Source organism: Phyllostomus hastatus, unplaced genomic scaffold (assembly GCF_019186645.2).
Source record: "Phyllostomus hastatus isolate PE091 unplaced genomic scaffold, TTU_PhHast_1.1 phas_scaffold_93, whole genome shotgun sequence".
Taxonomy (NCBI): domain Eukaryota; kingdom Metazoa; phylum Chordata; class Mammalia; order Chiroptera; family Phyllostomidae; genus Phyllostomus; species Phyllostomus hastatus.
The window spans coordinates 5620702-5692790 of record NW_025334042.1 but is presented as its reverse complement, the minus strand read 5'-3'; the positions used below and the strand labels follow the sequence as shown (position 1 = coordinate 5692790).

The window sequence follows — 72089 nt, the reverse complement described above, 5'->3', positions numbered from 1 at the left end:
TAGAGGGTGGGACTTGGTGGTCCCTCAGGTTCCCAACAAGCTTGGCAAGGGCCTCCCACTGTGTGACTCTGTGTCACCAAACTGGTTGTGTCACTCACTTCTAAATGTGCATCAGGGGTGAGTCAAACAGCGGGGGTACGGGGTGGCACTGGAGAAAAACATTGCTTTGTTTTAGTGTGAATTCTAGAACACGGAGTTGGCAAAGACCTTGACCCAGCCTTCCTTTTGTGTGTCCTCCCAAGATACTTAGCAGGGCCAGAATGACAAAGGGAAAGAGAATGCATGGTCTTTGGAGGCAGAAGAGTTTGAGTTTGCATATCGGCTTTGTCATTTGCTAGGGTAAGCTAAGCAATTTCTCTAAGCCTCAGTTCGCTTACCTGCAAAATTTCAGTAGTAACACCCACTGCACGGGCTGTCCTGAGGTTTATAAGACAATGTGCTTAGAGTATCTTGCTTGCAAAATGTGTCTGAAAATACGGTTGCTATTATTATCCTTTTGTTATGAACGTTATTATTAGCTTTTGGGCTGGGATTATTCCAGGAAATCCTAAAGGATACTCAAGTGAGTTGAGCCCTGAGCCAGCTCTGGGGCTGCTGCTCTCAGTTCCTGGGGCCAGTCTGGCCTCCTGGTTTGGTTGGGAGGGTCTGGGTCCAACTCTATATCCTTTTGGTTCACTCTCCCAACTCCTTCTCCCACCATGATGTATTAAAACATAACTTAATCCTGCCCTGGCTGGGTGGCTAGGTTAGTCGGAGTGTCATTCTGCACACCAAAAGGCTGTGGGTTCGATCTCCAGTCAGGACATATACTTAGGTTGTGGAATCAACCTCTGGTTGGGGCGGGTGCAGGAGGCAACCAATTGATGATTTTGTCTCACACTACTGTTTCTCTCTCTCTCTTTCTCTCCTCTTCCCTCTCTCTCTCTCGTAAAAAGGAAGTATCTGGGGTGAGGATTAAAAAATAAATAAACAAACAAAAGAAAACATAATTTAATCCTGTGGTCTCCCGTGTAGGTATTTGCTTCTTTACCACAAAAATTGGCTTTTTCCTGACCTTAAATGGTACTCTGACATGCTGGCAAGATGCTCTTGTCTGAGCAGAACAAAGTCTCGAGTCTTCTTTCCCAGGGCAGAGAGCAGTACCACACTGGGGACCCCTGCTGGGGAACGAGCTAACGTTTTATAAATCCTTCGGTCAAGTGCTTTGAATGTTGGTCCACAAACCTACAGAAAATGAGCCGTAAGTCAGACAAACGAGTGGAGTGGCTAGATGTTCACAGGCTGTGCCTGGGGACAGAGCTGGCTTGCTCCTCAGTCAGAGGCAGAGCCTTGGAAAGAACGCCTTTCTCTAAAAATAGGACAGTTTAGCAGATAGCCTTTCCAGCAGATTTGGGGCAGGCCAGCTGATAAAGCTTTCTGCTCCAGGTGCCCCAGATTACTCACAGCTGTTTTTCCAGACCAAAGGACCCGGGGAGAGGGGAGACGTTGGCCTCATGCCACACGTCAAGTGCTTTTCACCAAACACTACGCATGAGGCAGGAGCCGGCTTGATCAGCCGAGAATCCTGGCCTGGCCTGGCCTCTAGAATGGATTAGGAAGGGCTGGAAATCTTAACTGTAACCACATTTCCAAACCCACCAGTCTCCTTCTTTCACTTTACATGCACAATTATTTTTTCTTTTTTATTTCTATTAAAAGTTGGATTTTCCCTTCCATTAGAAGTTGGGGGATAGAGTATAGCATAGTGGTTAAAGGGTTATGTTCAGGAGCCAAACTTCCTAGGTTTAAAGCCTAGTTTCTTTTTAATTCATAAAATTTTTTAGAGCAGTTTTATGTTCACAGAAAAGCTGAGCTGAAAGTACAGAGTTCTCATACGACCTTCCACCCTCCCCCACCACACACGCCTGCCACTGCTGTGGTCATCTGGCCCCAGAGAGGTGCATGCGTCACAGTCAGACTGACACTGGCTCGTCATTGTCTCCCCAAGTCCGTGGATTACTTTGGGGTCCACTCTCGGTGCTGTATCGTCTATGAGCTGGAACAAATGTGCAATGACAGGTGTCCACTCTTACAGTATTATATGGGGCAGCTTCACTGCTCGAAAGTCCCCTGTGCTCTGCCTAATCATCTCTCCCGTCCCCTCACAGGCCACCACTGGTCTTTTTACTGTCCCCATAGCTCCCCCCACCTCTGCCCAGAGTATCATAAAGTTGGAATCATTCAGGATGTAGTCTTTTTAGACGGGCTTCTTTCACTGAGCAGTATGCATTTACATTTCCTCCATGTCTTTTCATAGCTAAATAACCAGTTTCATTTTCAGTGCTGAATAATGTTCCATTGTCTAGATGTACTACAGTTGATCCATTCACTTCCTGAAGTGAATCAAGGACATCTTGGTTGCTTCCAAGTTGCCAATTATGAATAAAGCTGCTATAAATATCTGTGCTCAGGCTGTTGTGTGGACATAATCTTAAATTATTTGGGGTAAATACAAAGGAGTGGGATAACTTGATCATATGGGATGGACATGTAGTTTTATGAAAAACTGTGTTCCAGAGTAGCCATACCATTTTGCACTCCCACCTGCCCCGGGTGGGAGATTCCTGTTGCTCTGCATCCTTACCAGCATTTGGAGTCATCAGTGTCCTGGGTTTTCGAAGACTGCTTTTGTTTCCTCTCAGCTTTGGATGAGTCGAGGCAAGTCTCTAAACCTCTCTGCTTTGGTTTTCTAGTATGCGACACTGGGAAACTCCAGCCCCTTTATCACGAGGTTGCTGTAAGAAGTGAATGAAAGGAGCCGCGTCAGGTGTGTGGGATGGATTCAGCATCCATACATGCTCAGTACACGTCAGCTAAGCTGCTTGGAGTAGGTTGGATTTCTTTTCTAAAAAACACCTGAAGTCCTTGAGCATCAAATGATGTTTAGGTTGGGAGTGGATTCCACACATTTATTTTTAACAAGAGTTGAACCCAGGCCATCTACCACGCTGAGGACTTCGTATCATTTGAATATCACTGCTGTGCTACAGAGTGGGTGTCGGCATTTTTATCCACTTTTAGATGTGGAAAGTACAGCCCGGACAGGTTGAATTGACTTACCCCAGGTCACCTAGCTCAGAAGAGGTAGAACTGGAACTTGAACCTGAGTTTATGGGATACCAAAACCCAGCATTTAGTCCCTGTGACACTGCCTTCTAAATGTGTCCTCCCTGCCAACCTACACCCTGGGCTCGGAAATTTAGATTTACAGGGTCTTTCCAAGCCATTCTCTAATTAGGCAAGAAGACAGGTCCATGTGTTACTATTAACTGCACTTCAAACTTGACATACCAAAATGGCTAAGTTCATGTCAACTGTTTTATTCTTTTGATGGCTCACAGTTCTTCCACCTCTTCATCTGGTCAGCTCTCACGCAGCCTTCAGGTTTTGGTTTAGACTTTACTTCCTGCAGTGAGACTTCTGGGTTAGGTGCCTCCCTTGGCTCTCTTAGCACCTTGTCTCTTCCCATTGTAGCTCTTACCACCCTTTATTGTAATTTTATGTCTGGCTCCTCTACTGGGCGGAGCTTCGTAAGGGCAGAGATCCTATTGGTCTCACTCACTGGTTGTGCCCAGCCCAGAGGATAGCACTGGCCACCTATGTGGGCTTAACCAATATTAGTGGAAGGAATTAGTGAATGACCAGGCATAAAAGGCTGGTATTGGGCTGCAACACTGGGTGTGGTGTATTCTTCTACCGAGTCGAATACTGTGGCTTTATCAGCGTTGGCCCTAACCTCAGGAATTCGCCGTGGTGTTTAACTGGGGATCGTCCAACTTCTGGGTCCCTTTCTCCCACTGCATCAGCAAGGCAAGCGGTAAGGAATGAGGTGGGCAGGGGTGGTCCAACACCTGAGGAGCCTCCTGGGCTCTAAAGTCCTTCTCCCAACTCACTCGCCCTGCAAGCAGGGCATGAGCACCCAACAGACAACATCCAATCTCTGGTCCCTGTATTCTTTGTGGGGGTCCCACAGTGATTTCCCTAGGAACATGGTGGTTTGGCCATATTGGTTGTTAAAATGTCAACATACTTCCGTATTGATTGGTAAAGGACCCTTACCCAGAGCCTACTGAGTATTCCCCTCATTGCTCCAGCCTCCCTGGCCCCTATCCTGGGACCTTTGACATCCCCACTTTCCTTACCCGGGAAGTAAGGTGGAAATACCTGGTGCCACAGGCCCTGTTTTAGCACTAATAGGGCTGGCACCTTATCGCTTCAGTCTGTCTTAACAGAGTTTGGGTATTGCCCCTAGTATAGTCCTTCCCGTGTTCTTGAAAAAGGGCACAAGGAAGAGCAGGGAGAGGTGAGGAGGTGCAGGAGAGGGCTCAGGCAGCCTCCCTGCCCCCCCTCCCCCCCCCCCCGCCCCGCCCCGCCCCCCGGCACTTGCTCAGAACTAAGCGGATGCAGGAATTTGGACATTCCAGATGAGAGTGATGTAGTCCCCAGCCACTGGCTGCACAGAGAGCTGCTCTTTGCCTTACCTCACAAGCCAGCTCTATGGAGACGGTTTCTAGAACAGCAGCCACAAGTGTTTTTTAAATTATTTGTTGATTTTAGAGATACAGAGAAGGGAGAGAAAGAAACACTGATTCGTTGTTCTACTTATTTATGCGTTCATTGGTTGATTCTTGTATGTGCCCTGGCCCTGGGATTAAACTCACAACCTTGGCGTATTGGGATGACACTCCAACCAACTGAGCACCCAGCCAGGGCCTTAATAGCCGCCATTTCTGAGCTCTTACTATGTGCTCAGTACTCAGCTAAATGTCCATTTACCTCTCCTAACAACTCTGTGAGCATGAACGATTACTATACTGTTTGTGCAGATGAGGAACCAGGTGTGAGTTAAGGGGTGCCCAGGTCACAGAGCCCATAAGAGGCAGAGCTGGGGGTTGGACTCCAGAGGCCACAGCCCCACGGGGAGTGTCTCAGTACCAAGGGAGACAGACAGAGGTTCCTGGTGGGGGAGGCACTCTTCCAGAAAAGAGTGCAGAAAAGTGAAACAGATTTGTGGAGTGGGCTGCCCCATCGCCACATCCCTCATCCCTCCAGCCACCACAGGAACCCTTCCCAAGAGTGCTTGCCCTGTGCGTGGCTGCCAGGGCCTGTCTGTGCCCTGAGCCCCTGTGCTAATCTCTGCTGGAAGCCAGTCAGCCACCAGCTCCCGAAGGTTCCCTCTGGGCCACCTGCCCCGAGGGCATGCATTCAGCTGGCCTTGGGACCTGTCCTGGGTTTCATAGCAACCCTGGCTCCCTGGGAAGCACACTGGGGCAGGCTGGGCTTACAGAACTTTAGGCATGGAACTATAGGTCACACTCTTCCTGGGTGTCCCAGAGCAAATTCCTGCTGCTTTGACTAAAAAAATGTGGAAATCACATCTAAGAATGGAAAATTCAACAAGGAAAAACATCTTTAAGAATATTTTTCAATGAAGAATTTATATTATATCTAGATGCAATTATGAAAAAATATGGAAAGGATAAAAAAAGATTGGAAGGAAGCATGTTAAAATACTAACAGTGGTGTTGATAATGGGCTATTTATTTCTCTTCCCAATTTTTCCAAAGAGTTTGCTTTATAATGAAAAAAATATATATTTAAATTCCCCTTTCCTTCTGAGACAGCTTAGGTCTATCTTGAGGTGTTAGAAGGGAATAGATGACCAGGAGGAGACCAGCCAATCTTCTCTGCCCTTTGTGATTTTGAGTAAGTCACCTAACTGCTTTGGTCAGTTTCCCCATTTGTAAAGTGGGGGAAATGGCATAACAGTAGGGTTTTGTAGAGTTAGGGTGAACATTAAATAGGATAGTCTGGGTGAAATTTTAATTACAAGTCTGGGTCCTGAGAAGTGCTCACCTGTTCATTGTGATCACTAACTCACTGAGGGCGTTCTTCTCGGGAATATTATGACCACCAGAGGGCACTCCCGGCCCATGGAGGACACTGGGATTCCGGTATTGTGCCACCCTAGGTAGACAGATGTGAGGAGGAAGTACAGAAATGCCCCTTCCTTGCTTGCTGACGTCTAAGTTTCTAGCCATGTGCTGGGAAAGAAATCAGCACTAGAGTTGGAAGTGGCTGACTTTCTCTAGCAGTGGTAGAAGCTGACCTCGTTGCTCCCAGGAGTGTACATCTGGTTCAACTCCCCCGTCTGGAGCTCCTATGGGCAAGGAGGGCAGGCCTTCTCCCTTCTGTGTGGGATGGGGACTCTCCTAGGGATGGTGGGGGTGGAGACAGGGCTGGTGGGTGAGCCTGCAGTCTCCACTGCCTGCTTGGGCTATGGGGCAGTGCTCTGCTCCACGGTCACTGGCTCTGCCCGGCCATGTGCAGAGGCTGGGGCCTGGGCTAGGTGAACTCCTAGGCAGGTTCACGCAGTAACGTGGCTTCGTTCTCTGTGATTTGCTGATCTTTCTATTATTAGATGGGGCCTGGCCCTGAGCAGATCGGCCTAGGGCCGGCTGTAGTTCATGGGTTTTTGACTTCATGTAGGAAAGATTTTACAACATGAGTCCAGGTGAATATGAGGGTACATTTATTAAACCTGGGGACAACGAAACAAGGAACGGCTTAGCATAGAGGAAGGGCCTAGGCTGGGCTGCTGTAGCTCACTGGGAGGTCAGAGTAAAGGTGGCTCTGGGGACAGGCTCAGGGGATTAGCCTGGGACAAGCTGCCAACTGCCCATTGCCTTCAAGTTTAGGAGATGGTGCTGGTGAGGGAAGAGGGGAAAGAGAGCTGCTCCCCAAAGGGAGAGCACAGGCTGGGTCCTTTGTCTTGAGGCTTTTCTCTCTCTCTTGCAGGCGGGAACCTTAGGGGAGGTCTCAGGGGAGGGTCTCAGCAGAATAACTGTCAGTTTTCCAGGTGCCCTTTCAGGGTCATGGCCTCCGATTGGTCAGTGGCAGGGCAGGGGTCTTTGGTCATTGCAGTCGGTTCTGGTGCCCACCTGGTTTTGCTGCTTTTCTGGGCCTGCAGCTGAAATATAACTGAGGCCCAGATGTTTTCTCCAGGGAGAAAGGTCCAGGGGAGGAGAGGTTCCCCTGGGGGCAAGGTCCCTGTTTCTCCAGTTTTGCTCCTGTCAGGCCTTCCACCCTGGTGACCATCTGCACCTGGCTGTAAATTGCTTGGTCATTTGTATTCAGTTCTCTGCCTCAGTTTCCCTCTTCCATTGCCAAGGAATTTTCCCAGCTTTTTTCACTATCCTGTTTCATCTCAAGCGCTGGCCTCTCCTGTAAGCCCAGCTTGTCTACATATCCAGCTGTCTACTTGATACGTCTACTTGGATGGGGCTTAATATGCCCAAAATAAAACTATTCCTCCACCAACACTAACTACTACTACAACTAAAACAAAACATATAAGCCTGCACTCTCAAAACGTCATTCATTTACAAAACGAGGACTCCAGTGCAGACAGGACCGACCCCTGGAGTACAGCAGAGACGGAGCAGACATGACTCCCTCCTCATGAGGCCGCAGGGAAAGAAGCTGAGCGTCTGTAACAAGGAAGCTGATTATGCCGCTCTGCTGTGCATTGGTGCCCAAAGCAAAACACAAAAACCACAGGGAGTATTGTGCTTGCTTCTGGATACAGATTTGAGTAGGACCATTGGGAAATTATGACATTCCCCATAGAGAGAGATCAGGATGAGAAGTCTCAAGATCATGAGATGTAAAGACCAATCTGGTTCTTGGTTTGGCAAGATTTGGCCTCAAGAAAAAAGTGTGTGTATGTGTGTGTGTGTGTGTTGGATACTTGTAATGCAGCAGCATGATGGTGTTTTTCAGCTGTCTGAGGCTGGTCCGAGTGTGGGAAAGAATGGCTGGGTGGGTACGGACCCAGAGGCAGGATGAGAACCAGTGCGGCCTCATTGCCAGGAGGCAGCTTCAGCTCTGTGTGAAGTGTGATGTTCCCACTCACAGCGGGTGAGCTCACCCTGGGAGAACAGAATGGTAGCTCTCTGGAGTGATTCCTGCTGGATGGATCTTGGTAGAGAGAGTGTATAGAATTCTTTCACACAACAGGACACTGAACTAGGAGACCCCAACATTTCTTTCCCACCACAAGGTTCTAGGAACTGGCAGATTGGGGACATGGAGACCCAATGTGAATGCATTTACTGTAACCAGCCTGGAGCCAGGGGCCTCTCAGCAGCCTCCGAGGCCTGTTTCTTCGAGTCCTGCAGATGAAGAGACTCTCTATTCCATAACGTCACATTGATTCGAAAAGAGGCCTGCTAGACCGGAAGGGCCCCAAGATGTGGGGAAGGCCGAAGCTCCCGAGCTCTGTTCAGACTGGTGTGTTAGACTTACAGCTGCAGCCCTGCCTTCTGTCCCCATTCTGACCTTCCTCCTCAACGGGACTGATGTCCCTAGGTGCTGAGCACACCTGGGAAGGGCCTGTGGCATCACCTCCTTGATCTCAGACAACACACTTGTCTTTATTGCATTGTTCTCCCTCCTGAGAAGATCCTCAGCTGCCAATTTCTTGGGATCTCTCTTTGATGAACAGCCTCTTTGGTAGAGATTTTACATGTTAACAGAAGTTTTAAGAATGTGTGTGTGACTGGGCTGCCCTCAGTCCCAATGTGGTAATGCCCTTGGGTTACAAGGGGGGTGTCTGGGCCTCTTGTCCAGAGTTTAAGGGGGAGACAGGCCACCCATGGCACAGAGGTTACTGATCCAGCCTGGGAGATTATGTGGGATACTCCTCTTATTTTTGCCTTTCCCCCTTTTCTCCTACTTCATGCATGCTTCCTTCTTTTTCTTTCCCCTTTATCATCTTAGACCTGGGGATGGAGGACCCAGGCCCCTAGTAAGCCTTGTTCCCATCCCTCAAGCCCCTTCATTCTTGGAGTACATTCCTTTAAACTTTGAAATGTTCAAGTCCCCCACTGGTGCTGGGACTGGTGGGGGGTGCAATGCCAACCCAGCAGAGCATCCTGAGGCTTATGGGTTGTCCTTTGCCCTGTATCAGGCCCTGGTTCCAGGAGGGACCTGTCTGGCAAGTGGATCACTCCTGGGGGCCGCTGTGGTTTTTAATTTTTTCTTCTTTTTTGTGTGTGAGATTGGGCTTCCAGAACGGACATGCTGATTTGGGGTGACTCAAATTATTTACATAGACAGGGCCCCTGCCCAACCTAAAGGTGGTCCTGATTATCCCCAGATGAGGCCATGTTCCAAATCTCCTCCCCCAGGGGCAATTTCAAGTGTGTCTCACAACCTGTGGCAGCCCTGAGGGACCAACATCACTTCACCCTCAGTTTCGATGGATAAGACTGGAGGGCCCTCCCCTGGGGTTTGTGCACAACGTGCTCAAGCCTTGTCCTTGGGAGGCAGGCTGGACCAGGCCACTTGAGAAACACCCCACTTGTGTTCCTTTCTTCAGCCTTTGCTTCTGCGAGGGGAGTTTGCAATATTCTATTTTATCAAATTGGCCTGAGGCAGGATATTTAAGAAATTATGGACCTACATCTTTGACTCAGCAAAGAGTCACTTTTATACCTTCAGGGAAGTAACATTAAACATTCTCAAATTTTACTTTTGCTCTAAAGTCAGACTTCTCTCTAACTAATAATGAAGGTAATTCATGATTACTCCGTTACAACTTTGCATCAGATAGTGTAAATTGCTTCATATACACTATTTCACTTAATTTTTTGAAGAGATTTTATTTATTTAGTTTTAGAGACAGAAAGGGAGGGAGAAAGAGAGGGAAAGAAACATCAATGTGCCAGAGGAGAGAAACATCCATCAGTTGCTTCTCACATGTCCCAGCTGGGGACCTGGTCTGCAACCCAGGCATGTGTCCTGACTGGGAACTGAACTCGCAACCTTTTGGTTTGCAGGCTGGCACTCAATCCACTGAGCCACACCAGTCAGGGCTATTTCACTTAATTAATTAATTAATTAATTAATTAATTTAAAAGATTTTATTTATTTATTTTCAGAGAAAGGGGAAAGGAGGGAGAAAGAGGGGGAAAGGAGGGAGAAACATCCATGTGTGGTTGCCTCTCACACGCCCCCAGCTGGGGACCTGACCTGCGGCCCAGGCAAGTGCCCTGACTGGGAATTGAACCAGTGGCCCTATGGTTCGCAGGCCAGCACTCAATCCACTGAGCCACACCAACTAGGGTATCACTTAATTTTTTAAAACAACCTGATAAGGAAGGCACTGGCATAAATACATTTTATTGTTGATAAAATTGAGGCAAAGGCAGATCAGGTAACTCGTCCTAAGTCACCCAGCTGGGACATGTCTGAGCCCGAATAGAGCCCAATGTCCTGGCTCTTCCTTAATCACCATGCTACTCAATAACATAATGGCACAGTAGTAACAGCAAGCATTAAGTGCTTACTATATACAGGCCATGCACTATGAATTTTGTATGAATGAGCTCATTAAATGCTCACAATAATGAGGATTACTGTTATCTCCATTCTATCTGTGAGGAAACCAAGGCACAGAAGGGTTTAATAACTTTTCACAAGCAGTGGTGAAGCCGGTATTTCAGCCCACACAACCTGACCGTGTTGGGAATGTGGGTTTATGAGTGCAATATAAGGCGAAAATGAGCCCACCCTGCCCTCTGCGCCCCTGGGACACTGTGGACCCCAGAAGACTGTTGATCTGTCTTACACAACCTTCACCACTGAAAAACACATGGGGCAGGTGCGTTCCTGGTACCCGGCTGGCACTGTGCAGGGTGGCATAGTGCCCACGTGATCCTCACCTGCTCCTTCCGATTCCAGGAGGGATGGGATTGTGTGTGTGTCAGTGGTTTCAGGTTCTGGAGGTTGCCACCCACTCTGGGCAGCTCCGGATCTCGGGAGCTGTGCCTATGTCTGCATTTGGCTGTGTGTTTGGTGGGGTAACAACAGAGTGGTGTTTGCAGAAACCGTGCATGGAGGTGGCATTGGCTCCCTTGGCCTCGAGTAACAGAGGTGAGGCAGCTGCCGAGTACTGTCCTGGTGGCCGGAGGCTGGACCCCACAGGTGCTGATGGGACAGCTGAGGGACAGCGTCATTTCTGATCCAACGCTGGGCTTCCTATTCTTGTGCTCAGACTCCTCAGGGCTTCTCCCTCAGGCTCCCTGAGCACCCCCAGAAGTACTCTGAGGGAAGTGACTCTGGACTGGGTGCTGGCCACACAAAGCCAGTGTCCATCAACACACAAGTGTTCTTCTCTCTTTTTTTTTTAATGTTTATTGATTTTAGAGAAAGAAGAAGGAAGGGAGAGAGAGAAAGAAACATTGATGTGAGAAATATGAGTTGGTTGCCTCCCATATGTGCCCCAACTGGGGATTGAACCCACAACCTAGGTGTGTGTCCTGACCAAGGATCGAACCCATGACCCTTTGGTGTACAGGATGACACTCCAACCGACTGAGGCACACCGGCAAGGGCAGGAGTGTTCTTGTCTTTTCTATTCCGTGTTTCTCCTGAGATCCTGTCTTTTATCAACTTCTGATCCTTTGTGACTTTTAGAGGCTTTGTTTCTCAAGCACCGAGTGCTTTGACCTTCCTCCCAGCCATCCCCTCCCCACACCAACAGGGTTTGCCAGCTCCTTGCTATTTCTTCTTTCTCTGCTTACTGACTCTCCCTTTCCTTAGGAGACTGAAGTTGACTTTTAAAAGTTACGTAATTCTTTGTCTCCCCACTCCTTGCAGTTGTCCCTGCTACTCAGCTCCATGCCACTTGCTCTGGAGCTGACCCCGGACCCGACTGATGGGTCCTGAGGTTGGTGTCTGAAAATAGCAGGCTCCAGGCCGCCTTCGCCCATCGCAGGAGACAACCAGCCTGCCAGCTGCTGTGAGTAGCAGCTGCAGCTACGTGAAGCCGAGTGGAGAGGCTCGAGTTACTCCGGTGGGAAAGACACAGAAATGACATGCTGTTCCCGGGTCGTCTGGGATCTGACATCCCTGCAAGGCCTGCTGCCAATAGGGCCTGGTCAAGTGAGGTGATTAGTGCTGGTAGTCCCTGTGTCTCAAATGATTTGCACAGTCATGTGGCCAGGGAGATACTAAGGCTGTACCCACAGAGGCGGGTCAGAGGGAGAAAAGGAATCAGGTTTAACATGTCTGAATGGAGAAACACATGGTGTGGCTGGGAGATTACAGAAGTAAGTAGAAGGATGACCTGAGGCTCTGGGTTTTCATCTTCTTATTCTTTCCCTCTTTGCATAGTTTAGGGAGCAAACAGTTGGCTGAGGTCTCCATGCATTTGGGTGATGCATTAGTAAAAGAACTGAAAACTCAAGGTACCCACCAGGATCAAGTAGGCCACAACCAAGTGAAGCAGGCCTAACGGAGGGCAGTAGGGAGTGGTGGAGACTGTGGTAAACTGGAGAATCCTGGCAAGGAGAGAGCATTCAGAAAATCAGATTCAAACTACCAACCACCAGTTTTCCACCATAGACCAAAGTTTTGTATCTAATTTTGTCTCAGGCCACTAAGTAAAGGAATTTACTGGTAAATATCATTCTTCTCAGTATGAAAAAGACAAAAAAACAGACTCAGTAAAATTGCTTTAAATACTTCTACTGTTATACTTTCTCTTCATGGAAGCTGGTACTTCTGGAGTGGCCCAGTATCAACTCTTGGTAATGAACATGTCAGTGACCTTGTTTAGGGGCTAGTCCCTACATTCAACACATAATGGGAAAATCAGTAGGGTGAAAATCACCACTGGAAGTCTCTTAGAAAGGTACTATGTTGGGCTCTAATAAAGCATGTTTCTCAGGAAGTCTACAAGCCTGGATGCTAAAAATCAGTGAAGATTTTTTAGTAGAGCTGCAGCTGAAATGGTGAGCTTGCCTTTAGGAGCTGATCTGTTTGAGAAATTCTAGTGTTGTAACTTTAAACACCAGACTCTCTCTCAGCACATCAGATCTGAGGCTGTTCTGGTGGGCTTCACATCTGCTGCCTCCCACTCACTGTGAGGCATGTGTTCCTTGGGGAGAAGGGTGGAAATGAGGAGGCTCTTTCTTTACACATGTACGTAAGTGCTTATCTGTCCCTCGTCCAGGTCATAGTTGAATTCATGCAGGTGACACGTAGTTAATGTGACCCCGGTGGTCGGAGGACACGATACGCCTCACATGTGCACAGAGAAGGAAGAATTCAGGGTCTTGCCCTGGACCCACAGATTTGTTTCAGGCACCCAAACCAGCTTTGACTGATGACTGAGTACAACCCTGTATCATATCCAAGAGTTTCAGTTGTTCCCGGTGAAGGAAGGGATCATGAGATGAGGTGCAGCCGCATGGAAGCCGTTTGTAGAGACAGAGGCTCTAGGGTTGGCTGTCCTTCGGGAAAATGGTGTGTTTGCCTCATGGTTCATGTGCAGGCCTGGTTTTGAATCCCAGTTCTGCTGGTTATTGGCTCTGTGACATGACGACACTATTTCGCCTCCCTGAACCTCAGTTTCCTTATCTGTAAAGTGGACATAGTGACACCGCCTAGTTTGTTATGAGACTTGTGTGAACACGTGTGTGCAGCACTTGAACATAAAAGGTGTTCAATACACGTTGGCTTTCCAAGGTTTCCCACTACTGTCCAAGGTTGTCAGTGGGGCTGGTTGGGTGGCTGTATAGTTAACTGCTAATGCGTTGTTCTAGTTAATTGTTTTTGGCTGTAGTGTGGAATCATAGAATCAGCAATGCACCTAAGAGACCTGGGTTCAAATCCCAGATTGAAATTTTAACTTTTGTAAAACTTTCAGCAAGTTATTTAACTTCCCCATTTCTTCCCATGCAATGAGCAATAGTAGTTTGTGAAGATTGAAGAGATGTGTGAAAACACTCAGCACACCCAAGTACCCAGTAGGCATTGATTCTGCCCTTCCTTACCTCTTTCCTCTTTTTATCTCTTTCTGCCATTTGGGTCCATTTTCTCAATGTCCATCATAACCGTCTCTTCCTTCTCCCATATACAGGATCTTGAGAAATTCACTGGAACAGCATTGAGAGGAACCTTAATCACTTAATCTAACCACCCATTTTGGAGTTGAGCAAGATGAAGTCCAGAGTATTCAGATAACTTGGTTGAGACCACGAGGCTAAGGTTGTTGTCATATTTGATTGAGATTTTAGGTTTCCTAACTTTGGATCTAGATCTAGTGTGGGTAATCCATTTATTCATTTTTTCTTTCAAGCATTCATTCATCTAATTTTTTTTTTTTTGAGATGTGTCAGGCACTGTCCGCAGCACCAGGGATCTGCCGGTTGAACGAGACAGTGAGCAGAGCTTACACCCCAGGGGAAGGGGCGTGGCTGCCCCTGGGCAAGGAGAGTATATGCCCCGCAGGTACTGTCCCCACTATCGCTCCTGCTCTCCCCTAGCCAGCCCTGGACCTTCCTCCCTGGGCTGGGGGAGTGGGGGCAGCAGCGGGCACAGAACCTCTGAATCCCAGCCAGGAGGAGCAAACTTCAAGAGAGATGCCTGTGTTCTCACATTGTTTAGTAATGAAAGTAGCCAAAATCCATTTTTACTGGGAAAAAAATCTATCTGGTCTTTTGTTTGAAAGTGTTTTCTTTTTTTTTTCTTTTTTAAGATTTTATTTATTTATTTTTTAGAGAGGGAAGGGAGGGAGAAAGAGAGAGAGAGAAACATCAATGTGTGGTTGTTGGGGGCCGCGGCCTGCAACCCAGGCATGTGCCCTGACTGGGAACCGAACCTGCGACACTTTGGTTCGCAGTCCATGCTCAATCCACTTAGCTACGCCAGCCAGGGCTGAAAGTGTTTTCTAATCTTGAAAGTTGTGTTTCCCTTTAGAATTTGTAGGGTCCAGTGACCACAGGGATAAATAATGAGTCTATTATTAATATCAAGGATGCTTCCAATTTCAGAAAGCTTCGTTTCTTGAGGAATAAAGAGAAGATGAGATCAGTTCTCTTCTGAAACCATCTGCAAATGTCTCAAATGTGGCAGCAAACACCCAACATCCACCCACCACTAGGCACAGCCTGTTATGGGAGAGTGAAGACCGAGGCTGCGGGGTGCCCAGGACAGCTCTCAGGTAGCAGGAACGAGCGGTGCTGGCCTCCTGGTATACCTCTTCCACTTCTGCTGATCCAGGCCCTGAGTATAGTCTGGTGGCGGACTGCACCTGTCTGGAGTCCGTCCAGCCTTCTTTTGAGTGTTGAAGGGCCCTGAACTATCCCTGTACCACCATCACTGGCTCTTCTTTAGCAAGAGCTCCTTATGTATCAGGCTTTACTCTTGCAGTTTAGGCTCAGCCTGATCACAGACAGGCTTATTTTTAGTGGGTTTTTGCATAGAGCAGTGTCACGAGTTTACACACTCCAGACACTGGAAGGGGGAAAATCACCAGTTGGAAGATAAGAGTGGATGATACATTTGGAGAAATTTTGTATTCTGTGGGGAGGAGCTAGAGTTTTATGAGATTAGGACTCAGATTTCTCTTTTCCTTTCATACCACCCTATTTTTTAGTTCTCTCAGATTCTATTTTATTTTATACCAGTCTCTGATTTGCAAGAAATTCATGGAACTTATAACTGGCCTTTTAATAGGAAGGATTGAGAGAAACTCCCTCACTTTATAGAGAAAAATAAAACTGTATCCCTACCGAGTGTTGAAAAGATAATAGAAAAAATGGTAGGAGAATAATCAGGACATAGGGGTGGGAAGGATTTTTTTCAAAACTTCAAAAGAATAAAACAAAAATATTGATGAACTTGATTATATAAAAATTATGGATTTCTATTCAACAAAGAATGCCAGTGATACTTTTATCAGACACACAAAGGATTGGAAAAGACTGTTGTGATGTCCAAAACCAACAAGGGTCTATTATCATTCTAAAACCTAGAAGGAACTCCTGAAAAGCAACAGGAGAAATATAGATAAAAGGGCAAAGAACTTGAAAAGGCAATTTTCAAAAGCAGGGTCCCAACAGAATTAAGAAGTATATGAAGGGACACCACATGTCATTAGTAAATCAGATAAATTTACTACAGTAATCAGTAATGTTTGTCAAGTAAATGCCAATTAAACAGTGATTACATGTCACTCTCCACTTGTTCTACTGGAAAAATCAGAAACCCAGGTGATAGCTCATTGAATGGATCATTGTTCAGTTTTCAGTGCAAGGAGGAAATAAGAGGCCACCGCAGATTTTGATGAAATATCAAGAAAATTAAATAATTCTCTGGACAAAGGCGTATGAGGGATGGATGAAAGCAGCAATAAGCCACACTCCCTTGGGCCCTACGAAATGTATGATTCTGTTTATCAAGGTGCATAACTGATCACCTTGGATTTAGGCACCAAAAATTGATCATATTTCACAAGCAGCTAAGTAGAAACATTTGCATTTGAACAATAGATAAAGCCAAAGAGAGGAGAGTAGAGGGACTTCCGCTGAAACATCTGAAAGAGCAAGGCTGGGAGGAGGTTAGGTTCCTGCCTTGTAGAAGTGTTATCCTGAGGCCTGGTCCCCTAGTGTATATGGGATGCTTTGGGGATATCACTGCCTCGCCAGGTAGTAACACTGTCTACCAACAGAGAAAACCATCAATGTACGGCATTTCTTCCAATATTATTTCCTTGCAGTCCTTGAAGAAAGGCCAGTTAAAGTAAACATCATGGCTGTCAGGCAGCTGGGGTGGTCCGTTTAGCTGCTGTGATGCTCCGTGAAAATGGGCAAATTATAACACTGTATATCAGGGGGAGTTGAGGGGGGGAAGGGAGGGCCCTGCCAACTTCTTCTTTCAGAAAAACATAGAGGACTATGACCAGGGCTCACAGGTGGAGCAATGCCCTCCTGAATGCATGCACAAAAGATGCAGGCAGACTTCAGCAGGGAGGCCTCTGAGGCTGGAGAGCTTCAGGCCTGGTCTTCCTAGGGCATCCTTCAGAATTCCGGGCAAACTGCTGGCAGACTCAGGGCCTTGCAGACAGCACAGTGAGGGAGTGCACTTCCTGCGTCAGAGAAATCTGGGTCTGAGACTGAGCCCTGCCACTTCCTGGCTGTTTTTAGTCAAATTACTTCACCTCTCCAAACCCTCTGTTTTCTTCACCTTGAAAACGGAGATAATAGTATATTAATTCGTAAGATTCCTGTGAGGATTAGTGAGGTCACCTGTGAATATTACCTGCTGCTTCCTGGAGCACTGTGAGCACTCAATAAGTGGTAGCTTTTAGAGTTATTTTATTTTTGAAACCATATGTAGTCAAGCTTCATCATATGACAGAACTAGGAGAGCAGTACTCATAAGACATGGCCTTCCAGACAAAACTGGGGCCCCCCAACAAACAGCCACCCCAGAGCTCCTTGGAGTGAGTCCATGCCCATCCCCATGGTGCAATCCTGGGCCCCCAAAACCCCCAGTTCCAACATCCTATCTCGTCTCAAACAACCTGGCAGATACAGTCACTGGTCCCACATTGTGACATGGTTGGGATTTTGCTTTAAGAGTTTGAGTAAAATACATTCAAGCTTTGTCATTCTTTGGTTCCATAGCATTTGGTTGCACAAGTTTCATGCCCATCTTGGCCTCAGTTTTCTCCAGTGTTCCAGACTTAGAGTGGACGCAGAAGGAAATGGCCGTGGCTGCCGAGGGTGTGGTGGGAGAGTGTTGACGCCCACTCTCCCCCGCCCAGTGTGGAGCTGGAAGCGTGTTGAACTGGATTTGCTGACTTCTTCGGTTTTTCTGTTGGAGGCTTTGCCGATGCCTCATATTTTGAAAATCATGCCAAGAAGAAAGCAACAGAGTTGGCAAGAGAAGCTGTTATAATTTGCAAGGTGGGACAGATTAGTCATTAGAGAAGGAGCAAGACTAGGAAGGAGGGGAGGAGAAAAGGATGGGAGACTGAAGGGGAAGAGAGAAAAATGAAGTCATGAAAGTAGAAAGGGAAATTGGAGAGAGATGAAGCTATATGATGCTGATGAAGCTTAGGAGTATGGAAGTGATAATAATAGTGGAGCGAGTGGGAGTGAAATGGTTAGAAAGCCTCAAACAAAAATATTATAACTAGAACGAGGCTTTTGAGGCATTTTATGATCCATCTCCCTGTCTTTATAATTGAAGGCAAGAAGAAAAAAAAGGAAACATACAGGGAATCCTTTGTGTCCCTATTTGCAAAACTAGGGGATTGGGTTATGACCTACAAAGTGCTTTCCAAAGCTAACAGTCTATCAATTTATAAATCATACTTTTTTTAAGATTTCCTTATTTGGTTAAGAGAGATTGCTGCGGCCGGTGTAGCGCCCATGAAAACCGCTTTGTGGCAAATGATGTGAATGAGCTTGATTTTATTAGTTCTGAAAAAGTCAGGATTATAATGCCCTTCAAACTTTAAATAGCTTATGTGGTATGATTATTTTTTAAAATATTAACCAGCCCACAGGTGTGTTCTGGAACTAAGGTTGAACTTTTGGGAAAGTAGAAATTTATACTAGGACCAGGCCTTAGAACTTTCTGGCATTCCTCTGGGAGATTCCTCTCTTTGCTCATGGTTAAATTCTAGGATATCCGTTTCCTTGGTGTCCAGGTTTTCCATTAAATACAGCACGTCAGTAGAGATCTGAGAGCCAGCCACGAAGGTGATGCCGCTGGTCTCTGAGGATGTTTCTGTGTCAAGTAAAAGAGGTGGCTCAGGGTTTGTGGGCTCTGGGCTCAGGCCTGCCAGGGTAGTGTGGCTGGACTCCAGGAACCCGGGGAGGCTCCACCTTTTTGGGAATTTGTCATTCTCAAAAGGGTCTTCCTCAGCGGCAAACCTGAAAATGTTCTTCTCAGCTTCAGCTGAAATAGTCTGGGGCCTGGGGCCTGGAAGAGGTGTCCCCTCCCCTGAGGGAAACAGGATCAGTCCCACAGGGTCCTCCCGCTGCCCAGTGCTGCTTGGCTGAACCCCAGTGAACTCAAAGCTCTGGATGGAGGCTGTGGAGTCCCAGTGTGGGTCGTCTGACGTGGGCCCTGGTGCTGTGATCAGCACCGCGGGGACCTGCGGCATTTTGGTGGGGGAGGCCTTCACACTGGACTGTGGGGTCAGGCTCTGTAAGGTGCTCGTCCGGCTAGTCTCCCTGATCGTGGACAGTTCCCCCAGGCTGGAGTACAGCTTGGGGTCCCCCTCTGGGGAGAACTGCTTCCGGGAGGTGTGGTGGGCGCTCCTCGAGGGCACATCCAGCAGATCCCTGGCTGGGCTGAGGTCTCTCTGAGGGAAGAACACGGAGCTGTCACTGGCCTGCCTCCCATAGCTTCTGCTCCTGGGGCTGGAGGGGTGCTCGTGGGCACTCAGGAACCTCTTGACTCTTCGGATCATGGAGTGGCGATGGCCATGCTTCTCAGTGTCCCACAGCCACTCGTCGCCAGAGCAGTCAGACCCAGGCAGCCTGAAACACAGAATGGCAACTTCAGGGGCCTGTCTTTGGGGGCAGAGTCTCAAAGTTAAGCACAAGTTGGTATTTTTGCATTGGAGATTTTGAGATGGGTAGGGAGGGTGACTTCCACTGGGAATGGTCGAGCAGAGGCCCCCGGCATTTCTGGTTGCAGGATCCCTTTAAACTCTTAAACATGATTGAGCGCCTCAAAGAGATTTGTTTATGTGGGTTGTAGATGTTGCTGTGTACCCTGTTAGAAATGATGACTGAGAATATTAAAAAATGCAAGAAGGTACAAGCACACTAACTGTTAGGTGATGACATCACCATGTGGTGTGTAGCCTCTGGAAAATTCCACTGCACATCATGAGAGTGGGAAAGGAGGAACATTCTGGTGTCACGAACACGCTGTTGCCGGAGATGGCACTGCTGGGGGCACCCAGGAGGGCTGTTAGGAGAGTAAATCCTAAGAGTTCTCTCATCACAAGGACAAAATTTTTTTCCCTTGTTATTTCCTTCTTTTCTTTCATTTCATTACATCTACATGAGAAAATGGATGTCAGCTATACCTACTGTGGTAATCATTTCACAGTATTGATCAAGCCATTGTGCTGTATGAACTCATATGGTGATCTATATCAATTACTTCTCAGTAAAAGAAAATAACAGTTTTGAACTTAAGGACTTGGGTCTTGGGGATCTGCAGGGGTCCCCAGATCACACTTTGAGAATCACTGATCTAGAGACTTGAACATTAAAAAAAAAGATATAGTTTGTGTTCTTTCTCCCATATTATACATGAACTTAGGCCATATTTTCCCAGGACCCAAACAATTCCTAAAACAATGGGTCATGGCTAAATTTAAGACAGGGCAGATAAGTGCCAACATTTTCTGATCTCCCATGCATTAATCCACTTAATTACCACACTAGTCATGTGAGTTGGTACTGTTATTACTATTCACAGGTCACAGATGAGGAAACTGAGGCCCAGAGAGAATCACTAAGGCTGTGTAGCTAATGAGGGCCACACCCAGAAGTCTGACTCCAAAGCCTTCATCTTTAATCACCGTGACATTCGTGGGCCTTGTGGAGACAGGACAGCCATTGAGGTGGTGTGGCCTCACACTGTAGGTGGGCTTCCTGAAGGAGTAAGTATGAGGGATTTGCTATTGCTGAGAATTTTTAACATTTAAGACACAAAAGACTCTACTACGATTTTAAAAGTTCTTCAAGGCTGAAATAAAATGGGTAATTGAAATAACAATAAGGGCTAGAGGGTAATGAGGCCTACTCCTGCCTCAGATTGCCTGGTTCTTTGTCTCACATCTCTGGTTTTACAGTCGTAATGAGGTTTGAAGAACCACTTAAGGCTTTGCCCTTAAACTACAAGCGCTATGTTGGCTCTGGGAGCCACGGTGATCAGGCCGTCCTGGTCTAGTGTTCATGTTGACATCCATGGCGACAAGACGCTTTAACTATGCCAGGTGCATTTTATGTGACAAAAGGAAAAGGTAAGGACGGCATATTGTTGGTGTAGCCTGAAGGGGCAAAGGGAGCAGTGAAAAGAAAACATCACTCCTCGTGTTTATGAATAAAAGATGGGTGATTGAGATGATTAACTGGTTAAAGCCCCTGGGATGGCGTCCGATTACAGCCTTGAGCTGTTATTCTGCAGCCCCAGCCGTGCCCTTGGCTACCAGATAGCCTTCTGGCCCACCATCCGCTGTGCTGGCTCAGATTCTGTTACACTGACTTGAGAAATGCAGACTCATGCTCCAGCGGCCTGTGACCCTGCCGGTTGGGTTTCATTAGGTCTGATCTGAGGTCACACCTCAGGAACCATGCAGTTAGGGAGGACACGGAAGAGCAACAAGCGCAGCTGTTCACTAAGACCACCTTGCTGATGAGCCCTGGGAATTGAGGTAGGCAGGCCTGTAGCCTCCGTTTGGGACCTTGACTTTTTGTTCAGGATTTGTTTTCCTGAACCACACAATATTGTAAGAATTAACAAAAAAAAAAAATCTAGGAAAAAACATGTTATTATTATTTCAAAATTTCAGGAGTCCTAAAAGAGAAACTCCCAGATATTCTCACTATGCACTGGTGTGGTAGTTATGCACATTCGACTGAGGCAGACGACTGAGGCCCTGGGTCACAGAACGGGGAGAACGGACCACATGTGAAGAGCAGACTGCACGAAGGCCGATGCTTTCACTGATGTTCTGTTGATTCACCGACTGACATCAATACCCTACTGCTCCTTCCTGCCTCGTGAGATGGTGGTGCAGACGTGTGATATCTATCCGCCTACCCAACCGCGTGTACTGAGCATCTAGCATGAACAAATTGGTTGCATTAAGTTCAATGTAACACAATTTAAAAGGAGGGTAAAGGCATGTGCCACTGATCCTTGAACAGCATGGGGGTTAAGGGCACTGAAAATCAACCTGAACTTTTGACCCTCCAAAAACTTAACTACTAATTGCCTGCTGTTGACCAGAAACCTTACCAGTAGCAAACACTCAGTAAACATATATTTGGTATGTTGTATGTATTATATACTGTATTCTCACAATGACGTAAGTGAGAGAAAATAGTGTTACTAAGAAAATTATAAGGAAAACACATTTACAGTATTGATTGAAAAGAAATCCCCATATTAATGGACCCATGCTGCCCAAACCTGTGTTGCTCAAGGGTCAACTATACATAAATAGGTAAAATTGGAGCAAAGACAGTTTTTGAGTTGGACTTTTCACACAGAGCAGGAATCAGGGTGAGAAAGGACAGAGTACTCAGGTGAAAGAAATGATGAGTGAATAATGTAGCAGGAGAGTTTAGGGTGTTTGTGAGGAAAAGGAAATACTTGAGTCAGCATGAAACACTGGGTGGGGTCAGGCATGAGGCTAGAAAGGCAGCCTCGGACTGTGCTAGGGAGAGTCTCGCAGGCCAGGCAAAGGCACTCAGGCTCGAACCTGGAGGCAGTGGAGAGCTCTTGTTGGTGCTTGAGAAAGGAGAGCACAGCTAGCCTTACATCATTTGGTGGTAGTGTCCAAGCAGGCAAAGCTACCTGGAAAGCAATGTTAATTATTGTTAAACAGGAATGTTTTGAATAAGAAACAGGATTTGGGAACTTTCCACACCGTCAGTAAGAAAATGGGTCTTTAGAAGGACACTCAGTGGGCTGTGACCTGTGAGGCAGTTTTATGAAACTCATGCTGAAATGATGGGGGAAGCCCTCCGGTCTTTGCACTACCCAAGAGCAGTGTGGCCTCCACCTATGATGAACCTCGTGAACTTTCTTCTAAATGAAATCTTCCATGAGGGATTCATCGCTGACACACAATATCCATCTCTTTTGTCTGATAGTCATGGTTCCCAATATAACACAGAAACTGCAGTTTAAGAACAAAATACAGAATGGCCATCATAAACAAATAAACAAACAACAAGTGCTGGTGAGGATGTGGAGAAAGGGAACCCTAGTGCTCTTTTGGTGGAAATGCAGACTGGTGCAGCCACTGTGGAAAGCAGTATGGAATTTCCTCAGAAAACTAAAAATGGAACTGCCTTTTGACCCAGCAATTCCACTGTGGGATTATACCCTAAGAATCCTGAAACACCAATCGAAAAGAACCTTTGCACCCCAATGTTCATAGCAGCACAATTTATAATAGTCAAATGCTGGAAGCAACCTAAGTGCCCAGCAGTAAATGAATGGATAAAAAAAACTGTGGTACGTTTACACAATGGAATTCTATGTAGCAGAAAGAAAGAAGGAGCCCCTGCCATTTGCAACAGCATGGATAGAACTGGAAAGCATTATGCTAAGTGAAATAAGTCAGGCAGTGAGGGACAAATACCATATGATCTCACCTCTAAGTAGAACCTAATCAACAAAACACACAAGCAAGCAAAACAGAACCAGAGACATGAAAATAAAGAACAAACTGACAGTGACTAGAGGGGAGGGGGAAGGGGTTAATGGGGAAAAGAAGGGGAAAGGTCAAGTCCAGGAACAGGAATAGGGGACTCATGGGATGGACAATGGGGGTGAGGATTGAGTATTGGAGGGGGAGTGGGTAGGGCAGGGGAGAGTAATGGGGGAAAACTGGGGACAACTGTAAAAAACAACAATAAAAAATTTTTAAAAATACGTAAAAAAAAACATAGTTTAAGACTTAGAGTATACAGAATAGGATACATAATTTCCCCTTAACACCATCAATAAGTTATGTGACTTTAAATGAAATGACAGATAAGGAAATCAATTTTACTATAGCCTAATCAATATACACAAGAGTTAAGTTCTTACAGCATCTCCTAAACATTATAATAAAATGATATTGAATGAGATATTATTCAAGGACCTGATGTACATGAAAAGATTTTTATTTACCACTTGGGAGGCTTGGGTCTACCAGTTAGGAACTTTTAGACTTTCTATTTCTCCTTATTTGATTTTTAAAGTGCACCCTTAGCATAGGCCCAAATATAATACCACCTGAAACAATTGCAGCAGAAATAGTATATGATAGGACGTCAGCACCCTCATTATATTGCTATATATTAGAGAAGGTCAGCTGAAAAAGCTGGGTCTTATATTCTGGAAGTCACTTGGACTGAGCTAGGCAGGTAATTAGAGAAGGGGACATTCATGGAAAGTGCCATGCAGCCATTAGTGTCCAGAAGATGGAATTTGAGAACTGACTCTGTGGTGAGAAAAATCATTTATTGGGGGAGCTGGCGGATCCAGGATCACTGCTGCCCAGCTGACACTAACTAGCTGTGTGACCCTAGGAGACCCAGTTAGCCTCTCCGGGACTTAGCACCAAACTTGGTAAACTGGGGACAAGCTTACCTTACTCTATCTGCCTCACAGGTTGCTTGGGAGTTCAAAAGGAGTAATCTATATATGGGAAAACTCTGGAGAGTAGAAAAGATATAAAAAGAACTCTTTTGATGACTGGCAAACTTTCAAAAGTGGTTTCTGAATCACCACTGACTTGTTGATGTGATTGGAGGAAATGGCATTGTCCGCCTCAAAGTCACTCTGTCTTCTCCTTCAAGAGTGCCCTTTATTTTTTTTAAAAGAGTTTATTTCTTTATTTTTAGAGAAAGGGGAAAGGAGGGAGAAAGAGAGGGAAACACCAAAGTGTGTTGCCTCTCACACGTCCCAAACTGAGGACCTGGCCTGCAACCCAGGCATGTGCCCTGACTGGGAGTTGAATGGGTAACCCTGTGGTTCACAGGCTGGCACTCAATCCACTGAGCCACACCAGCCAGGGCAAGAGTGTCCTTTAAAAACGTGTTAGTACACCTCGGAGCTGCCACCCAACAACTAACACATTTGAAGCGATGCTGTAACAGCCATTTAGTGGTGAGACTAGGGCACTGGGTGAATGAAGAGGAAATACACAGAGGAGAAGAAGGTGGATTATTTGAGGGAAGGAAGACAGGGCCACTCAGGTGGTGGGGACGCCTGACCTTACCTTGCAATGTTGTGTTTTGTGCCGTTTGCAGACATTGCCAAACCCTGCAGTACAGACACATTTGCTGCACAACAGAAATCATGCATACAGAAATATAGAAAAAGTGAGAGCGAGAAAGGCTATGCCATGTATTGGGCTGTTTTTGAAAGGGAGGAGGAAGGGTCGGTGCAGGAGACAAAATAGGTTGCATTAAGCTCATCAGGGTAGTTGGTTATCGCTTGGTCTAGAGCAGGGGTGTCAAACTCATTTTCACTGGGGGCCACATCAGCCTCGCGGTTGCCTTCAAAGGGCCGAACGTAGAGCTCCTTGCCCCTAGTTAACAAGTAGCTACATTTATACAGTCCTAAAATTATATTCGGCCCTTTGAAGGCAACCTCGAGGCTGATGTGGCTTCCAGTGAAAATAAGCTTGACACCCCTGCTCTAGAAGGATGGAAAGTGTGAATTATTTCTGCAGGTCAGATTATTGTCTGGATTGGGGTCAGTGTTCCTACTTGAATTTCAAGTATTAAAAAAACAACCTCCCAATTTTTCAAAGTATCTATTGAGTACCTACAAAACTACCAGCCCCACAATCTTCCTTGCCAATGACAAAGCTCCAAGAGCAGCAGCAGTGGTGATTTAGTGGAAGGTCTTGGCGAAGATGCTTGGGCTGGTAAGGGGTGCGGAAGAACACTCTTGGCCTCTGGTTGCCATAACAAAGAAGACACAGGAGATGGGTCAGCAGCAGATGGCTGCCCACGGTCAGGATTCCTGGGGTGGATCTAAGACTGAAAGACCAAAAGAACCTGGAAGACACTCATAGAGTGAATGTGTTTTTTTTCAAACAAGCTTTTTGCAAAGTGACCCTCTTCTCCAGTGTGATGAGGTAAATATAGAGCTTCAAAAGACTGAGGGATAAAACTGGGTGATGCTTGCCTTTTATCCTTCTGTGCCACTTTGAAAGTGGTGTTTTGACATTTTAAATTCAAATAATAAGAGGGCATTTAACAGAATTGAAATGAAAAATTTAGGAAAATGATATTTATATGAGTCCTTTTCATGTCAGATTTATTGTTTGCAAATCGCTAGTGCACACAAAGTCAGGCTTGGAGGGAGCCAATAATTTGCCTGAAAATCTGTCAGGGCAAAAAGGCACAGTGTGTGGAGGGGCATTTATTCACAGGCAAGGCAAAGTGTACTCTTCAGACCCATTAGAGGCAAATGCTGTTATTTTTAATCTTCTGCGCTGCAGAATCACCCTCAAAGCTGCAGTCAAGGATTTCTAAGCTGGGCAAGGTAACCCTCAGGCTGAGTGGGGTGGGAAGTGTGGGGCCAAGCGCTGTCAGGAACATCCAGGGGACGGAAGGTGTGTCCTCCCAGTCCTCTCTCTGCTCCTTTGCTGGGGACACTTTCGAACTAGTGGAGCACCATAAGAGGCACGCTTAGCTCAGAGAGGCACACAAAGCTGGCAAGCTGACCTCTGTGTCTCCATTACTTCTCTGCTGGTTTGGACCAAGCACGACAGCAAATCTGGTTGAAGAACAGGTATATCCAGCCTCATGTTACCACTCTGGTTGTGGTCTCCACCGGCTGATGCAAAGAGAAATTGTGGCCCAAAGTAGGGGTTCACTTACTGTCTCCCACCTTTTAGTACCATCGTATTCTACAGTTCTGTTAGAAAAGAAAATTAAACCATCTATATCTTTTGTAACTTTCAGAAGGTCAGAGCACTGATGGCCACCCCATGCCGGCATATGAGAGAACCCCGGGGCTAAGCTCTAAAATTATTAACCTAATGCACATTCATGTCCTCGGGAGGTTCCACCTCTCCTTCCTTTCTGGTGCATTAAGTGAAAATCAATGTTCCAAGAATACATTTTTGTTCAAGTGGGTGATTCAGAATTCAAGATATTTTCGGCTGTTTATGGCACACACATGCATTGTTATATCTTTCCTTCTAAAGTAAAAGATATTTTAATGTAGTTGGCTAAGAAAGGATTACTGAATAAAACATCCATCTAGAAGTATATTGAACCACACTGTAATAAAGTCTTTCCTCACTAAAATACATATTTTGGTATATTTGAGTTAATATCACTAAGGATACTTTGGAACTACTATATAATTCTAAATGTTTATGTACATTAAATACATTTTGTATAATTGCAAAAAAGTAGTTGTATTACTATTATATATTCTTAGAACTTTTGGAATGAAGATAGATAAGTAGAAGTCATTATTTTTGGGTAGGTGGTTATAGTTTTTATGTAAATCTTAAATAAATTCCTCAACTCTTAAATAGGAGGAATTCTAACAAGAATTTGAATATTTCTCCTCTTTACTAAATGAGTCCTTAGTTGACTTCATGGACACCTTCCTTGAACTGACTGTAAGTGTGGGGAAACTCTGGCCGGTCTGAACCCTGGCGGAAGGCCCGATGAAACAGCGTTCTGTGAATAGGATCTCAGTCAGCAGTTTGAGGTTCAGGGGCTGAGCATGTGCAACTGGATTAGGACACTTAGAAAGAGCACAGTCCAAGCGCACACCCCCACACCCTCATGATGTGCTTGTGTGATTCGTTTCGTAATGCTCCAGAATTCTGAAGCCTTTAGTTGCTCTGGATGTATATTTTTGTTAGGGTTTTCCAATGCCTTTAAGGGATTATTGCTCTTTACCATTGGCCATTCTCATTTTCAAGGCAAGATTAAAGGGAGTTGTGAAACTTTGGGTCTTTAATTTCCATATATTCCATTCCTCAGAAACTTAGCAAGTTGTGCTAATGGATAATTCCAAGTATTTAAAAAATTATAAGAATTTTGGAGCAACTTGTGATGGTATAACGTGAAGAATGGAATGCTTATTCCACCTCAAGCGAGCTGTGTGTGGTAGGCTAGGCCTGGACCTTACTTTCTGTTTTTTGTTTTAAGCAAAAATTTATTTTCCGCATTGCTGGCTTGAGCTTAAACATCCTAAGTCTGTTTTGGTGAAGTGAGGTTTATCAAGCATAGTGTTGACTTTTGCCCAAAGAAGACTCATTTTTATTCCAGAGCTTGGGTGTGTTTTCTTGGTGAGCCTCTTAGGGACGATTCTTCTGGTTTTTTTCTGGTTTTTAAACCTTGGTTAATAGTGTCTCCCTGGTTAAACTAATGAAAAGATGCCTTAATTAAAACAGCAGATTAGTGTTTCACATTATGACAAAAGAATATACTAATCAAATTAAAATGAAGTCATCTCAGCTGTGTGATGGAAAAGAGTTCAAATAGGAAAGGGTTTTTTCATTGCTCAGTTAATTCATAGAACAGTTTATTAAGTGGACCGTGTTGGCCACACGATAATCAATACTATTTATTAAATTCTCAAGACAGGTATATTTGTGAAAATAAATATTTTTGTAAATAGAAATTTCTGTTTTGGGTGTTCAGTTCAGATTTTCAACTGGCCTCTTTCATTCAGAGTGGACATTGTGAAGTTGACTTTTAATATGCCCCATACAAAGACTGGGAGATAGAAATTCAGCACTTAGTGTTAGAAATTACAAAATATAATTTCAAAATGGAGGCTTTTTGGTCCCAGATTGGACAGAGTAAGATGGGCCTCGTTGAAGCTTCCTCTGGGTTAAGACACGAGATGAGCGGATGTGGACTGAACACTGAGTCCCTGTCACTAGCTGCAGGGGCTCCACCTCCCCACCGCCCCTCCCTCCAGCCTCAGCCCCTCCCTCCAGCCCAAGTGCTGAGGCCCCTCCTGGTGACTAGCCCAGCTCCCAGCCTCCCCCGTATTTTCTCTAGGATCTTGCTTTGTCAACCCCCCAGCTCCCCGGTCTTCCTTATCCTCCAGAGGGCTCCTTGTGCTCAGCCTACCCTTTTTCCTTCCTTTGCCAGAGCAAGATTTATCATTTTGTTTCTTTATTACATCTTGCTTTATCTCATAAAGGGTTTGACGTGGCTTATAAAAGTACATACAATGCAATAAGACATAAACTTAGGCTACTCTAGGAGAGCTAGAAAAAAGAACAATGACAAGATGAGACCTAGCAATACGTGCCCCCAAGCCCCACAGACTTACTACAGGTGGGCTACAAATCTAAGTTTCAGCTTTCGGCAACCAAAAGGAGACCATCATCAATAATAAAACTCACAGTCTGTAAGATAAATAGTGTAAGAGTTGCCCAGGAGAGGCAAAGCTTTCTTTTCCCTACTGATGTCTGAGACAAATTGTTCCCTGAGGAAAGGCACGCTGAGCCATACTGCAGACAGTTCTGCAGTAAAGGCCAGAAGGAGTCTTTCCAATGAATCTGTCCAAACAAGACCAGGACACAAAGCGCACTTCAGCAGAGATGGTGAGAGAACTTCTTCGGAATGGTGGCAGCAGGGAGGAGGGCAGCTTCTCCTTCCTTTTGAAAAATGCTTAATGTGCTCCCATCCTTAAATGTTCTTAAAGAAATATGCCATTACCTTCAACTCCATGTCTCTTACTGTATACTGTCTAGTCAGACTCTTCCCCCAATCCAGATTTCTCAAAAAAAAAAGTAGTCCATAGATTTTTAATTAATAAAGGAATTATTGTGAGGATAAAACTTTGTTTTATTTTTGTCTCTTAGTAAGTGGAATTGTGGTTGTATCTGCTTCACAATGATCCGGAGGCAGGGAGGGTAAAGGTGAGTGGGATTATGGATAAACCAAGGTTGGCCATAATTTGACACTTGAAGGTGGGTCCCTGGAAATTTATTATGACTTGTTCTCTACTTTTACATATGTTTGAACTTTTCCACAATAAGATTGTATTTAAAAACTAGTTTCCACTGGCAGTCTTGGAATCCTTACCTCCCAATCACGCCTCAATTTACTGCAATTTAGCTTCTGCCCAATCCTGTCACTTGTCTCTCATGACCTTAAAATTCAAACTCCTATGACATTTTTCAGGCTTTGCATTGAAACTTTGTAGCCTTGCCCTGTACAACAAGGGATTCTCTGTGTTCATCTCCTGCGTTTGTACTGACTACTTCTGTACTGACTCTTTAAAGGACTCCTTTTCCTCTGACGACCCTTTAAGTGGTATTGTTCTATCTTTTGTACTTGACACTGTCCCTGGGTGCTCCCACCCACTTTAGGGCTCGACTAAAAACTCATGTACTGATAGCAGTGAAATGCATATCCTGCTGGTCATCCGTGAATTGCCCAGAGATGCCTCAAATTCAAAACAAGCATAGGGGAGCCCATCAATTTTTCCTCTGAGCAGCTCCTACTTTTCTTCTCTCTATTGTCTTTTGTCCATTACCAATTATACAATTGTACTTAACTCCTCCTGTCTTGAATCTGCCCCTATGACTTCTCCACTGTCTACATCCCTTCTAGTGCCAACCTAGTTCAGGACCTTCTCGTCTCCTGTCTAAACTATGCTCAGAGCCTGCTAATGGGTCTCTCTGGCTGCAGTCTTTTCTCTAGCCATCCATCTTTAGCCGGCTGCTAGGCTAACCTATCTGAAACACACATGTGACTCTGTTGTTTCATAGCTTTGGAGAAAGGTTGAAGCTCTTTACCCAGACTATTAGACCTTCTATAATCAGCCCTTACCTCCCTCTCTGGATTCATGTCTTGGCTCTTCTGCTTTGCATGTCAAATTGTTGCTCTAATAGAGACAGAGAGCAGAAAAGTGGTTGCCAGGGACTGGGGTGGGGATAGGGGATGGGGAGACACTGGTACAAGGATACAGACTTTCAGGTGGGAAATGAATAAGGCCTGAGGATCTAATGAAAACTGTGGTGACTATCACTGATAACACTGTTGTATAACTGAGCTTTGCTAAGAGAGAATTTAAATATTCTCACCCTCTCCTAAAAAAAGGCAACTATGTGAGGTGATAGATGTGATAATTAACTAGGTGAGGGAATCCTTTCACAATGTATATGAATATTAAATCATCACAGGTATACTTTAAATATCTTACAGGTTATTTGTCAACACTACTTCAATAAAGTTGAAATTTAAAAAATAATACTCTAAAAACATTATCATTCCTTTCTGTCTTGGCTCACATTGGTCTGGAATGTGCCCTTGGTAAAATCCCCCACACTCCTTAACCAGCTCTTAATTATTCTTACAGATGCATGTTAGACCCCCTCAATTCCAAGAAGCCCTCTCTGATTCAGGAAGCTAGGTGAAATGTCTCTTCATTGTGCTCCCTAAGACTCTAAGCATTTCTCATTTCCCACATTATAACTTGTCTCCTTGTTAAGAGTTTAAGAGGCAGTTTTATTTTTTGCCTGTCTCGAGCATCTGGCCTAGAACCTACCATATTATAGGGCTTAAAATGTTTTACTTTGACAAATGAGTGAGCACATTCCATATGTGAAGATAAAAGGGAAAACATGATGTGTTAAATCTGTACTTGGGATGCAAAAGGAATAAACTGATTTCAGTAGTGCATATTTGGTACATACGTAGAAGATAGGGTAATATTTTGGACACATTCCTGAATAGAGAACAAAAAAACTGCCTCCAAGGAGTTCCCTTTTTATGTGGGAACGACAGTGTGCTGACTGCGACGAAGCGGAGTGATTTCTCAGGTTGCCCTTGAGCGGCACTTTTGCTCAGTTACTGAAGGGTGTTGGCTTGATTTTAGAATTTCTGGGTCATGGGAATTGTAGTTACAAACCTAAAATGTTGATATGAAAAGATAAGGGAAATTTGATTTCTGAATTAAATATGCTGGGAACATACACCTTAAATAGAGTAAGAAAACAAAAAAGTCTTACTCAGGAAAGGATTGTATGTATTTGTCAAGCAGAAAACACTTTTCTGAAATGTGTGCATCCATGTGATGTTGATACCTGGTCTTCACCTTGATGTGAAGAGCTCAGTGTGGCTCAGTCATCATCAGCAGAACCACCTGTGCTACAATAACCCTTATTTTTATCTTCTCTTTCACCCAAGCCTTGGTCAGATGGATCACTTGATATTGACCTTGTATTTGGTTGGTGGGCAATTAATTCAATGCTCAGGGAATTATCTATAATGATTTTAGAGGCCATCTATTGTTTTGCCAGCTGCCGCAAACCATTTACCCCTTTCCTGGTAATATCACCCTAATTTTTCTTAAGACATCACTCATTCCATATGGTTGGTTGGGGCTGACCACACCCCTTGGTCCAAACATGAACAGGTCAAGCAGCCTTGGCTAATCAGAATACTATGTCTTCCTGCCCATAGTGATTGGTTCAGAAATGAGCATGTTAGTTAAGCTCAGCCAATCACAGCAAATCTAGTATTTCAGTTTTAGGAGTTGGGAAGAGATACACTCTTTCCATAGGATTTGCTGAGAAGTTAGGTGTATTCCTGGAGCTGCTGGCCACCATCCTGTCATTTTACCATCAAGAGGGGACAACTACCTGAAAGCTGAGCCAGTAAAGAGAAAAGCCAAACTGAGAGACACTAATGGATCAAAGAGGGCATTCCTGGGAGCGCTGCCTTCCAAATGCCTATATTCCTGAGGGATCTTTCCTGGACCGTGAGGCTGCCCTTCCATGGTCCTCGTTCACAGAGAAAGTCGAGGTCAAGTGAGCTTTGGCCTAGTGGTTTCTCTGATCACTTGGTCCTAGTGGAGTTCATTTAAATGTCTCCTGAAAACCTCCCTTAACAGGCTCTGGCCTTGCTGGGGCCTGTCCCTGTCAGGCTAGTAAACAGGCCATCTTAATTAGAAGAGCCTGTCTGACATCTGATGACTTCTCACTGCATTCTTCAACACTGCATCTCCTGATTGTCTCTCAAGCATTTATTTTCTGTCCCAAATTTACAGGATTAGAATTTAATTTGAAAAACAGCTTAGCTTTGTTTAATCTTTCTGTAACTAAGTTTGATATCCACAATTAAGAGACCTGTAGTAGTGGATAATAATAATGCTGTATAGTTATATCTAGAGTGTTTTTATGTTTATAATCCTGTTTAATTTTCCCAATAATCTTTTGGGGTAGGTATTTTCTCTGAGGTCTTGTAAAGCCCTAATTCTATGTTTTGATATTTAGAAATAAAAGAAGTGCATATTTTAATATGCACTAAAGAATGTGAGCACTTAATAAGATTGTAAAATTATGATGATTAGGATGAATATGTGGATCAACATAAAAATCTTGAGGCCAAAAAAAAATCAGTTTAACCAGCATGCAAAAACAACCAAGTGGACAGTAGCACTGGGAGACCAGATAGAGTCATCACACTAATTCCCTGGCCCCATCATGGGGGCTGGGCTCTCTACTGTTCCAAGTTAGATCTTCAAATACTTTGCATTAATCAATGATGGGAATGGAGGGGAAGGTTAAAGCATATTTAATTATCTAAAACCAAACTCACAGAAAAGCATCTATTAATTTTCAAAATCGCAAAGGTTGCCAGACATCCATGAAACTGCCACTGCAGAAATGCTGAGTGGTGCAAACAACAGGAAATGACTATTGATGAAGACAGAGCCATCAGCTGGGGCGGTATGAGCTCCCTGGTGGGAAGAAGTCCTTGGACAGGAGGGACCTGGCTCAGCAGTCTCTCTAGAAGCGGAAGCAAGTCTGGCCTGGATCAGGCGACCTTCTCTAAGGTGTTCTTGAGGACAGGGCCAATCTCCTGGTTCCTTAATTGTCTTAATATATACCACACCTCTTGAAGTGCTAGTTCACCCTCCTTTTCTTTGGGTCTTGAAGGGCTGTCAGTCTCAGAGGTTCCTTTGGAGGATGAACGCTACAAATCACTATTTATGGGGATTAGGAGACATTTGGCTAAGAGTAAAGCCTTGTGGAAATAGGATTGAAGCTAGATATCCTGACAGGAGTGTTAAACAAAACAAGAAGCCTCAAATGAAGACCCTTTGCTAGGTCCCACATCACTACATGGAGACTTAAATACAGTGTCTGCTCTCCCAGAAATGCAACCTTAAGCCAGCCCATCAGCAATCAGCTGATCAGCCCCAGCTGGGTATCTGCCTGACAGGCCCCTGCCATCCCTAAGAAGCTGGTTGGCAATCACCAACCTGCTTATTTGCCTGGCATCGCTCCCTTGTTCCTCCTCAGAGCTTCTGTCTATCTGCTAGACTGGGTGCTGCCTGACTCATGAATCACTGAGTAAAGGCAAGAGGATCTTGAAAACGTACTCAGTTGATTTTTTTTAAACAATAGGGAAAGAGGAGGGCTGAAAACTGGGGGTGGGGGCGGGGAAGAAGGGGTGCACATGGCAATTCAGAGTGCCGCAGAATTACAAATTGCTTCACAAATCTGCTCTGAGCCTGCCTCAGGGAACAAACCATAGTTTTCCCAAAAGTGATAAGAAAAATTCCAAAAGTTTTTTTCTTTTTCTGTAATTTTAGGGAGGTTTCTTCTTCCTTTTCTAAATTTGTCCATATTCTTTTTAAGTTACTTGGAAACTGTGGCATCTGCCTTCAGCAAATATACTTCAACTTCCCCCATATTCACACATTTCTCCAAAATCAAATACATTATCAGATTTAATAAAGTTATTCAAGAACTGTGCATGATTTACTTCAGGCCTTGGCTCATTTATTTAAAGCTTGTTGTGCACAGGGACAGACTGTTATGTTAAAACCATGGAGCAGAGACTGACTTGTACACTGAACACAGTTGGACTGAATTATAATCTTAAGGAAAACTTGGTAAAACTCATCTCATTCCTTAAGATTCACTTGTCTCCAAGTAGTCTAATACCATGCCTGCACATGGTACATGCTCAATAAATACTTGTTAAAAAATACATTTAACCCTGGCCAGGTAGCTCAGATAGTTAGAGCAGTATCCCTCTATGCCAGGGTTTCAGGTTCGATCCCCAGTCAGGGCACATACAAGAATCAACCAATGAATGCCTAAATAAGTGGAACAACAAATCAATGTTTCTCTCTTGTTCTCTCTCTCTCTCCCCATTTCTCTCTTTTTAAAATCAATAAGTTAAAAATATACTTAGTTAAGTGTATTAATTAAATAATAAATGCCTACATAATTAAATAATTAAACTACTCTTCAAATTGCAAGAAAAAAAGAGAATAGTTTCACAAATATTGGAAAAGTTTGCTGTGGTATAAAAACAATGTAAAATGCAAATTACCCCAAAACAAACATGCTCGCTAGCTCGCCCACCCCTCCAACCACACACACACCATATTTAAACCAGAAACTACATCTCTACTCTCTAACTCCCTTGTGCATGTTAATTATATCTGAAATTTATAAGATATTAATAATTAAAAGCTGTAATGAAAGTAACTTCAAGAACAGAGTAAAAAAAGATCAGACTTACTTATTTTCTAAATATTGATGCTTTTTTAAGAATGCTCTTACCCCATTTCGACTGTCGACCCCAGAAATGAGGGTATGCAGTAGTCGGCAGCTGCCAGTGTATACGGTGGCCGAGCAGCAGAATCATCCCAGTAGATGTCCTTCCTCATCTTGGGTAAGCTCATGTGCATTTCATCCACAGCTAAAAGGGAGACCTAAAATCATTGGGACAGTGTTAGAATGATCCAGATGTGAATTGCACAGAGGAAGTTCCATAGGGTGGATGGGATTTGGAGTGGGATGGAATACAGCCTGGTCAGCGAATATACAGATATCTCTAATTCTTATTTGCTGCAACCAGGGCTGCTGCAGAGAGTTGCACATGCCGTTTACTGCATGAGAACATTTGACCGTGGGGGGTAAGTGGGGCCGTGGAACTGCCCAGACTGGGCTCATAGAGCCATGTTCCTCAGAGTGGAGCTGCTTCTTACCTGTAGGCATGAGAAGCAGCTTTTTCTTCTTTGCTCAAAGTTACCATATTGTCTAGTGGCTATCCCAATAGCCACTGCAAATCCCAGGTATTACAGGAAGCCAAAGATTCTCAGTACCCCATTCTGTTGATTCCATAAACACATTTACAGTTGATATAATTTCTTATGGGCCTTGAGCTTTTGTTGGTTTGGAAAAGTATGTCAACATTCTCTACTGCTTGGGGCTATCATGGGCTCTCCTCTTGACTTTGACCAACTGATGCATGATGAATTCTCTGGGAATCTGATCTTTACAGAGTGAGTGGCTTAAGCATTATGCTTTCTCCCTAGCAGACAGTGTGATTATTGAAGGAGGTGAAGGAGAGGATGTGACCACCAGATGACCCAGGAGCTGGACCCGGGTCACCCTGCTCCCCATCCTTGAAATGTGTGTTCTGGTCACAGGGGGAGCCATTTTCAAGGACACAGGCTTGAGAGAGCAATGGGTTCTTGAGACCATCAGGATGATGTACATGACTGAACCCAGACAGTCAAGGCCTCTGTATAAACTTCTGAGTGGCTTCGCAGATCTACTCCATCTTGTGGTCGCCTAAGACAAGCCTTGCATGTAAGTGTTCTCTCTTGCTTGTTAAAACTGCCACCTACCAAGCTGGAGTGGCTTGCCTTTTTTTTCAGTCTCTCCTTGTCCTCCCCCAGCCCCCTGCCCCATGACATGTACAGGGACCAGTTTGCGAACCAACAGTGACTGATGGTGAAATGTTTGAACCTTTTCAAAGGCTGAGTGAGGGCTTGAAATGAATAGACAAGTGGAAGGTTTTTTCATAGTTCTTAGGGTAGAGAATGGTCTGAGGGGAGTTTTGCCTAAAAGGAAAATTATCTCATGCCAGTTCATCTGGAATAATGCCTCAGGGTAAGGGCCCTGAGGTCCTTTTGGTGCGATTCAGGCTGATTTGAGATACAGGCCAACGTGGCCCGTGCTCCCAGGGTCCAGCTGACGGGCATCTGACTGCCGGCACCTACACGGTAGGTGTTTGGGAACTCACATCGGATTGTGTCTGGCTGCCACTCTATGTCGCTGGGTGGCACCCTCTCTGGGTGGCAATAGGAAACAGATTAAAGAATGAATTAAAATTTTGTTCTGTGTAACACTAGTAATAAAACCTACAAAGGAAACTGGCTTGAAATTCTACTTAAAAGAGGATAAATTTCACTGGGACTGAGATCTGGGACCTGCAAGGCTCTGAGAGGCCCTTAGACAACACACTGAAGGGCCAAACCTCCTTCACTGGTGGTTAAAGCCCTGAAGTTCTGGGCCCTGTGTTGACAGTCTGTTTAGAATTGAAACATCACAAGTAACATATTGCTAACGTTTGTAAAGGGGAAAAATGCTCATCTCACCTGCAAATTCCTGTCAATGCACCAGTTAGTTTCAAAATCATCATCATCTTCTCCAAAAGGGTTGATAAGCTGCTCAGCTACCTGCAGTGGAGAACACAGAATAAGTCAGTCATGATGCTTGAGAAGACTAAGAATGAAGGTTGAAGATGATTCCTGTTTCACTCTCTGCTTTCTTTTGTCACTTTTATAATATGAAGCCTAGGGAGGAGTGGGTTGTTCTGTATACACAGATACACGTATTTATCAGCAAATGAGACTTGGCTCTCAGACCAGGAGTGATGCACCTGCATAGGCAGGCTCTCCAAGAGATCTGTCTATTGAGCTGGTGACAATGCAGGCCCTTTGCAAAAGCCTGTTTAGGGGTCAGATAACTGATCTGCAAGCACAGATCAAACCGGTGACTACTGAAGGAGCGCTGACAATGAGCAAGGCAGGCACTAGGCGTGTTGAGGGGCACACTCGGTCTGTGCTCTGAAGGAATTTACAAAGGCCCAGGTGACAAGACAAAATGTACACCTGGGAATGGTTGAAACAGCAAAGAAAGATTTAAACCACAATTAAAGAAAATAATACAAGGAGCCTTAATAATTATTGGACATAACTGTTAAATGAATGAGTCAAAGAGCTAGTAAGCCATACAGCTGGCATCTGTCTATCTTAGTTTTACCCTAAGGGATTTACCGTTATCTAGTAGTAAGTTTTCCCACTGGGAAAAGCTTAGGTGGCTTCTTATCATTTTCCTTCTAATAGTTGGTCAATGGTACATGTGCTCACCGTGCTCCTGATGGAATAGACTTCTTGATGAGAGATTTAATGCCAATATGACTCAACTTGTTATTCTCAGTTTTGAGTAATTCTCTTTTGTTTTTACTATCTGGGTGTGTGCATGTGTCATTTTTCACTGGGCCTAAATGGGAAAAACTCACCAGTGGATAAAATAAAGGGACCATTGATGAGTAGTTTCTAGAAAAGCTACCTACTTGTTTTTTAGGATTTAAGTCGAACCACTTAGAGCAGCTAGCTGTTCTCAACCTGGGCTGAACATCAAACTCTCTTGTGAAGCTTTTAAAATAAGTGATGCCTGGGTCCCTCCCCCAGAAATTTCGATTTCATGGGTGTGAGGCTGAACCCAGGTGGCAGTGTTGGGTAAAGGCCCTGGGAGATTTTACCTGAGGCCAGGGTTCGGAACCCCTATCTCCCTCATCCTGAGGGACAGCCCTAGGCAGGGTCTGAACCAGTCAGCCTCAGGCAGTATCCACATCCAAGTCCCTTATTGAAAGTTCCAAGGGGCTGCCTACCCTTTCCTGCCTGGGGTTTTCCTTAAATTACATAGGACACTGGGTAGGTCTTAAAAATATTTTTATTATATCCAGAATTTCATTTTTATGGGATCAGTCCTGCATATAGAAGTAGAGCCTACAATTAATGACCAAAATGGTATCTATGTCTCTGAATAAACTATCTCACAAAGACATATTTACTTTCTTAATAAAAATTGGAGGCTCCATTTCTAGGAAATAACTGAATTATATACTCTTCACAAGGTTAGATGGATTTTCTACACTTTGAAAAGACTTAAAAATATTAGCATGGTCAAGATAAAACAGCTGTTCAAAATTGAGATGCGATCTATGGTGGAAAAACTTAGTTGCCTATAGTTGCCTATGTCTTAATGGAGCTAAGGTTGTCTTCCCATATTTTTTCTTTAAAAGTATTTTATAAAAGGAAAGAACATTATTTTAGAGGGCATGTCAGAAGGCAGGAACTAACTGTTCCCTATAAGGCCCGAACACCTCACATGGACACAAAGCAAAGACTGAAAAGCTCAGCACAACTCAGGGGGAAAAACAACAAAACACCAGAATGATTAAGCATTTGGGCCAATTTTGGTGATTTTTCTGTTTACAAAAATAGAATCTACTCTCTGCTCTAACGGGAAATGAGAGCATTAGTCTCTTTTGCTCTTTCTTTGTCCTAATGGAGTAAAAAAGAATTAAGAATTATTGTCATCTGGTTAAAAATGTTTTTGCCATTTGTAAGGGATATGCCTTTGTTCTTTGAGGTATAATTTGAAATGCCAACGTAACTTATTTTTTCTGGTTGAGATTCAAACGGAAATGAAAGGAAAGGATCTGCAGGGAGATGCTGCTGCACCGGAAGCCCCACTGGCGCCCTCCAGCACGACACGGCTGCTGGGAGCTCAGCCACTGGGAGATTCCGTGTTATTAATGTCCTCTTCACACTGTCATTAGATTTCTTTTTTTTTTTTTTTGGTAGCAGTACTGTTTATTAAGCTGTGCCTTAGTACAGGCGCTGGGGCTTGCCCATGGTGCTCTTGATGTACAAAGCCCGGATGTTCTGCCAGTTCTTTTTGAGTAGTGACACCAGGAAATTGACACTGTCATTAGATTTCAATTAGCCGAACACAGCCCAAGTCTCCAATATCTTTTCACCACATACTGTACTTCTCTTTGAGAAGTTCCCCAAAGCGATAGAAGAATCAGACCTCTGATATTTATACATACACCTAAGGAAGAGGTGAGAGGAGGTGGTGGTGGGAATAAATAAAGTTTCACACCAACAACTGGACAAGCCATCCTCACTGTTCTAACCTGGTTTTAATTTATTGGCAAACCAGATGGTGTCATTAGTTCTGGTGTTTTTGGTTTTGATTTCAATGAACTCTTTTCTTCCTTTCCTTCCTTCCTTCTTTATTTTCTTTTTTTTAATATTTATTTTTTCAGAGAGAGGAGAAGGGAAGGGAGAGAGAGAGAGAGAGAGAGAGAGAGAGAGAGAGAGAGAGAGAAACATCAATGTATGTTGCTTCCCGTGCACCCCTTACTGGGAACCTGGCCTGAAACCCAGGCATGCACCCTGAATAGGAATCAAATCTGGGGCCCATTGGTTCACAGGCCGGCACTCAATCCACTGAGCCACAGCAGCCAGGGCTATTTTCTTTTTGTTTATTTTTTGAGAGAGGGGAACAGAGAGAGAAAGAGAGGGAGAGAAATATCGGGGACTGAACCTACAACCCAGGCATGTGCCCAGACCAGGAACCGAACCAGTGATCCCTTGCCTTGGAGATGACACCCAACCCACTGAGCCACACCGGCCAGGGCTCGATGGATTCTTTTCTGAGTCTCAGTTCTGGTTTTGCAAACAGGATGCATTTACTGTTGTGGAACAACTAGTGGGATTTCAGGGAACTGCAGCTAACTATGTACAGAGTTGAGAAGAACCAAGATAATAATACAATATTAATGCTTAAGTCTAATATACAAGACTTATTTACTCTCTTTTACTGCCTAGGTGTTTATTGTGGTATAAAATATCAGTGCAGGTACAGTTATTACTTTACTTACATTATTGTAATCCTAACGGGAGCACACAAAGACTTCAAAAAATCAATAGCCGTAAAAGAGTCTTCTTATCTCTTTGCAAAAATGAGCTGCTTCTGTTGCTGCAATATGGGGTTCACCCACATCCCTGTCACTTTAATCCCTGGTTGAAAAGTAATAATATCTCTGAGCTATTAAATATTAAATATCCCTGTGACTCACTCAGAAATGATTTGCAAGACTCAGTGGAGCACCCACATGCAGAGTCTGAACATGACAGAGATTACAGAGAGGGTCTCATGGCACTGGGACTGGTGGTTACCTTGAGCCATCCTGCATAGAAGAAGAATTGTAGAAGAGTAAAGATTGGAATGTAAAGATCTAAGTCATGCCCCGCGTAGCCTACAGTGGGATCCAAAAACTGCCGTCCAATCAGGCATGCAAAGAAGAAGGTGTAGACGGCCAGAGTGACAACCTGGAACAGAGAAAAACCCAGTGAGAGTGTGGCACTGGCCGCCCCAGCAGGTGCCGCAGTGGGCGCACAGAAACAAAAAGTCACGTGCGTGGTGTTCGATACCTGGGTGTAAACCAGCGGGATCCCAACCCAGTCGTAACCAAACAAGAGGCTGCACCAAGAGCGGTACCGGTTCATTTCCTAAGCCAGAAACAGATAAAACATGATTTACTGAAGTGATGGGTATAGTGGGACTAGGAATGTGGCCATGGCTTTTATGACTATGTCTGTGAAATGATGGGACTGCCTTTGTATGGCTCAGACATTGGTTCTGAAGGCCACTGCAAAGGAAAATTCTGAAAATAACAAGCAATGAATGTCATTAAAAAATGTACAAAAAAGTACATTTGAATATATATGTTTCAATACTACGATAAGTCAAGACTTCATAGAAGTATCTCCTACCAAACCCATAATTTCCAACATGACATTGGTCTGAAGAGGTGATGGGAAGGCAGTGGTTAATGTTTTAAACAAGTCATTTCTAGCCATTTTGGTAAATTATGTGGAGATCAGATATTTTTGTTGTTTCTCCCTTTTGAAAACATGCTTACTATAGATCTTAGAAAAAAGAAATCCATCCTAACCCTCACCCCCCCACAAATGAGATGCTTATAATTGACAGAAAATCTATCTTTCTTCAGAGCAGGAAGGACTGGTACCCATTGATTTTTTTCCCCACTACAGCACATAAATTATTATCTGATACTGGGAAGAAGAGTTCACACTCATTTGGGAGCTATTTTAAAATCCTTCACTTCTCTTAGGCTGGTCCAGGCCAGAGACTACCACCATGGCACAAATCCCTCTAGCCCTCACATTACTTTGTTTCTCAGGTGAATTTAGTACTATTTCATTGAATAAAAACACAATTTTATTTCATAGAGCATCTGAAAAGCTGCCTAACCTTGAAATATTCCAACTGGGGGAAGAGACTGGGGAGGCCCTGGAGCCAGGGATGCACCAGGTCCTGCAGAGTCCCTGGCAGGCATGGTGAGTCAGTGAAGGGACACTTTCTTACAGGGCATATTGCAAGCCTACTTCTGTTTCATACAGAGCTTCCAAGCAACTACTGCCAATGAGTCTGAATCAGAACCTGTGTGCTGTGCTGGTCCTGCATGTTGAGGGCTCTTAATAAAACAAAACGGATTCATCCTGGTCCAACGGTTGCATCCAGGTCCCTGTTGGTCTCTGATTAGCATTTTTTCTTTTGGCAATTTACGATGTACTTACAGTCATCAATGATTGCAGATCGACACTGTCTCTGATTCTACCTTCCTTCCGGGCTTTAGCGGCCAGATTTCCGAACCAGATGAATGGAACCCAGTATTTCAGGTGAGGAGATTTGAGGTGGTCAAATAATTTTCTTTCATCTGCTGTCATAAAACCTTTACACAAAATAAAAATAGCTGGATTATACAGACTTAGTTACAGCACAAGAATCCAAAAGGCCCAAAGGAATATCAATGGGGACAGGGAGTCTCATTTTCTAAGCCACGGAGTTTCCCTCTCTGAAGGAAATCACTATGACCACTTTGTTGTGTATCTTTCCAGAGAAATATTACATATTTCATACAGGCCTAAGTTTTAAAAACACAAATGACTTTATACTATATACATATCTACCATTTGCTTCTATTATCAGTTATATCTTGGAGATATTATTTGTTACTATATGGAAAGCACTATCATTCTCTTTAATGGCTGCATCCTACTTAATTGTGTACAATATTTATTTAACTAGTCCCCTTTTGAATAGATATTTAGGTAGTTTAAATTTTTTGTTATTAGAAAGAATGCAAGGATAACATGACTATCCTTGTACTTATCCCTTTGACTTTTTAAAAATATATATTTTATTGATCATGCTATCACAGTTGTGCCATTTTTTTTCTTCCCTTTATTCCCCTCCGCCCTGCACCACTCCTTGCACCAGCATCCCCTCCCCTTAGTTCATGTCCATGAGTCATACATATAATTTCTTTGGCTTCTACATCTCCTATACTATTCTTAATCTCCCCCTGTCTATTTTGTACTGACCATGTATGCTTCTTATTCCCTGTACCTTTTCCCCTATTCTCCCTACTCCCACTCCCCCGCTGATAACCCTCCACGTGATCTCTGTTTCTCTGATTCTGTTCCTGTTCTAGTTGTTTCCTTAGTTCGTTTTTGTTTTTGCTTTATTTAGGTTCAGCTGTTGATAGTTGTGAGCTTGTTGTCATTTTACTGTTCATAGTCCCTTTAACATTTCATACAATAAGGGCTTGGTGATGATGAACTCCTTTAGTTATTTCTTGTCTGGGAAGCTTTTTATCTTCCCTTCCATTCTAAATGATAGCTTTGCTGGATAGAGTAATCTTGGATGTAGGTCCTTGCCTTTCATGACTTTGAATACTTCTTTCCAGCCCCACCTTGCCTGTAATGTTTCTTTTGAGAAATCAGCTGACAGTCTGATGGGAACTCCTTTGTAGGTAACTGTCTCCTTTTCTCTTGCTGTTTTTAAGATTCTCTCCTTATCTTTAATCTTGGCTAATGTAATTATGATGTGCCTTGGTGTGTGCTTCCTTGGATCCAACTTCTTTGGGACACTCTGAGCTTCCTGGACTTCCTAGAAGTCTATTTCCTTTGCCAGATTAGGGAAGTTCTCCTTCATTATGTTTTCAAATAAGTTTTCAATTTCCTGCTCATCCTCTTCTTCTTCTGGCACCCCTATGATTTGGATGTTGAACCTTTAAAGTTGTCCCAGAGGTTCCTAAGCCTTTCCTCATTTTTTTGAATTTTTGTTTCTTCATTCTGTTCTAGTTGAATAGAATGTTCAACTTTATTCTAGTTTATTCAACTTTATTCTGTTCTAGTTTATTTCTTCCTTCTACTCCAAATTGTTGATTTGAATCCTGGTTTTCTTCCCTTCACTGTTGATTCCCTGTATATTTTTCTTTATTTCACTTGGTTGTCAGACTTTCATACAATTTTAATTTTCTGGCAGTTCTGGTTATTTTTTTGTTTTCAGATTTGTTGTTGTCCTTCTTTTGGTTGTGTGAGGAAGCAAAGTGTATCTACCTATGCCTCCATCTTGGCTGGAAGTTTATCCCTTTGACTTTTTAAGTGGGATTTTAAATATTAATTATGATTTAATATATATAATATTTTCTGAATTAAAGTTTATTTCTTAAATCAATATCTTGTAAGATAATAATTTTGAGTTACTTTCCTCTCAGCAAGGCAATTATTTATTTATGAAATTCTGATAACACATTTAGATAAAAATCTACTTTTGTAGACACGTTTTTTGCCCTAATGTAACACATTTTTTGCCCTAATGTAACACATTTTTTTGTCCTTAAACATCTTAATCAGCTTATGAATCTGGCCATCCTGTTTAAAGACTGCTTTTTACTTCAGAGATGTTACTATGGCACAAAGAAGTCAAAGAAGAAGCGACTCTCATTTTGAAAGGCACCAATTCATAGAGCTTTGGAGTTACCCAGATTTTTGATATGACCTAGGCCAGTGTGTTTGAGAATAAGGTCCATGGATCTTGGGCATGGGACTCATGTGTGACACCTAGACATGGAGGGGCTGGGCCCTACCCTCACCTACTAAGTCACTAATCAGGGCAGGACTTCTGGACTTAGGCCTGCACCTCAGAGTCTCATGCAGATACTTTTAGGAAATACCAAGGCATTGGCCTTATCCCTAGGGACGGATTCAACTGATGTAGAGTGAGATCCAGGCATCAGCCTTTCAGTCTTTGGTGACTGAATGGAACTGGGTTCAGGAAGCTGCATGTTTACCAAGCTTGGCAAGAAATTCTGATTTACAGAGGTGTTCAAAAACCCCTGCCTCACTGACTGAAGATTCTGTTTATTCATACTTCAAATGAACAGTAACAACTACAAAGCCAATATCTACCAACAGGAGACTAGTTTTAGATGATAGGTTATTTATGTTAGTTTAGAAGGGTTCTGCCCTTGCCTGGGGCATTAGATTCCCTTCTGAGGTCAGAAATAGAAATAAGCCTGATAATCCTCTTCTTGTTTCTTAGTGCAGCTTAGTTTCAAAGTTGTTGCATGAGTCAGATGATTGTTTTTTTAAAACTTGCAGAGCATGATTAATTCTTACTATAAGAAGTTAATAGATAAACTTGGCCTGTCTTGGCTCTCTGCTTGAAGACTTGTTGCAGCACATCATCCTTTACCTGGAAACTATCTTCAGACATTTCATATCAATTATCTAACAGTTATATTCTTGGGGTTATAGTGTAATTTTAGAAAAATAACCCCATTTATATACTGGCTGCAATCTTTGTCATTTAACCAAAGAATAGCGTTACCTCTGGTTATTTTTTATTCAGGAGTATGGATCAAATTGTGCTGGCAAATTCTCTCTTGGTTTCTTAGCCAAGAGCAAATATGAAGAGCAAAGGTTTTTAGTGCAAATGCCAAAGCTGGTGTCACCCTCCCCACCAAATAGCACACTCACTGCCCGCTGGAAGGGGACATGCAGGGCAAGGAAAGCTGGTGGTTGTTAATTTTAGCCCAAGTTTACCGAGTACTTTGCTGTGAAAGATGAGTGATTAACCAGACATTAATACGTCTTCTGAGAGTGTACAGTCAGAGTAATTTTTATCATCCCCTGCAGGGTCACACATCTTATCCAAAGTAACCCCATCTTTGGAAATCAAGTTTTAGGTCCAGTGAAAGAAAATCTTTAGATTGTTGCTCAAATCAATTCAAAGTGCATTTGCTATCAAATGAAATGTTATCCACATCAGCACTTCAGGCCATTTTAACCAGAGACCGATTATCTTTTTCAGAATGTGGTCATTATCCTCATCTCTAAGGCTGTGTGAACCATAGGTATTGACTTGCTACGATTCGGCAGCACTGTCAGTTGGCTGGGCCTCACATTGCCCTGTCTCCTTCACAGTCTGTCTTCACCCACGCTCCCTCAGGCCACGCCCGTATCCCTGACGTTGCTGTTTTATCTTGCCATTGCACCTGCCTAGAGTTTCTCGTGTTAATCTTTCCTTCCAGCTTTCTGGCTGGTTCAGCTCTGCTCAGCAGTTTTCCTACTGCTTATGCCAAATAATTTTTTTTAATATTTCAAATCAGAATAGTAAAAGTATCTGCATACACATACATATATATATGTTTGTATTTACTTGCAACTTGAATTGTGGTTTGATGGAGTAGTCTCTGCCACTTCAAGGCAAAATGTTACTGTCCTCAAGCCAAAGGACCAATTAAAGCCATTAATAAACAATATTCCAGTTATCATAGATTGTGTCTGTACAGTTGATTTACTTTTCCTTTGGTTGTAGCCGAAGCAGATGTTTTTGCCTTTAAAGCAGAGTGTGCAAATGAGCCTTTATTACCAGAAGAGCTAAAAGCTCTGTATCTCAAAACTTGAAGGCAAATTGGGTTTGTTGCCAGTTCTTTCTGAAAGAGAGAGTTGTGCATTCAGCAACAGAGCCCTTCCCAGAAAGATGACTTTTTCAGGAACATTGCAAGGTGCCTGGCTCATTTTCAACTTTGTATTTTCCAAATGAATGGAATGAAGATTGAACTATAGCTGTCCTTTAAATTCAGTGGTAGAGGTTTAGAAACCCCTGACAAGTGGGAAAATCAAGAGGAAGCAAAATGAGATTGAGAGAGATGGAATCACGTGGTAAAGGCATCGTGTCAGGCATTTTTTACTGTGAACCACAGTGAGATATGTGTGGCTCACAAAACAGTGATTGGCTTTTCTTCACGGTGTTCTCTCTGATGTTTTCCATTCCATTCCATTCCATTCCATTCCATTCCATTCCATTCCATTCCATTCCTCTAACAATGCTGGTCGTAAGCCATTAACATGATTTAAGAACCCAATAATAAATTAGAACTCACAGTCTGAAAAGCTCAAAATAGGATATGGTTGAGTGAAATCAGTTTCTGGAGTAGCAATGCTGAGCAAAGACAGAGAAACTCCTCTGTTTTCCTCATATGAGCAAACATCTCTAGTCATCCATACTCCATCCCTCAATTAGCATCCTGTTTGGTAATTCACTGCCTTATACACATGACACACAGGAAATATCACACACCTGCCCAGGTGGTTGAGAATTTCATTTGCTCTCAGTAAACAGATCTGAAGAGATTTGCAGATGAAGTTGAGGATTTAACAGGTACACCCTACAGTAGCAGTTCCTTAATTTTGCTGCATATTAGAATGGTTTGGGGAGCTTTAAAAACTGCTGATGTACCCAATTTCTGTTGAACCCAATGTCTGGGAATGGGAGCTAGACATCAGTATTTTTAAAAGATCTCTAGTGATTCCAATTTGCAACATAGTTTAGGGACAACTACCCTGTGCCATGGGTCATTTGGCAAGCGGGCCGTTTCAGCCTTTTTGTCTGGGTCAGCTATCCGGTGGTGCAGCTGGGGAGCTTGTTTAAAACTTGGATTCTGAGCCCTGGCTGGCATAGCTCAGTGGATTGGGTGCAGGCTGTGAACCAAAGTGTCGCAGGTTCGATTCCCAGTCAGGGTACATGCCTGGGTTGCAGGCCATGACCCCCAGCAACCGCACATTGATGTGTGTGTGTCTCTCTCTCTCTCTCTCTCTCTCTCTCTCTCTCTCCCTCCCTCTCTCCCCCCCTTCCCTTCCCTCTCTAAAAATAAATAAATAAATCTTTAAAAAAAAACCCTCAGATTCTCAGGTCTTAAGCCCCAGAGATTCTGATTCCGTAGGTTACCTGGGATCCTGCAATTGAAATATGTACCCTTGATAATTCAATGAATATAGTCTGTGACCATACCTTGAGAAACAGTGAGGGGATAGCCTTGATTTAACTCCTAAAACAGAACTGTGGGGAGCCTTCAAACGCTGACCAGCTGAGACTGCCCGTGCACGGCATTAACTCAGGGAATTCTGCTGTGCATTTTCCCTCCTGTGTAACGCAAGTGAGCATAGGTGAGTCAGGTTTCACTCACAGGATGACGTTCTGTCTGTTTCAGGCTCATCATGTGAGACTATAGGGAAACTGACTCAGCCTGTAAAAGTTCAGCCAACAGAGGAAAACCTGGCACAGCTGTGAATACCACTGTCCCCTTGGTCATCTCTCCTGTGACACAGAGCAGTGGGAGATTTCAAAGAGCCCAAGATGCCCCAGAGCCATGCAATGTGCCAGGAAAAACTTGAACCGGAGACCAGAGGGCAGAAAGTCAATATTACACAAAACCCATTTGATTTTACTTAGTGGGAGAAGGTCACAGATTAAATGATCTAAATATGCCAGAATCTCGAATGGGGCTAGCCTTCCAGCCAGTGCATCTAAAGTAAAAATTTTTATCTCAATAGCCACTCGACCATGGGGAGCTTGCTTAGTTGTATTAATGTTCATTAACGATAAGCATTGACAAATATTCTCATCACAGAGCTCACATCAAGCTCCTTCTAGTAAGAGAAAAACCTCAAGGAAATTCATGTTAAGATTTCAGGGCTTTAGGAAAAGTAAAGAATGCCCTTTCCTCAAATTTTACTATCTTCTAACCATTCTTATGGGCATGGAAAGAAATTACTTTAGAGAAGTAGAAATGCAATATAGGGATATAAAATTACCTGTGACTATACTTGTGCTCGTCTCTGAAAATGATCCATGTAAGCAAAGATTTGTAATAATTTTTACTGATCCTTGAGGACAGGAGCCATATCTGTCCTTGCTTACAGCTGTGCTCTAGTGCCCAGCACAGTCCCTGGCATATAGTATATGCTCAATAAATCTTTGCTGAATGAGCAAACACATGGCAGATTTAGCAATTGCTTTAGTAATTTTTTAGAGGAATATATATAATTTCCCATTGTCTATCTTTGTGCTCTGGTGAGCAAATTTTGAAGAGAAACCTTTTCTTCTCCTGATCACTGTGAAATGCAAATAGAATATTTCGATCCAGTGTCATGCTATAGTGTAAGCACCTGATTAAAGCTGTACTTGAATCAGCAAAGACCTGGAATTGTGCACCTGACTTGACTTGGGTGAGTGACATCTTCCAAGGCAGGTGATTGGAATAATTTGATTCTTCCAGGGCAGGTTTGTAGCCAATAAGCAAAATAACAGCAGCTGTATTGCCATTCTTCTGCTAAATAACTGTTTGACAACAGACCAGTTCAGGGAATTTTCAGCATAATAGACATTACTTAGCGTTCAACTGTTATATTTCTATTTTCCTGTGAGCAGAAATGAAAAACTTTTATTTTTAAATTGAGAAATTTCACCTGTAACATCAAAGCACATGCATTCCCCCAGTTGAATGCATTTCAGTCCTTTTAATTCACCAGAGTAAAATAACATGACCATCCAGCTTACAAGCAAAGAAAGTTCAAGGGTTAGCAGGTGAGTGACCTCTAGCTCATCAGGCTTTATTTAGTCTGGCAATTGCCAGTTGCTACAAAAGGAGATGCTGCTCTTCATTCTCTCTGCACTCCCACTTACTTCCTCAGGCCAGCCCTGAATCTCTGTGGCAGGGACCCTCCCTGAAGCAAGAGGAGGTTGGAGGGAAACCCGATTACCTTAAAGCCCATTGTTTCTCAGAGTGGGATCCAGGGACCACCTGCCTCAAAGAATCCAGAAGCTCGTTGAATACACATCCCTGGATCTCCATGACCCCAGACCTACTCAACCAGAATCTCCGGGGCAGTATTTTAGAATCTACATTTTTAGCAATATTGATTTTTAGTAATATTTAATGCACACTGAAATTTGAGAACAGGTACTTTTCCAGACAAGCGATATTATGTAGGGGCGTCACTTGACAAGAGGTGTTTTCTGTGCCCTTACTCTCGTGTCCTGCCTTTGCCCTCGCCAGTTTGGTGCCCCTGAACTTTACTTCTTGGCCCTCTCTGCCCTCCGGCAGGGCAGGTGTCCTGGCTCTGGGCTCAGGGGATCTGCCAAATATTTAACTCCATCCCTGGACTTCCTGTTCTTCCCAGACACATTGGCACAGGCAAAAGACCTTCAGAGAGTGTCGGAGGCATGTGTCCAATGGGAGGGCTTGGAAACTGACCCCACGTGCAGACTGAGTCAGCCGGCTCTACTGGGGAACGAAGCAAGAAGCCAGGAGAGCCGATGCTGCCCCTGGACAGAGAGGGGCCCACGCAAGTGGATGCCCACCCATGTGGCTGGCTGTGGAGCAGCCAGGAAGAACCCCACTTCTGAAGTGGCTCCCTCAGCTTCAAGGGCCATGGCTTGAAACCTTTGTTCTGCCATCTAACACACTAACCGGCCTCTGGGGGCACAAGCTGTCCCACTACCCTTTTTCCTGCTCTTGCAAGAAAACACTTAGGAATGAAAAGAAAGCAGTAGGGACCTTTTTCCTGCAATGATCAGTGATGACCCCAAAGGGCGCTTGTAAAGGCTTTAGCCCCCTTCAATCCCCCTCACTTTTCTTCCTCCTTCAGCCTCTTTGTACAGAATGATACTTGTGTGTTTAATCAGGTCTGATTCAAATCCTCTGGGCAGTAGTCTCTGACCAGATCGCTGCCCTAAAGCCCCTCTATAATTCTGGAGCCTCTAACATGGCTGAAACCTTGAATTCACTTTCTTTCTTTTTTCAAATTTAATTTTTATTTTTAACGATGGGGTAGGGGGCAGAGAGAGGGAAACATTGATTTGTTGTTCCACTTATTGATGCATTTATTGGTTGATTCCTGTATGTGCCCTGACTGGGGATCGAACCTGCACCTTGGAGTATTGGGACGATGCTCTAACCCACTGAGCTACCTGTCCAGGACCTAATTCACTGTCTGTCTTAATCCTTGCTACTTTGTTAATAGTAAGGAATTACTTGATGGTTGCCAAGACCTTTTGACCCCAGGGGTGAGAAAAAGGTTTTCAAAAATAAGCATCCCAGAAGAGACTCAGCACTTCTCAAACTTCAGTGTGTAACGAAACAGCACAGAAGCATGTTTAAATGCAGGTTTCCTAGGCTTTAAATCCACGGGTTCTGATTCAGTAGGTCTGAGATGGGGCCCAGAAACATGCATTGTAAATAAACCACTCAAGTTATTCAAGATGTAAAGGGCCTGTGGGTCTCCGGATCATACCTCCAGACACCCTAGTCTAAATGCACTTAGGAGTGAATGACTGATTCCAGACTCCTTTGGAATGGTTGGGGGTATTCCAATATTCTAATATTCCAACTGCCTTAGGAAGCAAAAATGGGTAGACACAGTACATGACGGGCATTTGCACAAATTTGACAGGGAATAAGCTTCATTACTGTAAAACTTACGCCTAAAGGAAATGCAACCTCATCATTCTCCTACTCACCTCTCCCTCTCTACCTGCCCCTCGGACTGGATCTGCGTACAGCTCAGCCTTCCTGAGCTCAGGTCGGACTGGAGGCCCCCAGACCTCTCCATCACCAGCCATGCTGGCTGGCTTCCTCCTGATTTGCTTTTAATATGAAGATGACGCTAAGAGGGTAGGATCTGTTCTGAGAATTGGGCCTGGTGTCTGGTTCCTGTCAGAATGCACTCCCTTCATTTCAAGGATGCATCAGGACTAGAGAAACATCACCTTCATTCTTCAAAGTAAAGTTTAGCTCTCACTCATCACTTCGGAATGGGTCTAACCTTTCTCATTTATTTTTAGGTCTTTCTTCAGATGTGGTAGTTCTTATTGCATTTGATTCCTATAGATATTAGGGTAAGAAAATTAAGTTACCACGTAGCATTTTCAACTTGGTCATTCTAAAGAAGTATTAAACTTTTAAATTCGAAAGAGGTGTTGTAGTTAATTTGTTTAAAGTTCCTACTGGTTTTACATCATAATACACATATACCTGTGCATTTGCCAGGCCATTAGTAACATCCACTTGAATTTTCTAACTAACTCATTGCACCCTGTTACTTTCTCACATCTGTTACCCCAACAGTATCCTCTGGACTCCTCCTTATTTATTTCCACCTTGACTTTCCCAACTTTCTGGTCATTTGGTTCAAGGAGACCTGGGATGCCATAGCAAATGAGTCTTCTAAAGTGACAAAGGACTATGTCACGCTGCTGTACTAGATGATTTCAGTATTACTAGCAAGAACTCACGTGACATTTACCATGTGCCAGGTATGTCCCTAAACCCTCTGTAAATGTGAACTTATTAATCTTCACAGCAAGCCAATGAGGTATATGAAATAAGTGGTATTATAAATTACTATAAACTTATTTTATGGATGGGGGACCTGAAGCATAGAAAGTAACTCATCCAAGGTCATGCAACTAGTAAGTAAGTGGTGGGCTAAGAATTTGAACTCCTCTGCATTCTCAGTCACTGTCTACACTGTCCATCTAAGAAGGCAAAGCCGAACCAAAGAAAAGCCAGGAAAAACCCCCTCCAAAAACAAACAGAAAATACTATTCTTAAAGAACAACTACTCTCAAGGGCATTTCAGAGGAAGAGAATAGACAGAGCAACCTAACTTGAGAGCATACTTGGTGTAAAGATAGAATCGTCGCATGATTCTTTTATCCTCTATACACTCACTAACCCCTTTCAACAAGCTACCGGAGCTATTAACAAGCACCCTGCACAATGACCAGTATCTACTCAGCACATGCTGAGAATGATCTCACCTAACCCTCAACCCAATGACGGCTGCTTTAACTAACAGCTTCTTCACTGGACATTAACATGCCCGGGGGGGTCATCCTTCCAACACAGTTTGTACTCAGCAGAGTGTGGGGAGGAGCCCAGGTAGAATAATTGTGTCTACTTTGAGGGAGAGGAGAGACAGCAGACCCACACTGTGGCGGCCTGTCACTGCCGCCTCTCAGGGTCTGCCCAGATAAAAACCCACACTGCTGGGTCCTACCAGCATCTCCTTATGTTTTGGGAAAAGTATCAGTTTAGAAGTTCTGAGCCGGAATGATAACTGTGTGCTGTGTGACCCAGGACAGATCATAAGCTCTCTGAATCGGTTTCCTTCCATTCTCATTTTTTTTAATGTCGAAGGGAAATAATATTCATGAAAATGAGCAAACTGTGAAGGGGTAGAAAGTGTGAGGTAATATTATAGATGGTTTAAATAAATGTTATAATAATTATATTTACCCAAAGGCCACGTGACTGCAAGCTGCTCCTCCCCCTGAAGTAAACTTTTTGAGGGCAGGAACCGTGCCTTACTCATTTTTGCCTCTTAAAACTGTTTCTGGCACATAGTAGGTAATCAATATATGTTTCTTGTTGAATACCTAAATAAAAGGAATTTTCAAAGGAATGGGGGTACGTTCCCATCTACGCTGAGAGGAGGCCAAGGAAGGAAAGGCCATTCACAATACCTGCTTCAACCACGTGGTCCATCGTCGGAAACCTTTTGTACACGGCTGTGCTCACCGAGCGGAAGATGAGCAGGGATGTGAGATTGACGTAGCGCATCAGGGTCCTCCTGAGCAGCCGGCCGTGCTCGTCCCTGCCGTGAACACTGCTGGAGATGAGGAACATCAGCCTGTCTGGCCAGGGCAGGTTCACAAACTGGTTCCACCATCGGTTCACTACCAGAGTGACATAAAACCCTGCAGAATAACAGGAAAACTGTAAAGCAATTTCCTGGAGCAGACTCGTCAACACTGATGCTTTTAGCAGAATTTTAGCCTTTTTGGGATTGGGGTGTAAAAATATGTTGTTATCCATATCTTATGATTTTGCCCTCCAGAAAAATAAATGTAATTTGTGCCTGGCAAATGCCGTGGTACCCAGTAAGCAGCTATTAGAACTCAAATATTGACAGCAAAAGTGGAAGGTTAGTGAAGAGAAAGCTTCATCGTCCAAGAGCAGATTATTACCTCAAACTTGTTTGGTGTTAATGTAGCGAAAGCAGCCCTGAAGGCGAACCTTATGGATGGTTTGTGCTATTGCAAGCGGTGGCTTTGCAGGCATGCCTCGAGGCTTGGAAGCACTCCCATGCAGAGTCATCGGTGTCATCCTAACGGAGACAGCTGCGTGGCTGCAGTCTGCGTGTCACCTATACTTACCAAGCACAAAGGTTACTGGAATTTGTTCAGCATATCTGTCACAGTAAATTGATAATTTTTCAAAGTAACGTTTTTGGGCTCCTGTAAGTAACAATCTGGAGCAAAAATAAAATGCACAGCCCTTTATGATATTATACTTCTTCACCTGCTTTGCAAGTGATATTCAGTGCAAACAATTAAGCACAAATAATTTTTTAAGGAGTAATAACTTTTTCTTTTCTACTAAGTTGACGTATCTCAAAAGTTGAATATTTCAAGTACTAACATTTGTAGTACATAATTGTTATTGGCCATTAGACAGATTCATTAAACATTTTATTTTCAAATACTTTATATTTTTAAACTTTTATATGATTAATGCTTTGGATTTGGAGCACAATACCTCATAAAAGAGCTTGTTTTTCAATCATTCGTCAGGTGTACTCAAAGAAAAAAAAAGAGTGTCTTGATTAAGAGGATTACAGTTACTGAGTTATTATTAAATAATAGCCCTGAATTTGACATCTTGATCTTACTTATTCCTGAATATGCTATTCAGCAAATTCTTGATTTTCTGTGTTATATTTTAAGGAATATTATAACTTAAAAAAACTCTGTAATTATTTAAAATATAACATATATAACAATTAGAAGTGGATATTTTTATTATTACATTTGGTGGGTTTATATCAATATAGTATAAATATATTGAAATTTATATTATAGATCCAACCCAAATTCATTTCATGGTATTGTTAAACATAAATTCATTCACTAGAACTATTCTGGATATTTCTGCTGTAGGGAGGAGACTCAGAGTCAGGAGGAATGTCTCAAGGCAGGTTAATAATAATGACCAAAATCTGGAAAGCAAAGCAACAGAGATGAATCCGCATCAATGAATGAGTGTAGCTGTTCCAAAGGAGAAAGGACTCCCTTGGAAAAATCCATGTTAACATACTTCAAAGGCCCATTGGGATCAGTAGAACTTCGATAAAGGAAGCAGAGGGATAATGAGGTAAGAGTGAGCCAACACTCAGGTTGCAGATGAAGAAATGGGAGCTGGTGCATCGAAGAAGGGGTGCAGGGTATGGGGTGCGAGGTGGGTTTGGAGTTCTTGCCTCAGCTTGGGAGGAGGTGTCAGAAGTTTGGAAGTCAGGAAAAGCTGACAAGGAGGCATCACCTGTTTGCACAGTCCTGTCAGGGTCATGCTGATGAAAAGTTACAGCCAGAGTGGCTCTTGCTACTCAAATAGAAGTTGTCAGGGAGGATTTGATTGTGGACAGCACAGACCACAGGGTCAGGGGAAGCTGGGTTTGAATCCCAGATCTCCCACTTACAGATTTAGAATTTGAGCACATTTTTAAATCTCTGTGAGCCTCCGTGTCTCATGTGTAAATGGAGATAATAACATTGATGCATCAGGGATGCTGTGTGAATTAAAGAGTATATGTTATATAAAACAATGTAACATAGGGTATTGTATTTAATAACAAAGTGATTGTTATGATTAATAATTGGCCAAAGGAAAAATATTTGGCTAATAGACACATAGAAATTTTACTAGTTAGAAAGTAAGTGCGGCAATTATTTTCTCAAATCCATACAACAAATGGGAAGAGATACAATCAAATTAATGACTTCTTGTGCTGTCTTACAATTTTCAATAAGTATATTTATTTACTTTTAATAGGACCAAAAAAACTTAGGGCATCAGTAGACATGAGACCGAAACTATGTCTATATTTTTCTATACATGTTTGACTTTCTTGACAAATTCAGCCTATAGTTCTTGGCATTCCTTTGATCAAGGTATTAGGACCTATTTTAACAAGCTTTAACAATTGGACTTCAAAAAATGAAGAATGACTTAAATAATGGTTATTATCATAAGTGTAAGCACTCTTTGGCTTTTACAAAAATCACACATATAATTTTGTGGGGTACATGTAAGGTATCGGAGCAAAAGCTGAAGCTCCACGGAGCATTTCTGGCTACAATGCAACTGCTCTGAGGGCTATTCTATCCTAAGCAGCAGTAGCAGCAATAAATTCATATTAGTACAAATAAACTGAGACAACATCATGTGTCTTCCACCATCTTGTATTTTGAAGGATTAGATGACACATAGATAAGTTGTCAAAAAGTACTATAAGACAAATCTGAAAAATTATTAGAGGTTTTTAATAAAACATTAAATTTAAAGACTTTTTGCCAAAATATATACCCATATATACATTTATTTGAAGTGTAGTGTATTTATTTGATATTTAGCTAAATAGATCTTCCTATTCTGCTTTTGGGAATTACCAGTCAACCAAATTAACATCCCTCATCTTCAGATGGGGCCCTATTGCTGCAAGGAAGAATGTAGGTGAGAGCAATGCTATTCAAATTTGTTTGTTTGTATGCAGGAGAATAACAAACTGATGTACATAGAAAAGGTGGAAATACAGCCTCAAAAACCTTTAGCTTCCTATTTTAAGTTTTAATTCCTCCCCAGAGAAGAAATGTATACAACCAATTTTAATTTAAAAAACTCATAAAGCTTTTCTTTTATAATGCTGATAAAATTTTATTAAGAATACAATTTTTAACCTTGACTGGTGTGGCTCAGTTGGTTGGGCGCCGTACCACAAAGTGAAAGGTTGCTGGTTCTATTCCCGGTCAAGCTGCATGCCTGGGTTGCAGGCCTGGTCCCCCATTGGGCACTGTTTCTCTGCCTCTCTCCCTTCCTTCCCCTCTCTCTAAAAATAAATATATAAAATCTTTTTAAAAAGTAGAATTTTTAGTTATAAAAATATTTCTTGGACATAATATTGCTCAAACTTTCTGTCAGTCTGACAGGCATAAGTTGTGGTTATGAAGAATAAATGTCATGTCCTTTTGTGAATATGACATGCCCCAAACTCAGAAGATATAAAGAAAAGACATAGTTTTCAGGTCTTTTCTTTAGTTGGGGTTGTGGTGAGGCTGGTGGGCACCATCCTGGAGAAGATCTTGTCATTCCAGGCAGAAGGAAGGAAAGTGCCCGTATCAGGTATGTATGCCTGATAGACATTATTCACAAACATGCCAGTTACACAGGTAGTTGCTGCATGCTCTCAAGTCACAGATTCAAACTGTGAGGGACATAGTTCAGAGAGGCACATGTAATCATTCATTTGTAGACTCTGCCATTCAAAATCACTATGTAGCGAAGATCTAAGCATAACTCTTCCATTCTGTGCCTATAGCAACATTCTTGACCCATGACTAACAGCTCATCATGATCACTTCTGTGGGGCTGGAATGAGAACCACTTGAACATGACAGTTAGAGTCTATTTAACATCCTAAAAATGGTGGGTGTGGATTCAACCGCCCTGTCCGGAGGAGAAGGAGGCCACAGAGAGGATCATGCAAAGGAAGTTACCTACGCACAAAGGTCAGCGGCAACCGCAGGGCTCAGATTTCTGAGACTGTATTCTCACTTGATATTTGATGGCCACTTAAGGAGACATGCAAAGGAAAGTACCTGTACACCAAACTTATTGCTGTGTAAAAAACAGCAAAAACAATAAATTCCCTGTACAGTAGTTTGTAGATGCTGCCTCTCCACTTGAGGAGTAACCTATGAAATCCAAAAAAAGTCGCATTGGCTACTTTACTGGAGTAAGTGACAGTCATCTTGGATAGTTTTTTTTCTAGAAGAGCAAGAAGACAAAATACAAGTAAGAAGCCATGTTTAAGACCAAGCACAAATCTGTAACTCACAGGAAACCCACACCAGCAACCAGTCAGCCAGCTCCCCTTCCGTTGCCTTTCTCAGTTTGTACAATTTGGAATCTGGGGGTAACCACCACCGTAGGGCTAAATGGTTTAGTAGAAAAAAAGGAGGAAAAGCAATTCTGGAAAGAGTAATACTAGAAATTGTAAGCTTGCCTTAATTTCTGAGTATTATTTTTAGATTATATAGCCATTGCTCTAAAAATATTTGAATGATTAAGTGAGGTATATGAGATATGCTGTAATGTTACCTATCATATACCTTCTTAACCCACAGGAAGATTTAGAGTATTGATATGCTATATTGATTGACATTTTCAAAAGCAGTAGCCAAAGTTATTCTTTGGGGCTTTCGTTGCTAAAGTAGGTAAAGAGGTATTTATTTCGTGCTTAAACTTCCTAAGAGGAAGTTACGGCTTTTTTTTTTTAATCAGGAGATACTGTTAGAAATAAACAAGCCCCTTGTGGGAATTTAATTGATGGGTTATTTTTGCCAATTTTAGTCGGATGTGGGGGTCTCTTTAATGGAGCTCCTAGTGCACAGTGAGCACTCTAGGTACTTCAAAAGGTGGACAAAATGCTGGGCTGCAGTGGTACTAAGAAAGGCATGCTTTCCCATGGAGAAGTGTAGCACAAAATGCTTACGGATAGTTCACTTTGTGTTTGGAGCTGAGAAAAACAAGGTCATTCTTTAGGGCTCTTTCCACTTGGATCTGTCCCAGGGATGTGGGTAGGATGAGAACTGGGCCCCAAAGCTCAGTTTTCAGTAAATTCTCTGGAATTCCGTTGCTTTTCACCAAGAGATTAAGCATTCAGGTTTTGAGAAGGTGGCCCCAAGTTAATCTTTGTTTGTAAATGCTGCTCTCGAACATGGAGCACACACCAAAAAAATGAGACTTCTTTGAAACCTTTTGGTTTTCTCAAAGGATCTGTGAGAGCCTTATGCAGCTAAGCAGACTGAAATTATAGAGCTTTTAAGTAGCATTGTATGAGACACAAGAAATAAATCATACAGCCAACTTCTTGTAAAAAGTAGCCTGTAGCGTACATTTTAGTATAAACAAGAAAATCTTCTGCTTTTATTCAGAGCTAAGGAAACAATACAATTCTAACTTGCCAACTTCCCTAAGGAAACAAAACTCTGGAATTACATTCACAGTGGTTTTTTTGTAATCACAAACATAAGCCTTCAACATAACTAATTTTAATTAAAAAAAAAAACAGAGGGCCTTTTGGCATGAGTGAGTGGCATTACAAAAGGATGGGACTCACGCCACAAAACCAGTTTCACAGTTCCATCTTTACCTTCTCTATTTGTCTAATGTGAATACAGCCAAACTTGGGAGAGGACCATTATAAATTCAGCCCATTTCATAATTTGTTCTCATAGTAGTTTTAAATAACAGTCCTCAAATAACTTTCCTTCACGGAACAGTTCATCCTTCTCACTAAGCTCTGTCAGAAAAACAAAGATCAGATACAGTAGAGGTCAGAATTAAAATGCAGATGTATACTCTTTGTGCACTAACCTATTTATTTGATTTGGAGTCTCCGACAGGAAAGAAAATCTTCAGGCTCCCCTGGAACAGGTGCCTCCAGGCTGGTGTGGCACTCTCGGTTTCACCCTTTGCTCATGTACAGTCAGATTTCCTTTCTGTTCTCTGGCCACTGAGAGGACCCAGACAAGGACAGGGGTTAAATGATTTTCCACTTGTGGAGGCCTGTTTATGCCAATTTGCCCACTGATGACAGTTATAGCCGGGAACAAACAGGAGCAGCAGCTGCTGATGGGGCTTTTTTAAAATCTATAATTATAACTCCACCTGCCGTCTCCAGTACCTCTTTGAATGAGGAGTCGGAGGTGACATGAAGGAGGTTGGGCCGTTTAAGCCTGTTATTTTCATTTTTGATTTCACCCTGGGATCAAGGAAGAAAGAGCCATTTTTCCCCCCTAAAGAGTTCTGAAGAGGCTCTACCAGCCAAAAAAGGGAATCAGGACAGTCTGTGAACACAGGCTAAATTCTTGTGAAGCCATAAACGGGGGCAGACAAGAGTATAAACAGGATTTACACTCCCTGGAAAGGTATTGAGCATGCTCTTCCATTAAAAACATCAAGCATGCCTATTTGAGAGAGACGGAAGAGTCTTTGAGAAGACCATAGAGAGTTATTCCGTGCTGTGGCTTAGTGCAGTGGGAAATGATGGCGCACGCTCGTCACTGCTGTTATCTGTACATGGCCAGCTAGGAAAGTTTTCAATTATTCAAAATGTGTTTTCTTAAATTATTCCTCTGTATTTTTCTTCTTGAAAGAAAGTGTTCAAGAGAGCATTCTTTAAATAATGAAAGAAATAATTTCAGGACCAATTCCTGTGGTTTTCTAACCTTCTGAAGTAACATGTGTAGCAAGCACCTTGAACTTTAATAAAATGACTACAAAAAATTTGTGTTTTTGTGGAGAAAGATGTAGAAAAAAATGTTTATTCTAAAGCTGGGAATATACAAGGAAAAGTTTTTCTACAGTACTCTGAAGTTTCGTGTGCCATAAAGACTGGGGTTTTTATGAAGCAAACTATAAGCACCTTGGAGCAAAGGTGGTGGTAGGTGTATGATTTCTTGCCACATCCCTTGTTCCTAGTTCCAGCCTGGAGTCCTGTCCATGTGGATATTTAGTAAGTATTTATTGTTTGGTTATTGCCTAATCTTTGCTATGACACTTCTATCAGTACATTTGGGGGGATCTGTCAACATTTTAAAAGCATATACACAATGATGCCCATTTTATACTCGGGTTGCTGTAAAAAGTGGTAGGATAGAGCTGATGTTGCATTTGTAAATGTTTTCAACTGATCAATGCTATAAAATTTTAGTAAATATAAGCTCACGCGCTTATGGATTGGAAAAATTGGAGGTTTTTTTCTTTCTGATTTTCACTCGTGTCTTTTATTGGATGTGCAGTAGCCCAGACACATGGCCTGCTTCCTGGCAGTCAGGAGCACGTCAGGGCTTCTGCCTCTTCCATGGGCACCGTGGCCGTCTCACTGCGCAACTCACTGAGTGTGCTTATCTCTCCCCTCAGGCTGTTTGGAGGAATGACTAATTAATGGTTGAGATAATATTCTAAATTCAGATTAGTCAACAGTAATTAGATTGAATGAACAAACCCTCACTGTTGAGCTCTGAGTCTGGTGGCTATTTTTAACAGGTACCAAAAGATGTCATTTAGAAATTAACTCAGTAGAGGGGACAAGCCACTCTAGCCTCTTTCAAAATATTCAACAAACACCAAATTGCAAAGGTAACTGTTTAGATGACGTTTTGAAGAAAACTTTAAAGTTTATTGTTAAAAATAGACATTTTTCCAGATTCTTAAAGTATTATGTGTTTATTAGAATATAAAGAGTAAAACAACACGGAAAGAACAGAGCGGTACTCTGTCATGCTTCCCTGGAGGGTGACAATCATTTGGCATAAAGTTCATATGGATAGACTTTTCTAGAACATATTTTAATTCCTATAATCAATGGCAAATGATAGGGTAGACAGGCAATGTCAGGCCTTTGTGAAACAGCATGCTCAGTCTCATTCTCTTTTGACAGCAAGCATTGAGTTACGTGGCCCTGACTGCTCTGACTTTCCACGGTCCTGATAAACACACTCGGTTTTGGTTCCAGTAAACCTCCAGTGACAGGACAATTCATAATACAGGAAAACTGACCATTTCTAAGTGATGGGAATACTGGTATTTAATCCACAGATGTCAAGGTAGATCACCTTTGTTCCTCAAGGGAACAGAAAACAAGTTTAAGTAGCCACCGACCACCACTTCCCAAAGGAGAACCTGTTATTTTAAAAGCTCACATTCATTGTAAACTGATCTACTTATTCCATTGATGTGAGAAATTTTTTGCCAAATTTCTTTAGAGGGCTTGGTTGTACATAGCCATGTGTATTAAAACCTTGCGTTCAAATATTAACCAAAGACCAGAAATTGTTGTACTTTGAAGGATTTGATTCTGACTTCTGGACATTATTAAATGGGGAATTTGGGATATTATTCCATGGGGAATAAGGAATCATTAACATTTTGAACAGGAAAAGAGCTTGGAGAAGATCTGTGTTGCAGAAAGGTGAGTCTGCAGGAAGGGTGACAGACGGGTTTGAGTGGGCAGGATTTGTTAGGAAGGGAATCAGTTTGGCGGTTATTGGGGTTGTTCTGGTATGAATGGGGGGCGCGGGGGGTGGTGTTGAGTGGAATGCAGAGGCAGGATGTGGGAGAGAGCCCAGAGGAAAACTGCCACTGGACAGTGGAGGAGAAGAGGGAGGCAACTGGGGAAGGGAGAGGAAGAGGAGGAAGAAAGAGAAGTCAGATGTGACCTTTGCTTTGCCCTTTGAACTCATTTGCTCATGAAGAACAAAAAGTACAGAACATGATTTCAAATTTGTGCAGGTGATGCAGTTCTTTGCAAGGTGTCATTTTATTTGATCCTGTGAAAAGGAATACTTCATCAGCAAAAATAGACACAAAGTAATATGACAAGAAGGAGCTCATCTATCCCCAAAATCAAGTTGCTGAACTAGTGGTTGAACTATGTGTGGTGAGCTGATCCTCAATTTTTTTTGTTAATAATTGTTTCTGGGACTTATTCATTTTGCTGTGTGATGGATCTCTCTCTCTCTCTCTCTCAAAAAAAAACAAAACAAAACAGTAGTCATGCCAAAGTTTCAAGAAATATTTGTAGAGTAAACTTTCAATTGAAAGCATTCATTCGTTACTTTTTTTTCCCACAGCAAAATATCTTGCTTCAGTTGGTTTGAGAATCACTCACAGTAATATGTTTCCCTACAGGTAAATTTTTATTGGCTCAGTGGGACTGTAAGTTTCTTGAGAATGCATGTTTTACTCTTTCCTGGTTTTCCCTCTTTACTGGTCGCCTTGATGGATCAGTACCTGCAAAACCGGCAGTCAGTTGGAATGAGTCACATAGCCGTCCGTCCACATGTGTGGAGGTGCCTGATACATGTTGCAGACAGAACTCTGTGAAAAATCAAACAAAACGATGGGAAAACCCCTCAATTAATTTTTTCTCTTTGATTTCAGGGGAGAAATAGAGAGTCCTAGGACTAGAAAGATGATTGAATTTCATTACAGCTGAAGCTCTAAACTCATAAGAAACTGGATATTTGAGAAGTCATCATTACCTTCCTTATGCAGAATAATTGCCAACTCAACAAAACAGAAATGCATTAGTTCAAATTCTGAAGGTTATCTTTTTTTTTGCTGGAAGATATAGAAACTTTGTACTATTTTAAGATGAAAGCTTTGAGTCTAAAGAATTATTACTATGGTGCTTAAAGTGTACCTTATAATCAATAATATTCTTAAGTAGATGGCACTGCTTAGCTAAGATACATCCCAAATGGCTAAAAAATGCAATATAGAATCAATTAAAAAAACAGTTTATTTCACATTAAAAGACCTGGAAATCTAAGTATATTGGTAATTCCAAACAGCTGTGAAATCTTCACCACCATCATGGTAGAAAGTAGCCGTTCCGGAAATTACATTACTGTATGGGTAAAGAGAAGGTACACACATATAAAAAATGTATAAAAAATACCTGTACGAGTCTAAACACTTTTCTCATGTGGTAAGATGCATGTGGAAATGAAAAACAGTGGTTGGTTCTGATTCTCAAATATGGTGCATTGAGCACTCTGAATCTTAGTTTCTTAATGCATAATAGCTCCATAATAGCCCTTACTACTAGGGAGAGGAGTTTGGAGTAAGAGAGTGAAGGAGAAATTTTAGTTTTATTCCACATACTTTTGTATTTTTAAAATAACATCTATATTTTCATATTAATCACATGCTATAAAAATCTTATTTGGTACCACATCCAAATGCAGTCCTCCAGCCCAGAGAGTTTACCTGGATCCAGACTTAGTACTTAACATTCCCTTCAACATCTCCAACCCCGCGTGCCTAAAACTGAGCTCCTGATCTTTTCCCTGAAACAGGCTCCACCTGCAGTGTTCCATCTTGGTTGAACTTTCCTTCCTTCCACAAGGCCGGAAACTTCAGAATCAGCCTCAGCCCCTCCCTCTCACACCATAGTCCACTCTGTCGGCAAATCCTGCAGGCTCTGACTCTGCACCCTCACCCTCTCCTCTCACCCCTGTCTCCACTGCCCCCACCTCGTCAGAGCCATCGTCCTCCTCTCCCAGCAGCCCTCCCTGCTTCTCTACCTGCTCTCTCCGGTCTGTTTGGACAAAAAGGCAGAGCGATCTGATTAAGGGAAGTCAGTGAGTCAAGTCACTTCTCTGCTCAAAACCCCTCCACGGCTCTCGATCTCTCTCAGAGTAAAAGCCCCTGTCCTTACAAGGTCTGCAAGATCTTTCGTGGCTTGTTCCCCTTTCATCTCTGGTCTCATTTCCTACTCCTCTCACCTAAACTATGGACCCCTCTGCAGCCACCCCCGTCTGGTGTCTGCTTTGCTTCCTAGAACCTATCAGGTGTTGGTCCATCTTAAAGCCTTAAGAATGGCTAGCCTTCCTGCCTGGAATGCTTTTCCTTCAGGTCTCCAAGAGGCTATCTCCCTCACCTCTTTCAAATCTTGCTCGAATGTCTTCTCAATGAGCTGATCACACTACTTAAAATTGCTGCCGACGTTGCAGTGTTGAGGAGTGCTCCCTCCCCCTAGCACTCCTGACCCCTCCTGCCCTGCCCTACTTTTGCTTTGTGTCCACACCACTTACCTCCTTTGAATACAGGGTGGGGCAAAAGTAGGTTTACAGTTGTTCATAGGGAAAACAGTATAATAATTAATAAATAATCATACAAGAATAAACTGTGTTTCACATACTCACAAATGTAAACCTACTTTTTCACCACCTTGTATATCATATAATTTACATAATTATTGTGTTGATTGTCTATTTATCCTTACTAGAAATTTCATGAGGGCAGGGAGCTGTTTTGTTCATGGATGAAAACAGTACCTCCAGCTCAATAAATACACATTGAATGAACACATTTAAAAGGAGGCTACAGAAACTTCCACTTTTCTCACGATAGTAAGTTTCATGAGGACACGTTCCATGACTTATTTGGTTAGTTGCTTTATATCCAATGTTGAGAAAAGCATGTGGCATTTAGTGAAAACCCCATGAATATTTGTGGAATGAATAAGTCAACGTAAATTTTGATTCAGAGGTTAGCCCATCTTTTTCATAGAAATAGTTTTTATAGAGTGAAACAGAAGAGGACTCCATATTTTGGCTGTGGAGGTGCAGGTTTTTCAGCACTCCAGAAAGGTAAAGACAGATGTCATTTAAGGAAACCCGAGCACCAACTCTGCCTTCTGTGTGCACTGTGGATCCCTGCTACCCCTGCATCCTGTGTGGTTACCCCTCTTCTGAGTTTCTGTCTCCTTAGCCACTCAGGACTTCGAGTAGGGGTGTGAAGGGTTTCTCCCAGGCAATCCATCTGCAACACTGGCTCTCACTTAAAAATAAATTTTTTTTTACTGACTTCAAGGAGGTTCAGAGTAGGAGAGTACTGCACACTAAAGAACAACAAAATACTTGAAAGTGGATAGAGATAGATATATGGGAAATTGATTTCTTCCACCACCTGTTGACTACTCCAGAGCCTCATACTGTTCCAGTCATGGGACTCAGCATTCACTTGGCTAGTGACAAATTCATTGCACACTCCCTAAGACAACAGTGTAATGAAAGGATGAATACAGTAAGTGTTCTTTTTTAACTTCAGTAAATGTTCTTTGCTGATGATCTAACTGGTGATAATATCATTCTTGTGTCTCAGAAGGGGCCTTGGGATCCTTGACCTTGAATACCCTTCAGGGATTGGGATTATGATTCTTGGTGAAGATTAAGTTACGAAGTCCTTTAGAGGAATTTTAATGGCTCAATCCCAATAGTAGAGTAATAAGTCATATTGACACCAGGACATTTAAAATGATGCACTGAGAAAGGCATAAACTCACTTCTCTGATGTTCTTGCCCCAAATGTGTACGCTCAATCTCATCATGAGAAAACAAACAAACATAAATTGAGGGACATTCTAAACAACAATTGACCAGTACTCTTCAAAAGTCTCAGGTCCTAAAAGACCGAGATTGGGAACTGCCACACATTGAGTGAAACTGAGGAAATAAGACAACTGGATTTGGACCAGAAAAAGGACATTAGTGAGACAACCAATAAGATTTGGATAAGGTCTGAACATTAGTTAATAGTATTGTATCCATGCTAACTTCCTGGTTTTGACCAGGTGCTGTGTTTAGGTGAGATGTGAACAGTGTGGGAAGCTAGGGGAAGAGGATATCAAGAATGTGCACTGTTATTGCAACTTTTTTCCAAGTCTAAAAAATTTCAAAATAATAATTTAAAAACAAAAAAAGTCTTTCTCACTTAATTTTTTTCTGTTTATCTTGTTTGCTTTCACATTTAGCTGGGCCAAGATTTTGAAAATATGTGTGGAGTGACATTCATTTGCCCTTTCAAAAAAAATTTAAGGGATTAAGGAAGGAAGTTGAGAATATTTAATTAAGTTGCCTTGGTCCCTCTCCCTTCCCAGAAAAAAGGTTTAATCTAAACAGGAAGCCCTGGCTGGTGTAGCTAAGTGGATTGAGTGCGGGCTGGGAAACAAAGTGTCCCAGGTTCGATTCCCAGCCAGGGTACATTCCTGGGTTGCAGGCCATAACCCCCAGCAACCGCACATTGATGTTTCTCTCTCTCTCTCTATCTCCCTCCCTTCCCTCTCTAAAAATAAATATAAATAAATAAAATCTTTAAAAAAAAATAAAAAATAAACAGGAAATGGTGGGGTGGGATGTGAATAAAGGGATGCAGGAGGAAGAAATGATCTACGCCTGAGTGAGAGAGAGGAGGGAGAAGGTAGTGGAACCAGAGAGGGTAGCTGAATGAAAAGAATGCTGGGTAGGATTTGTGTTCATCAAGGCAGGGCACAGCATCTCATGGCAACAAGCAAGGGAGCCAGGTGAACAAATGGTCCAATCTTAACCCCCACCTGCCCTCCAAGCTCCTGCCGGGGCCTCCTATTGGCCACACCTAATCAGAAGCTACAGGTCAAGAGAGCCCAGTGATGCAGTTTAAACATGGCCACCTCTTGGGGCCCAGAGCAGTGAAGTTTGGAGAGTGGATCCACAGGAAAAAAAGGAAATGTATCTAGCATTGAAATTGATAGGGGACTCAAGACTTGAAAAATTTTAGCTGAAGGTAAAAAGTTGTAAGTCTAGCAAGTACTCTATGTACGTTAAAGCTTTTCAGAAACTACAGATAAGGCCCATCTTGGCTCCTGGGAAAACAGCCAAACTCCTGAGGCACAACTAAAGATTACCACCTGGGGACAACTGGAGGAATCCGGGCCTTTGTGTACCAGGGAGAGACAGATGACCACTGCCCCAGGAACAGCTAACTGCCCAGGACAGGAATGTTGCAGCTTCTATCATCTAATCCTCCCTGAATGTCAAAGCCCTCACCGCACCTTGTTTATTCCCTGCTATGAAAAGTCTGGCCTGGAAAGAGAAGGCAAGATGGTTTGTTAGGGAATGAACCTGCCATCTTCTCAGATCACCGGCCATCTGAATAAAGTGCCCATTAAGATTCAATCGCTGTCATTGCTTATTGGGTTTGGTAGTGACAGGCAGCCTGAACGCCGGTGTCTTTTCCGGTTACAAAATCAACTAGTCTGTCCCTCTCATTTTTCACATGAGAAAAATAAGCCTCCAAGATATAACAGATTTATCTGAGGGAACGGATTTATTGCAGGGTCATAAGAAAAGGCAGTGTGATTGAAAACCCTCTGGTCTGCAAGCAGGAGGACCTAGGCTGTAGTCTTGGCTTGGTTGCTGCGCGGGGCTTCAGTTTCCGTATGTATGAATGAATGAGGTAGACCAAAGTGACAGTCTTCGAACTGCGGTACATGTACCTCTGGGTGTATGTGTGAGTTTCCAGGACATAAAGGGATGGACAGTTTTAACAATAATTTTTCCAGATCCACAACTTCCTTATATACATTCTTCCCTCAAATTAATCTGCTTTCATAATTGTATTCATAATTGACGACAGAAAAGCATTTCTCTCACCCATTCCAAATATCACTGTGCTGTTTACTCCAGGATTTAAACATTTGGGCACACCAAGTGAAGGGACATTTTGAAAATACACAGCTTTTGGAGCAGCACCTGCTTGGGGCAAGTGTGCATTCGTACATCATCTTTCTTAGAAGGGTTTGAATCTCACAAATGAACCTTTCAGACGTAAGGTCGACAGTGTGTCTTTGTCTGCCTAGGAAGAAAGAAGACTGACTCTAAGCCGACTCAGAGGATGAGCAGTTAGAGCTCTTCCAGGAACTGGTTCTGCCACATTCCAGGCTGACTGGAGCAACTCCTGGTGATGATACACAATTGTTTCTACTTCTGACACAGGTGGTTTGTTTCATTCTTGTGTGATGCTCTTGCGTCTTCATAGAAAAACCAGCTCCCAGTGAGCCCAACAGAGTCAGGAACCTCCAAGGCCAGGCATCACTTCCTGCAAACAGGCTTACACCCGGACTCGGGAACTGCCCCGCTGGGTCAGCCTCATGGCTCATCCCACTCTGTTGTCTACTTGGACAGCAGCAGGGATCTCTTTGAAGACAGCTTTAAAGTTAATAATTCTCAAGTTTCTGTTAGTTGCTTCTGCCTTTCTTACGTTTCTCTAACTAGCCTGTCCAATGCTTGAAAATAGCATTATTGCTTTATTAAAATTTTTACAGAATTAGTATAAAAAATCAAACAATTCAGAATGTGTAAAAATGAAAAACATTCTAAATTCACTCATTGACAATACCTGTTACCATCTGGTGACTGTCTTTCCAGACACATTCTATGCCTAGATACACACAGGTGTTATTTTCCATAAATGAGACCATACTACACACGCTGTGAGGTGATCTGCTCTTTTCCTAAACAACGTGCTGTAAAATGCATGCTGCGTATCACGTCTGATGTATGTGCTCGACACTCCCTTACCCGAAGTCCATTTAGATGGTTTTCCTTTTTTCACTTTCAAACAACGCTGTAATGAACATTCTTGTGTTTATTTCGTTTGACATTTCTACCAGTGTGTCCTTGCACTAATGGATCGTATAATTTTGGATCACAGACACCTTTGAGAATCTATTGAAAGCTGTGGATCACTTCCCTTGCAAAATGCACATATGGGGGTGGGCAAAAGTAGGTTTACAGTTGTGAGTTTGTGAAACACAGCGTTAATAAAGCTATTGTAATAACTACAACTTGCATGTCTTTTCCATACGAACAACTGCAAACCGACTTTGCCCACTCCTGTGTTCATAGGCATCATTTGACTGATTTTTTTCCTGTGGTTCACAAACATGCATCCTGAAGTCCATCCTCGGACTTGCTAAGGATCCATGTATCTCAGGTTAAGAATACCTACATTAAGCTTAATTTCAAGATACGAATTTTTAATAGCCTTTACATTAATTTATATTAATGTGTCACTTGTGTGAAGTTTTCATATGCCCCTGTCTCTTTTAATCGGGTTGATCCTCCCATCTGTGTCCAACTCTGGAGGTTTGGTGATATAACAAATAATCAGATTGAATAAATTTCCATTGACTGCCAATGGGGGCTAAAGGAATTTTGATCACAATAAAGTGCATTTCACCTTACTTTATAGGCTTAAAGAAAGTTTCATATGCAAAAAGTTTCATAAGTTAAAAAATGTATCTGAGCATTGGGTTTCTTCATTCAACAAATAGGTATTGATTAAGGGCTGTGTCCCAGCCTTGGTGCGAGGAGCTAGGGATACAAGGTGCATAAGACTCCATCCCTTCATTTGAGGAATTCACTGTCTGGAAGGGGAGACAGACATATAAAAGAATACTTGTTAGGCAGGAGAGAGCACATTGTGCTCTGTGAAAAAAGTGTGAAATCGCAGGGTACTCGTACTGAGGGCACATCAGCAGGTCAGAGCTCAGAAGGGTCTCCACCAGGAGGTGTGTAAGCAAACCCGCTCCCTCCACACAGCCCGTTCTTCACCCCACCCCTCAAACCTTCTTCCCTTCTCTCTAGACAATATTTATTTCTCTTCTTAGGGAGACTCCTTACAAACTTGAAATTCAACAATATCTAAGATGGCTGAACTGAATTTAGGAAGTGCAATAGTTTTCCAGATATATTTAGGTCACATCCAGCAATGTACTAGGCTATTTGATGATAACATTTGCCTCTGCAGAATGCAACTCTAGCTGTGATTGCTATTAAATCACTCCTGTAGAGAAAAAGCAAGAGAAACTGCAGGTCAAGTTCACAAGTATAGGTAAGTAGGCTGCTTGCTGTCCAGTGCAGTAAAGATTTTTTGCCATATGCTATTTCTCTTGTGTTGGACTTAATAATTCAGTGCCCTTAGAAGTAAGCCATTTCATTTGTCTCCACCATAGCCCAGGGATCTTCAGTAGCTTGACTTCCTTTGGAAATGGGTGAATCTTACCTATCTGCTGTGGCTTGCATGCATTTTTGTCCTCTATTCATATCTATCCCTCTCATTCCCACCCCCACCCAATGTCTGTACATTTCCTCTTCCCTCACTGAACACCATCTCCTCTTTCCCTAGGCATCTCACACTAAACGATGAATACAGAATTCCACAGCTGCTGACCAGGACTGAGAATTAACATAGCTTCTCTATTTTTTCATCAGAAATGGCAATGGATTGCCACTGGTTGCTAAGTTCTTCTAGTTCTCCACATTTGCAACAAGCTTTAGCCTCCACTTACGAGTCAGAGCTGGGGGTTCCTAGGACGTGGCAGGAGACCACCGCTCAGCTAAGGTCTTCCCTATATTGGGGGAAGAGGAGGAGGAAGAAGATGAGTGAAACTATTTCCCCCACCAATGTATTTCTTTAGAACATCACTCATAAAATATTTCAGTTATATTGACTTCCTGAAGGATTTTGGTGTATGGTGCTCTCAAGATAAAGATTGATTTTTTAAAAAAGTGAATGTGTGTGCACTTTTCATTCAAAATGGAAGTCTATATCGTTGCATAAAACATTCTTAATATACTTATTATTTACTGATATGAGTCACAGGTATCTGAGGCCAAGCATTTGGGCTGCTGAGAACAGAGATAAATGACATTTAAACGGCATGGAGGAGGCCAAGCGCACGCCTGTCAGCATCCCTGTCACTGGTCTAGGTTAGTGACAGTCTTTTTTCTAAGATTTCATGACACAAAGAAAACCATTTAAAGATCTCTACAATATTTCTTGCACATTGAATGTTGACAAAAGCATTATGTTAGTGTCTGTTGTTACTTATTTGTTTTCTATGTGAAATGCAATTTATTTCTGTTAACTTTTCATATTTCACTGATGTGGAAACACATTGTATTATGTTTTCCAAATTTGGTTCACTCCTATAGCCAGGGGTCCTCCCTCCCTTTTTTAGGTTTGAATAGTATCATCTGTTATGTTTTAATAATTAGTATAGCTTCTCTTTTTCCATCATGAAAGAGGGATTTCTATAGGGCTGTAGTAGGGTCCCAGAGTTGTCAAGAGTTTAAACAAATTAATACATATAATGTCAGCAACAACTAACATTACCTGAATATTTTCCACATGCCAGGCAGCACTTTAAGAGCTTCAAGCGTGGTTTGTTGGATGGAGCATTGTCCAGTAACTGAAAATTTGCAGGCTCAATTCCTGATCAGGGCAAATACCTAGGTTTTAGGTTCGGTCCCTGGTGGGGGCGCATATAAGAGGCACATCGATGTTCCTCTCCTTCTCTCTCTCCCTCCCTTTCCCTCTAAAATCAGTAAGCATGTCCTCAGGTGAGGATAAAGAAAATAAGTGCTTTATCTGTATTACCTCATTTATTCCTCCCCACAACTCTATGTAGTAAGTGCTATTATTATCACACCCCCTATTTTTTACAAATGAGGAACCTGAGGGCACTGAGCATTTGCGTAATGTTCCTAGGTTACACAGTGGCAAATGGTAGAGCTTAATCCCGTGGATTCCTGAGCCTGCACTCTTAATTATGGAGCTAGACTACTTTTCATGTAAAACAGTAGCTAAAAGGAGCAGGTGGGAATTTTTATTAAAATAAAAAAGTATAGACCTAGCCAGTGTGGCTCAGTTGGTTGGGGCATTGTCCTGTACACCAAGAGGCCACAGGTTCAATTCCCGTTCAGGGCACATACCCAGGTTGTGGGTTCTATCCCCAATCAGGACGTGTATGAAAGGCAGGAGGTAGATCTCTCTCTCACACATGAATGTTTCTCTCCCTCTCTTTCTGCCACCCCTGTCCTCTCTCTAAAAATAAATAAAATTTTTTTTTAAAAAGTATAATCTAGAGCAGATGAAAAGAATGTTTTTGCGTCACTGATGCTCAGTGTAGTCTAGCTAATGCATCTCTAA

At 42.9% G+C, this 72089-nt stretch overlaps 1 protein-coding gene across 5 annotated transcripts; it reads right to left on the bottom strand.

The window, feature by feature from the left end:
* Window positions 1-17198: 17198 nt before the first annotated feature.
* On the bottom strand, window positions 17199-59263 carry BEST3 (bestrophin 3). 5 transcript variants are annotated; one of them, XM_045828959.1, is made up of 10 exons: window positions 59142-59263; window positions 57362-57530; window positions 53867-53961; window positions 53174-53407; window positions 42091-42245; window positions 40921-40998; window positions 40666-40818; window positions 37006-37086; window positions 35180-35331; window positions 17199-19388 (listed from the first exon to the last, which is right to left on the bottom strand). In XM_045828959.1, the coding sequence occupies exons 2-10, from the start codon at window positions 57511-57513 to the stop codon at window positions 18455-18457; spliced, it is 2034 nt and encodes a 677-aa protein (XP_045684915.1). In that variant the 5' UTR covers window positions 57514-57530; window positions 59142-59263; the 3' UTR covers window positions 17199-18454. The 5 variants fall into 5 exon arrangements, with proteins under 5 accessions (XP_045684915.1, XP_045684916.1, XP_045684919.1 ...); XM_045828960.1 differs by lacking the exon at window positions 53867-53961 and having other exon boundaries at window positions 57362-57457; window positions 59142-59197; XM_045828963.1 differs by lacking the exon at window positions 57362-57530 and having other exon boundaries at window positions 59142-59179.
* Window positions 59264-72089: the final 12826 nt, after the last annotated feature.

What these genes read in the sequence shown, in the direction of transcription:
- BEST3 (XM_045828959.1), bottom strand. Translation starts at nt 57,513, where the DNA reads ATGACTGTCACTTACTCCAGTAAAGTAGCCAATGCGACTTTTTTTGGA. An exon ending in GCAATAAGTTTGGTGTACAG is followed by an intron (nt 53,962 to 57,361) that starts GTACTTTCCTTT and finishes TTTTTGCTCCAG; the next exon opens with ATTGTTACTTACAGGAGCCC. An exon ending in TCCAGTAACCTTTGTGCTTG is followed by an intron (nt 53,408 to 53,866) that starts GTAAGTATAGGT and finishes GTTATTCTGCAG; the next exon opens with GGTTTTATGTCACTCTGGTA.